The 72,089-nt window shown below is 43.5% G+C and overlaps 2 protein-coding genes and 1 pseudogene across 3 annotated transcripts; 2 read left to right on the forward strand and 1 right to left on the reverse strand.

Moving 5' to 3' along the window:
- Positions 1 to 7,677: 7,677 nt before the first annotated feature.
- Positions 7,678 to 10,151, forward strand: LOC123399269 (L-type lectin-domain containing receptor kinase SIT2-like). The gene has a single exon (XM_045093690.1). The coding sequence runs from the start codon at positions 7,932 to 7,934 to the stop codon at positions 10,053 to 10,055; it is 2,124 nt and encodes a 707-aa protein (XP_044949625.1). The 5' UTR covers positions 7,678 to 7,931; the 3' UTR covers positions 10,056 to 10,151.
- A 7,726-nt stretch (positions 10,152 to 17,877) lies between these two features.
- LOC123453077 (urease) lies at positions 17,878 to 28,898 on the reverse strand. Of its 2 annotated transcripts, XM_045129838.1 has the most exons (18): positions 28,724 to 28,898; positions 28,456 to 28,529; positions 28,013 to 28,058; positions 26,668 to 26,773; positions 26,324 to 26,466; positions 25,095 to 25,205; positions 24,782 to 24,945; positions 24,315 to 24,690; positions 24,119 to 24,227; positions 23,274 to 23,413; positions 22,682 to 22,819; positions 22,508 to 22,599; positions 22,263 to 22,392; positions 22,028 to 22,186; positions 21,068 to 21,250; positions 20,648 to 20,782; positions 18,729 to 18,800; positions 17,878 to 18,340 (listed from the first exon to the last, which is right to left on the reverse strand). In XM_045129838.1, the coding sequence occupies exons 1-18, from the start codon at positions 28,847 to 28,849 to the stop codon at positions 18,119 to 18,121; spliced, it is 2,526 nt and encodes an 841-aa protein (XP_044985773.1). In that variant the 5' UTR covers positions 28,850 to 28,898; the 3' UTR covers positions 17,878 to 18,118. The 2 variants fall into 2 exon arrangements, with proteins under 2 accessions (XP_044985773.1, XP_044985774.1); XM_045129839.1 differs by lacking the exons at positions 28,013 to 28,058; positions 28,456 to 28,529; positions 28,724 to 28,898 and adding an exon at positions 27,012 to 27,769.
- A 3,605-nt stretch (positions 28,899 to 32,503) lies between these two features.
- LOC123397328 lies at positions 32,504 to 37,224 on the forward strand (annotated as a pseudogene).
- Positions 37,225 to 72,089: the final 34,865 nt, after the last annotated feature.

The following is a 72,089-nucleotide window of genomic DNA, read 5'->3' on the forward strand; positions in this document are numbered from 1 at the left end:
GTGTCAAGTATTTGTTCCTATGACCATGAGATCATATAACTCACTGACACCGGAGGAATTCTTTGTGTGTATCAAACGTCGCAACGTAACTGGGTGACTATAAAGATGCTCTACAGGTATCTCCGAAGGTGTTCGTTGAGTTAGTATGGATCGAGACTGGGATTTGTCACTCCGTGTGACGGAGAGGTATCTCGGGGCCCACTCGGTAATACAACATCACACACAAGCCTTGCAAGCAATGTGACTTAGTGTAAGTTGCGGGATCTTGTATTACGGAACGAGTAAAGAGACTTGCCGGTAAACGAGATTGAAATAGGTATGCGGATACTGACGATCGAATCTCGGGCAAGTAACATACCGAAGGACAAAGGGAATGACATACGGGATTATATGAATCCTTGGCACTGAGGTTCAAACGATAAGATCTTCGTAGAATATGTGGGATCCAATATGGGCATCCAGGTCCCGCTATTGGATATTGACCGAGGAGTCACTCGGGTCATGTCTGCATAGTTCTCGAACCCGCAGGGTCTGCACACTTAAGGTTTGACGTTGTTTTATGCGTATTTGAGTTATATGGTTGGTTACCGAATGTTGTTCGGAGTCCCGGATGAGATCACAGACGTCACGAGGGTTTTCGGAATAGTCCGGAAACGAATATTGATATATAGGATGACCTCATTTGATTACCGGAAGGTTTTTGGAGTTACCGGGAATGTATCGGGAATGACGAATGGGTTCCGGGTGTTCACCGGGGGGGGGGGGGGACCCACCCCGGGGAAGCCCATAGGCCTTGGGGGTGGCGCACCATCCCTTAGTGGGCTGGTGGGACAGCCCAAGAAGGCCCTATGCGCCATAGGAAGAAAATCAAAGAGAAAAGAAAAAAAAGAGGAGGTGGGAAAAAGGGGAAGGACTCCTCCTTCCAAACCTAGTTGGATTCAGTTTGGAAGGGGAGGACTCCCCCCCTTGGCTCGGCCGAACCCCTTGGGGCTCCTTGAGCCCCAAGGCAAGGCTCCCCCTCTTCCCCCTATATATACGGAGGTTTTAGGGCTGATTTGAGACAACTTTGCCACGGCAGCCCGACCACATATCTCCACGGTTTTACCTCTAGATCGCGTTTCTGCGGAGCTCGGGCGGAGCCCTGCTGAGATAAGATCACCACCAATTTCCGGAGCGTCGTCACGCTGCCGGAGAACTCATCTACCTCTCCGTCTCTCTTGCTGGATCAAGAAGGCCGAGATCATCGTCGAGCTGTACGTGTGCTGAACGCGGAGGTGCCGTCCGTTCGGCACTAGATCGTGGGACTGATCGCGGGACGGTTCGCGGGGCGGATCGAGGGACGTGAGGATGTTCCACTACATCAACCGCGTTCACTAACGCTTCTGCTGTGCGATCTACAAGGGTACGTAGATCGAATATCCCCTCTCATAGATGGACATCACCATGATAGGTCTTCGTGCGCGTAGGAAATTTTTTGTTTCCCATGCAACGTTCCCCAACAGGTCTGTCTACAGAATCCTCTGCAGTGTGCTTGCACCGATCAAAGGCCATGACGATGAAGAAGATGTTCTAGGCCTCATGAAGAATATACTATTCAACATCATTCACGGTATTCCTATCAATATCCATGATTTCTTCTTGAGGACTTTGGCCGACAATGCCATGTGCCCCTTTGATCACAAAATATATGCCCCGTGGATCATGAGATTCATCAGGACAAGGACAGGCATCAACTTCCACGCTGATTTCCAAAATCACATGGGTTATATGCCTCCTATCCGGGTCAACAAGAAGACTTTCGAGCCCATTGAAGGAAAAGGAAAATCTGTGATTGAAGAAGGCAGCAGGCCCCTTGATGGCCAGTTCAAAGAGCCAGAAGCTTATTCTTCATGGGACGATACTGAGACTCGTCCAGCAAGCCCCGTTCCTCCTCGCGTGCTGAATACCAGAGAGCTCCTCCTCAGTCTTCACCAGAAGGTGGATCGCAACCACAAATGGGTCAAACGCCAGTTTGGTACCATTGTGAAAACCCTCACTGAAACACAGAACTCTGTGAAGATTAACCATCACTATCTGCATGAGGTTTTTGATCGCACCTGGGCTACACTTGCACATCTGAAGACTCAGACTGAGCTTGAAGAAATGGACTTTGAGCGAGACTTTGACTGGTCGTGGCCTCCCAAGAAGAAGTTCAGGACCATTCCAGTGCAGACCTTGAAGATAGCTCCTTTTATTCATTCCGCATTGCTGAATCTGATGAAGAACAGCTCGACACTGCAACCGGCCCAAGGAAGAAGACTACTCCCAAGAAGCATCACGGCTCTTCCTCAACCGCCAAGAAATGAAGTCTTCACGGGCGTTAGTCCTCGGTTTGTCCCTTTTTTGTCACTTGATGACAAAGGGGGAGAAACTCGACAGTTAGTCTTCAAGCGGGATATTTTTGGGGCTTATAAACTATATTTAAGTTACAAACTCTTAGCTCTTCTGAAGTTTTTATGTAATTAGTTGTAACTTAAGCCCGATGGTACTCTGATGCTTTTGAACATTTTTCTGCGCATGCTTATTCCTCAAGTTTTAATGCGCATGCTGGAATTCGTCAGATACCATTTGCCATCATGCATCTTCATTTTCTTCATATGATATGTTATATGTATGCATGATTTACAAGACTCAGGGGGAGATCTCCATGATATAAATCATCAATGTGCATTTGCTGTGAAAAGCAAAATCCTCAAGATATGCACATCTTCAGGGGGGAGTCTTTCTGAATCTTGTTTTCAAATTCCTCAAATAAGTATTTACACTTCATATTTTTAATCCCTGTTGAAGACTTAACCTAATTGTCATCAACCACCAAAAAGGGGGAGATTGTAAGTGCACCTAGTGCCCCTTAGTGATTTTGGTGGTTTGAAGACTTATAGGTTAAGTATCTAATGTGTTTGTGAGTGTACACAGGATCTATAAGTCATTGAGGAGTTTGAGATATTTGAAGAATATCGACCCCTAAAAATACATGTCTTCAGTTGAAGAAATTGGTCTGAAGCTGAAGAAATGAATCGCGAGGAATCTGCGATGAAATTGATATTCCTCATGAAGATACTGATATTGAGAAGTCCGGTGGTTCCTGAAGAATATCATTCTGAAGAATTTGAAGCATGAAGATTTACACTTTCTGTTTTACTTTCTTCACATTTGAGTAATAGGAACACCGTACTGTTAAAGGGGGTCGAAGTTACACTATGGAATGAATTTCCTCATGATGCTCAATCCAAGCCTAATCCTATCAAAAGCCTCAAGTGAGGAATATGAGTGACATGAGGACTCTCACAGTTGAGGGTTCCGACCGTTTCGATAACCACGCCAAGTCACTGGTCTTATCCACTCCAACGGTCACATTATTTAAGGGCATTAGTGTCAAATCATGTCGGGATGCTCCCAGGCTATAAATAGCCACCCCCACAACCACTAGCTGGTTGGCTGCTCTGTTAGAAACTGACACTTGTCATAAGAGCAACCCAAATTCCTTAGAGCCTTCGAGAGTAAATCATCAGTGAGGAAATACACCACCCACCGAAACCACAAACCAAACCTAGTGATTGAGCATCACTGAAGAAGTTGTTCCTGTGTGGGACTGAAGCCTTTTACCTTTGAGGACTGTGCATCCTCCAGACGGTTAGGCGTCATGGTCTAGAGCTTTCCAGCAGTCAATTGTGGATCGCCAGGTGACCAAGTTTGTGAGGGTTTGGAAGTCTGCCCTGAAGACTTACCACGAGTGTTGGGCGAGGACTGTGTGCCCTTAGCTCAAGGAGAATACGGTAGGGACTGTGTGTCCCAGGACTGGGTGTCCTTTGGTTTCAATACCTAGCCGCTCCAAACCAGATGTACGACTGTCACAGCAGTTGGAACTGGGTCATCAACGACTGTCTTCACTGAGAAACGGGTTCTAATTCCTCAACTCTTTACTTTCCCGTATTATGTGTTGATGACTTTCATTGTGACTGTTTGAAGAATTTGCTGAAGACTTTCTCCGAATTTCCTCAACCCCAAATTCTTCACGTTAGCTATTTCTCATCTGTATTCTGCGTGCCTGCTCACTGTGCAATATGTTTTCACATTCTTCACTCTGAAAAACTGATGTTGTGAAAGTTTGCACTTCTGATCCTTTACTGTTTCCGTTGTAAGTTAGTCATCAGTGAGGAATTTCCTCAAAAGGAATTTCCTCAGTGATGAAATTCTAAAAATCTCCTATTCACCCCCCTCTAGTCGATAGAACGCACTTTCAAAACATCATACATCGAGCGAGTAGTGCCAAGAGGAGATTACAATGAGGCGAGCTTTTTCAAGGTACCTATGTCAGGGTACCGAGCGGAGTACTCGTCGGCGTCGACACATCCAAAACTAGTATAAACCACCTCGTGTTGCAAAAGGGGCATAACTATTTTAAAGGTTTAACATAAATATTGTCAAACATAGAGCGTTAGGATCTAACTGTGTTCATGCTAGACACACATAATATACTTCCTTAGACAAATACTATCTTTCCTTCGTAAGTTAACCACAAGGAGAGACCAACGAAGAATATATATACGTGTTCCTTCGCCGAAATATTGTTTTTATTTGTGCAATTCTTGAGTCCTTTGTAAATTGGCAAGCACCCTAGTTAGTCCCGTTCCACTCCCTGCAAACAAAAAACAAATCACATTTCGCTGTCCATTAATTAACCCATTCTTTGTAGTAGCAACCCATAACTATGTAGGTATACTCTCATTTATTTGACATGGAATGTTAAAGAGAAAACCACGTCCATGTACCTTTCAATAAAAACAAATTTGTGCTTCTATTCTGACCATGAATCTTGCTAGAAGACTTACAATCACCGGCAACCTTCTATTGGTCTTTGGTGCAATCATAGATTTTGTTTGTTTCAGCTATACTTAGGTATATGTCAAGTGCATGAAAACTTGGACATCGGTGCATGCCTTGATTCGTCTCTGAATGGTTTGAGTGTGTGCTTTGTTTAATCAGTATTATCCAGTAAACATTGATACATAAAAAAACATCACACGCCTTCTAATAATAGATTCATGTAATAAACATTATCCTAAAACTAATGCCAATACATCAGTCTAAACTTTGGCAACAAAAGTTCCAAGTCATCTTAAACTAAAACATGCAAGTACACTATTTGTTGGTACTATAGTCAGTAAAAAGTTAACCCGAGAAAGGCATCTTCAATGCAATTTGCACCTTTTGTTATAAAAAAACTACAAAAATCATGGGTATAAACACGCTATTAATATCAATGTATATTCAGAAAGAAAAGAACATCATTACCCAACGACCACTCCACTTAACATAATCCGTCGACAAAGTTGAGGGTTGAACATCACCAACATAATACGAAGTTGATAGAACATCATGTTTTAAGTGTGTAATTTACTCGGTTGCATACCCCAATCCCTTGGCCAAGAGTGTGATGTCAATTAAGCTGAAAAGATAACACATCTTGTGATGAAGCATTTGAAGGAAACATTTGTAGATATGGAAGTCATTAACTGGGCAGTCTTGTTGTTGCAAATAAATGTGGTGAGATAAAAGAAAATGCTAGGAAGGCAAGGTATCTTCAACCTAATTATCTCACTGCAATACTTGGATAGAAGCCAAGATATCTTCAGCCGAACTATCATGCTTCAATAATTCAGTGTCAACTTCGGCAAAATAAAATAACTATTGATAAGGCAGGTTAACTCATTTTCTGTAATATGGACATCAAACAGCTCAGGCTGATTCAAAGTTCTTAAATCACGTCTGACTATTGGAGATAACACACCAGGAAGGTTCACATAACAAATCGAGTTTTCACCTTCACATAGAAATGGCCATGGGGAGTGAAACTTTTTAGCTCAAACAATATCTTGCATTGGCATGAGAAAATGTGTTATGACACTAGATGTCCAGCATACACATAGTCCCATTAGTGATTTTACATAACAAATACACTCGACTCGTAGTAGCCTAAACAAATTTACTTTGAGTAAAACAAAATAATATACAAATTTGTTTGCATAAAAGTACATGGACAATGCAGCAAACTGAGCTAATTGGTTCCTGCCATTTGAAACATGGCTGGTTAGGAAAACTTGAAAATATTAGGAAAGTTTTTATTAAAAGGTGAAAACACCAATGTGAAGAGGTGGTGGTGAGAGGTGAGACGAAAAACAAAACGAACGAAAAAACCGTGGATGATATTCACCAACTGAGCAATTAGGGGTAGGGATATGGGAGGAGGAACAAAAAAAACCAGAAAAAAACAAAGAGAAGTGGGAGGAGAAAGAGAGAAAAATCAGGAACGAAATATTAATTAATGTAATTTGATGATGTATAATAATATTAATTAATGTGATTGAGCGATCTATAATAAATAAATTAATTTAGATGTGATCTTTAAAGATTTATTATAAATTAATCTTAATTAATTTTTCACACAAATACATCTTTATCTTTACCTACTAATAAAGCAAATAGTGTTTCTTCCGTACGTCATCCAAATTGCCCTTAAAGTTGACTAAAATTACCCACCAATGCCATCTATAAGTCATAAAAAACATTTCAATCAGGAAAATCTCCAGACTGGGCCGGCCCATGTAGGTACCTCCTATATTACGCTGTGGGCGTTGAAAAAAGATGCAGCACACCTGTTTGGGCCGGCCCATGCGTGGACGTCTGTTTTTTTAGTTTAGTTTTTTTATTTATCTTTTCAGTTCCATTTTATTTTTCTACTTTAAATAATTTAGAACTTCCAAAAACTTTTCTCAATTTCAAGAAACTGAGAATTTCGAAATAAAATATTCAAAAAAACATATTTTTTTGAGAATTCAAAAACTACTCAGCGGTTTTGAAAAATGTTTGCGTATAAAAAAATGTTTGAACTTTGAGAAAATGTCCATAAAATAAAAAAAGTCAACGATTTTTAACAAAAGTCTGTATAAAAATCTTAAAAACAGTTCGTGCCTCTATTTTTAGTCTCATTTTTTATTTTCATTTTTATGTTCCATTTTTTAGTTTAAATAATTTAGAACTTTGAAAAACTTTTGCAATTTATAAAACTGGGAATTTTGAAATAAAAGTTTGAAGAAAATATAAAATGTTTGTGAATTCAAAAAATGCTCAGAATTTTTGTAAAAACATTCGCATATTCAGAAAAATGTTCATAATTTTGAAAACAATGTTGGTGAAAAGAATAAAAGTCCATGATTTTGAAAAAAAGTTTGTCTGTGCAATTGAAAAAATTGTTTGCTAATTCAAAAAATGTTCATGCATTTCAAGAAATGTCCTAAAATTTTAAAGACATGATATGATCATCATCATTGAAGATTATAATTTTTTTTCCCGTTGCAACGCACGGGTCCTTTTGCTAGTTATTAAATATAAGATGATGGAAGGATGGACAAAAAAACCGGACGAAAAAACCCAGACGAAGGTGAGACGAAAGATAAAAGAACGAAAAAAGAAGTTACCAACACTTCCTTTAAGAATAGAGATATGATACTCCATTAGCGTATTCCTGACAAAAAAGTTTCACGCAGCAAAAGACCAAAGTTACATGAAAAATACAGTACAACTTGAGGAACATAAATGTCCAACCACCTAGCTGTGCTTAATTGAATGTGTTCCTGCACTATTTTCCAATTTAAACGAGTCAAGATCGTCGATATAAATATAAAGATTTTCTTTTCATTGAGTACTCAGTCACTCACTAGAAAACAAATTCGTTTCCACTTTCCAGACCCTCCCACACTCCCCCGTCCCCGTCGGCTCATCGAAGGCAACGGCGACGGCAACCTCGGCTCGCCGGCAGCCAACGCCGTCCACTTCCATACCCTGCCGCCACCGTCACTCGCTTCCGTTGCTCCTGCAGATTGTCGATCGCCATGCTTCTCCGGCGGCTGGCCGCGGTAATCTTCCTCCTCCTGTTCTCTCGGCATGTCGCCGGTGATCAGGAGTTCATGTACCCCGGCTTCGCCGCCGGCAGCGTGGCAACCGACGGCACGGCCGTGATCACCCCGTCCCGCATCCTCCAGCTCACCAACGACACCAAGGAGGTGTTCGGCCATGGTTTCCATCCAGCTCCCCTCCGATTCCGGGACGCCTCCACCGGCGCGCCCGTCTCCTTCTCCACCACCTTCGTGTTCGCCATCGCGCCGCGGTACCCGGACACGCACGGCCACGGTATCGCCTTCGCGCTCGCGCCGTCGGTCATCATCCCGGGCGCCGTCGCCGGCAAGTACCTCGGGCTGTTCAACACGTCAAACAGCCTGGGCGACGGCACGAGCCAGATCGTGGCCGTCGAGCTCGACACGGTCATGGACTTGGAGTTCCACGACGTCGACGAGAATCACGTCGGCGTCGACGTCAACAGCCTCCACTCCAACAGCTCGACCACGGCCGGGTACTGGCACGACGACGGCTTCGGCGGAAGGAGATTCGACAACATCAGCCTGATTGGCGGCAGCGACGCGCCTGTGCAGGTGTGGATCGAGTACGACGGCGGCAGCACGCGCCTCGAGGTGACGGTGTCGCCGGCGGGCGAGCCAAGGCCGGCCCGCCCGCTCTTGTCGTGCCACGTCAACCTCTCGTCGGCAGTGGCCGAAGACACTTACGTCGGCTTCTCGGCGGCGAACGGCGCCGCCATGAGCTCGCATTACGTTCTTGGCTGGAGTTTTCGCCTCGGCGGCGGCCGCGCACCGGACCTCGACCTCTCCAAGCTCCCGAGGCCCCCGTCGCCGCCGGGATCATCCAAGAGGAGGATGTCTCTTCCACTTATCCTGATACTGCTCCTCCTGTCCGTCCTGGTCCTGCTCCTGGTGTCGGCGGCCATCGCGACGTTCGTCGTGCGGCGGCAACGGTGGCACCGACAACGCCAGGAGTTCTCCGAGGAGGAGGAAGGCTGGGAGATGATAGACTACAGCCCACACAGGATCAGCTACAAGGACCTGCACGACGCCACCAATGGCTTCCGCGACGTCATCGGCGTGGGCGGCTTCGGCCGCGTGTACCACGGCGTGCTCCCGAGGTCCGGCGTCGAGGTCGCCGTCAAGAAGGTGTCCCACGGGTCGCAGCAGGGACTGCAGGAGTTCCTGTCGGAGATCACGAGCATGAGCCGGCTGCGCCACCGCAACCTGGTGCAGCTCCTCGGCTACTGCCGGCGGCGCGACGAGCTGGTGCTCGTCTACGACTACATGCCCAACGGCAGCCTGGACCAGCACCTGTTCGGAGTCGGACGCGCCGCGCCGGGGTTGAGCTGGGAGCAGCGCGCCAAGATCGTCCGGGGCGTGGCGGCCGGGCTGCTGTACCTGCACGAGGGGTGGGAGCAGGTGGTGGTGCACCGGGACATCAAGTCCGGCAACGTGCTGCTCGACGCCGACATGAACGGCAAGCTCAGCGACTTCGGCTTCGCGCGGCTCTACGACCACGGCGGCGACCCGCACGCGACGCACGTGGTCGGCACGCTCGGGTACATCGCGCCGGAGATGAGCAAGACCGGCATGGCCACCACGAGCTCCGACGTCTTCGCCTTCGGGGCCTTCCTGCTGGAGGTGGCGTGCGGCCGGAGGCCCGTGGTGTTCACGGTGGACCCTGATGGCGAGTCGCCGTCACCGGCAGGGATCGTCGAGCTCGTCCTCCAGCGCTGGAAGGCCGGGAAGATCACGGAGGCTCGGGACCCGAGGATCGGCGAGTGCGACGTGGACGACCTGGAGCTGGTCCTCAAGCTGGGGCTGCTCTGCTCGCACCCCGACCCGGAGCGCCGGCCGGGCATGAGGCAGGTGGTGCAGATGCTGGAACGCGCCGTGCCGGCGCCGGAGATGTCACCGGAGGACATCGGCAAGAGCATGAAGACTTTCGAGTACAACGAGGCGTTCGATGAGTTCGTCGGAATGTCGTTTCCATTGACGTCCGAGGTCACCACCGCCACGACGCTGCCATCCTCGTCGTCGCACTACTCCGACACTCCGCCGACAACAAACGGCAGCCGTCCTCATAGTGGCTTCCACTGAAGCTAGATTAACAAAAATATGTTGCGACTAATTCAACTTCTGTTTGTGCACAAACATCTCAACAGAGAGGAGCATTTCTATCAGAACCAAGACAAGGAGGTTCAATAAGAAAAAAATATGACAAAGTGAGCTAATTTTTGTGTTCTTCATAAATAAAAAGGTTCCGTCTATGTTACATCTAAATGTAAGGGCATCACTAAAAAGTGGTCCGCTCGTTAAAAGATTTGTTTTTGGGCGCCTGCCAGCTCCAGCGAAGGCTGTAAAATTGTGCGTGCGTTAAAAATTTTTAGACACGCGCTGAAAAACGTTATCCCACGCATTATATTTGGTGCGCCGGCTTGCGTGCGCAGCAAAATCTGGATCGCTGCAGGTGGGGCCGCTGGATTGGGTGTCGCATTAACGCGCGTCTGTTGAAGATGCTCCGATCTCTATGCTTTAAAAATGGTACAGTGACGCGTTAAAAAAAAATTGGGCACCAAACTTTTATGCTGCCGTTGAGATGCTCTAAGATAATACTACCTCACATCTAAATATGATGTCAGTGTTATTATTTTTATTGTTTATCCTGTTTGTTTGATGGATATGTCCAAGTCTCATTTTGATGTTATATCACAGTCGTGATTGTGGTGATCCAATCGTTTTCTGTGTCACGTGTGTGCAGGTGAGCTGCGGGCGGCTAGAACCATCAAGTTGCTCGGCAGGCTAGCTTCAGGCATTGAGCAACTAGGAGTGATGTCTGTTTTGAACCTTGAGATTGTAGAGCTTATAGTAATCGAACCTTCACCTTTCAATCCCTGAAATCTATACCCTGTATTCAAGAATCCCGGCCTATCTCAACCCTTCGCCCGTTTGACACACAGGGAAAAAGATGATCCCAATCAGGATCAAGCTCTACAACTGATATGTGCAGTCTCCCATCACACCAGAGCCAGACAACTCGCCATGCATGAACGGCGGCAACATGTCGATGGTGGAACACAAATTGCAGCTCATCGTGGTGGAGAGCCCGACTACTACTGCGTCGGAGGTAGCCACGCGTTTTGTCGATGGCGACGTCGTTGCTGGCGGTCCGGTCACAAAGTAGCCGTGGTTCCTGGCGAAGGGCTGCCAGAGTGGGACGCCGAGCATCGTGATGGACAGTCGGTCCGGTAGGGGCACGAGGAAGAACGCGCAGCCGGCGAAAATGGTCGCGCCCACGCCGTCGATGTTGAACCCGGTCCTGCCGTTGCTCGGGAGGCAAAGCATGATTGAATTCGCCACCTTCTGTGTCTGGCCACCGGGATCGAGAACGAGGCCCTGGAGCGCGCGACCCCGGCGACGCCGTGCTGCTCGCCATCTACGATCGAGCACAGCATGGTGGTGGCCAGACGTCCTCCCTCAGGCAGCTCTCAGTGCCCGGCCGTGCTCCAGGCTAGCCGCAGCTGCGAGCCGCCGGAGCAGTCGCCGCCTCCCTCCAGATGTGTGCGTGCAGCGGCCACCTCCCTCCGCCCGCCCGCCGGGTGTGTGCATGTTGGTTGCTTTGCTACTGTTGCTTCTCTGCGTTGCTTGATTGCGCCGTTGGTAATCGGGCTGCATATATGATCCACACCAGGAGAGAGGATGCCTCGTGCAGCGGGGCGGCCCATGGAGGCGGCGTCCGGGCTTTGATGGTTGGAATCGATGATGTGAAGAAAGGCACGTACGGGATTGATCATGCAAGCCTGCTTTGATGGTTAGCTATACATTGCATGCATGTATGCGTTCTACTGTTTCTGTGTTTGCACATTCGTACTCGGCTGTAGCATTGCGAACGGGCCGCTTTGCATATAGTAATATCCAAGAGCTAGATCAATGTGGAAAACTGGAGATCAGATGGACGACACCTCCTCTCGAGCGCTCCTGCATGTGGCCGATACACTCGCCCAGTCCACGCACAAGAACCAACTATGCTGCATTGTTGTCCGGTTTGCATGGGCTCACGCCAAGGGAGAAAGAGAAAAGGAGACATAGATGAAGAAGATGGAGATGACACATAGGCCCTTGTTGTCATTCAGAGAAATGAGCGATCCTGATGGGGATTGTTCTTACAAACAGGTCTAGGATTGGCTGAGGGTTGAAAAGAACCGGGATTAAAGAGAACAGGATACAAACTTCAGGGATTTAGAGGTGAGGGTTCATTTTCGACGAGCTCTACAATCTAAAGGTTCAAAACAGACTTCGCTCGAGCAACTAGTATGAGTTCGATCATGTCAAATAATCGATCAGGCTGTTTGTACCTAGCTTGTACTCCTTCTGTCCTAAAATAACAGTTTTAACTTTGTACTATTTTTAATATAAAGTTGTATTAAGCTTAAAACATTTATTTTGAAACGAAGGAAGTACGTACATATGTAGTTGGCTCAACTCGCGTAATCATTGTCGTCGTTGCTTTCGTCTTTGTTGAAAGTATTCGACGTCAAGACATTGCCAACAGTGGTCCTTGTGTTATTGTTATCGTTGTTTCTTTTGATTTGTGATTTCATACATCTATCTTAACTTTTTCTTTTTTCATTTCTTTTTATTTCTTAATCATAACTTTTTATATAAAAAGTATTTGTTTGTATCATTTAAAAAAATAGTTGAGACATTTGAAATTGTTTCATTCATTTTTGAAAAAGAGGCCAGGACAATGTCTAAGCAATGTAAGAAAAGTGTGCATAATTTACAGAAATATATTGTAGCATTCAAAAAAATGGTTTGCGCCATTTACAAAATTGTTCAAGTATTTCAAACATATGTTTACGTCATTTCATAGAAATGTTTACGCAATGTAAGAAAAAGGTTGGTCTCAGTTGCAAGTCAAGGATGGACTCACAACTAGGCAACTAAGAGTGGAAAAAAATGGACCAAGTTGCGAGACGAGGGTGGACATGTAATTGATGCAAAAAAAGGGTCGACCCAGTTGCAAGTTATTAGTGGACTTGCGACCAAGGCAAAAACCATTTTGTCAATTTTGATGAAAAAAGAATGTTTGAAACACTTTTTAAAAAGGGAAAATTGTTTAAAACATATGAGTATTTTTGAGAAAACAAATATGTTTCTAAACCTGCGAGCATTTTTCTAAAACATGAACTTAATTTGTTATTTTGAATCATTTTAGGGAAAACCCAAACAATTTATTTTAAAAAGAATTTTTAAATTGCAAAGATTTTTTGAAAGACAAAAACAATAAGATTTTTTTTTTAAAAAGTAAAACTGAAAAAGGGATAAACAATGAAGAAGAAAACAAATAAAATGGATCCTAGCTACTTGAGCCGACCCATCTGTAGTTTGCTCGCTTCTTCCCTTGTGTGAAACAACAACATTTTCCCGCAAAAAGTGGCGTATAGGAGATTCGAGGGGCGGGCTTGCAACCGAGATGGCAACAACATCTATGGTCCCACTTTTGAACCGATGGTCTTGCAACCGAGTTGAAAAGAAATACATGTCAAGTTGTGAGTCAAGGGGTGGGCTTGTGACCAGGAAGACAACAACACCTATGGGCCCAGTTGTGAGTCGAGGGATGGACTTGCAAGCGGAACAACACTTACTACATGCCGAGTTGCGAGTCAAGGAGAGACATGCAACTGGGACAAGGACAAGTACAAGCCTAGTTGGGAGTCGAGGGGGGACTTGCAACCAGTGCAAGAATAACAAGTACATGCCCAATTGCGAGTCGATATTGGACTTACAGCTGGGTTGAAAATAACTAGGAGACAAGTTGCGAGTCAAAGGGATTGACTTGTAACTGGGAAGACAACAACACCTATGGGCCCAATTACTAGTCGAGCGGGACTGGCAACTAGGACAAAAATAAAATGTATGGACCGGTTGCGAGTGAAGGTGGACTTAAAACTCGGTTGAAAACAACTATGGGCTTGAATTGCGAGTCCAGTGCTGGGCTTGCAACTGGGACAAAAACTATACCCCTAAATGAGAGTAGAGGAGGGACTTGCAACTAGGAGCAGAGAACAAAAAATGATCGATGCTAGTTGTAAGTTGAAGATGTACTTGCAAACTGAGGCGACAAAAACCTTCAAGCCCATTTGCGTCTCGAGCATGGAATTGCAGCTAGGATGAAAAAGGAAACACATGCCCATTTGTGGGTCGAGGGTGGATTTGCAACTGGAAACTACAAAAAATTACGAGACCAGTTGCTATTTGAGAGCAGACTTGCAACTGAGACAACTACGAGTCTAGTTGCAAACCAGGAGTGAACTTGCAACTAGGATAGAAAACAAACTAGAATCACAGTTGCAAGTCAGTGGTGTACTTGCAACTATGATGAAAAACAAACTACGGGCTTAGTTGCAAGTCGAGAGTGGACTTGCAACTAGGACGACCACATAAAACTACGATAGCGATTGCAAATCAAGGGGTAGACTTGCAACTGAGATGAAAGCAAATGACCTAGTAATGAGTCGGAGGGTGGACTTTCAACTGGACAACAGCAAAACCATGGGTCAAGTTACGAGTCGAGTTAGACTTGCAATTGGGACACATACAAAACTACGAGCCTAGTTGCGATCTAAGGGTGGACTTGCAACTAGGGTGACACTAACTACTGGCCTAGTTGCGAGTCAAGGGAAGACTTGCAATAGGACAACTCCAAAAAACTATGATACAAATTGCTAGTCGAGGGTGAACTTGCAACTGGGACAATAACAAACTTTAAGGCAGTCGCGAGTCGAGCATGGACTTGCAATTGGGATGAAAAACAAAACGCATGCCCTTTTTGCGAGTCGAGGATGGACTTGAAACTGGGACAACTACAAGCCCATTTGCGAATCAAGGATGGACATGAAACCGAGACAACTTTAAAACTACTAGCCTAGTTGAGAGTCAAGGGTCAACTTATAGTTGGGATGAACCAAAACTATGGGCCTAGTTGCGAGTCCAGAGTGGACTTGCAACCGCGATGACAAACAAAAACACATGCTCCAATTGTGAGTTGACGGTGGGCTTACAAGTAGGACAACTAGGAAACTATGAACCCAATCGCGAGTCAAGGGTTGACTTGCAACTGGAATAAAACAAATTACATGTCCAGTTGCAAGTCAAGGGTGGACGTGCAACGGGGATAAAAAAACATAGGCCGAGATATGAGCCATGGGTGGGCTTAGAACTAGGATGAAACAAACTAAGGGTTGTGAGTCGAGGATGCACTTGCAACTAAGACAACTAAAAAACCATGATACGGGTTGCGAGTCAAGAGTGGCTTGCAACTGGGACAACAACAAAATTATGGACCGAGTTGTGAGTCGATGATGGACTTGCAATTATGACAACTACGAAACTACAAGTCGAATTACAAGTCAAGAGTGAACTTGCAACTGGGATGAAACAAATTACGAGCCTAGTTGCGAGTTAATATTAGATTTGCAACTGGGACAATTGCATACAACTACGGCACCATTTACGAGTCGAAGATGGACTTGCAACTGGATAAAAACAAACCACGAGCCCAGTTGCGAGTCGAGCATGAACTTGCAACTGGGATGAGATACAAAATACATGCTCATTTACGAGTTGAAGATGAACTTACAACTAGGACAAATATGAATCCATTTATGAGTCAAGGATGAACTCTACAAATTCTCCACCAGGTCACAAAAGACACACAACGAAAATGAATGAAGAAATGAACTGTGTCCCCAAACAACGACATATATGGCCCATGTGAAAAGAAACGTGAGAATAGGTCGACACAAAAAATACGGGACAAGAGGATGCAGGGTTCCGCCGCCGGCAGGTAGGGTGATGATAAACGTTGATGCTGCCCTTTTCTCACATGACAGGAGCATGGGAGCAGGTGTGGTGATGCGAGATCATTCTGGTTCTTGCATTACTTGTTATGGTATTGGTGTTCCTAATGTGATACTTCCAGAGCTAGCAGAGGCCACTGCAATTCAGAGAGGTTTGCTATTTGCTTTGGGTGAAGGGTTTCACGAGGTTATCCTTGGTTCAGATTGTTTGACGGTTATCCAGCGCATCAATTCACTGAGCCAGGATCGATCTTTGTGTGGTCCTGTGATTCAGGATATCAAGCAACTTAGAGGTTCCTTCATGAGTTGTTCTATATTTCATATGCGTAGGGAACAAAATGTTGCTGCACATTTATTAGCTAGATCATGTAATCAGCTAGAGTGTCGTGTTTGGCGTGGTGTATTCCCGGAATGCATCTGGAAAACTATATGTATGAACATTATGCCATAATCTATAAAGTTTGTGTGTTATAAAAAAAACGAACTGACACAACACAAGCACGCATGATTGAATTTGTGCGGATATTAAAGAAACAACCCGAACAGTTATAGGCTTAGATAAAACATCACTAAATCTCATATAGTTAAGATTCAGCAAATCCAAAAAAAAGAATCTAGTTACACTCTCTTCTAACTATACAGTCAAACCAAAATAAACAAAAATATGGAATACAAAGACACGTGGCCCTCCACAAAAAAGTTACAACCCACAAAATAGACCCAATACACAAAAAAATAAATCAACCCACTAAAAAAAGCCATATCGAAATTTAAAATGCATAATGAACAAGAAAAAAGAAAAAAAAAACGGTAACAAAAGGAAATGCAGCAGCCTGTATAGAAATGCAGCAGTGAATCAAGACAGCTTAACAATAGATAAAAATAGAAAAAAAAAATAGAAAGGCAAAGCCAGCCCACGCGTGGCGCTGGTAGGCTACATGGGACGTGCGTGTGGGGCTGCACGAGCACGCGTATAAATAAAGAAAAATGTTTTAAATCAACCGACTGGATTCTCCCTCTCGATAAATCGCCTCCTCTCCAGTAAAGCCCACACACCGCACCCTTTCCAACTTTATCTCCTACACAATCTTCCTTCTCCACCTGTTTCTCCCTTTTTCTCCTTCTTCCTCGTTCTCCACGGCTAGAGGCAGAGAGTCGCTGCTCCCATGGCGTGCGCACCACCATGATTTGCTAGGAGCTGTGAGGGGCTGACGCCAATAGTCGCATGATGCCCATTCTGCCCAATTGCTCTTGGAACCGCTTCTTCTCTTTTCTTCTAAACGCATGCACAACAGAGATGCGATTCAGGATCTCATCCTCGATTAGGGAAGCTGCAACATGAGTCCGTCATGGCGGCGGATCTGCAGTGTAGCAAGCTGCACGCGACCCGTGGAGCCGGAGCTCATCAATGTTGTGTTGGAGCTCCCCGGTGCTGCAATGGAGCTCGGCTGGAGTTGCCATGGAGCTTCGTCGGAGCCGTCGGCGCAGTGTTGGAGCTCCGCCGGGGCTGCAATGGAGCTTGATCAGAGTTGCCATGGAGCTTTGCCGAATCCGTCGATGTTGCGTTGGAGCTCCGTCAGGGCTTCAATAAAACTCGGTCGAAGTTGTGATGGAGCTTCGTCAGACCTGTCGACGCTGCATTGGAGCTCCGCCAAGGCTGCAATGGAGCTTGGCTGGAGCGTCGGTGTTGCGTTGGAGCTCCACCGAAGCTGCAATGAAGCTTGTCGGACGCCCTCGGTGCTGCGTTGGAACCCCATCAAGGCTTCAATGGAGCTGTGTTGGAGCTGACGTGCTTACTGCTACTGTGGAGCTGATGTGATCCAACCGCCACCAGCATGCTAATCCAAAGGTTGAGCGACTGATTCGTAGCAGCCCCCCTAAATATATCGTATGATCAAAGGAATACACGTTCAAATGACGCACAAATCGCGAGACCTGTACGCAGGTTTTAAAAACAGAACAAATCTAGTGACAAGATGTTTGGATGTGAGATAACTATTTCACATATAGATGTGAAATAGCATATCTGAAAAAATATATAAAAAAATGGAATGATTGAATGACTGTAAAAACCTTTTGTATACTTAATTTGTTACTTTTGCACATGACGCAAGTTTTTGCACCAAAAAATTGCAAGAAACCGAAGTATTGCAATATGTACACGTGTGAATTTTTTCATGTAAATGTAGAGTTGCTTATTTTGAGCCAACATCACATCTCCCGTGCGCAGCTCCAAGTTACTACCATCGAAGCTAGTTGCATGAATTATTGACCTTCAACAATTTCTCGACCAATGGCGGCCTAGAAAAGAAAGTAGTTCCGAGATAATGGCACCGTGGCTGCTGGCTGGCAAGTCAGGACCTCTCCATCAGCAGTAACCGTGTATGTCTCGGGGTCGACCTCGATTTTCGGAAGCGCGTCGTTGAGCTTCATGTCCAGCTTCGTTAAACTGCGGACACCGCCAACAGCTTCCACCCTCTTTGCTAGTTTGTACTCTGATGCAACACCAGCTTCTTTGGCGGCCTGTGATCATTTCAGAGATTAAGCAGCAGTCATTGCCATTCCACAAGAGTCAAGGCCATATCATTAGATGGGCATATTTATTTCACCAAAGATGTCACTATACATATACTGTATATATTAAGCTTGCAAAAGTTTTTTTCATGGTATTGTACTTTGTAGGTTTTAAAGCGAGGAACAAAGTTAATAAAAAAATCTTGATTGTAGATTATACTCTCTCCGTCCGGAATTACTTGTCGCAAAAATGGATAGAAATGGATGTATCTGAAACTAAAATACATTTAGATACATCCATTTCTGGAACAAGTATTTTCGGACGGAGGGAGTAGTTGGTATCTAACATTACTAATCAAGCACCCTAAATTCGTCAGAAGAGTTCAGTTAGGCTAACCTTGCTCACAAATGCAATCGAGTGAGAACTCCCGGCCTTTCCATATGCACCAAACATAGGTCGCATCATAACCTGCATTGAGAATGCACCATTCTGCTGTAAGTTTTTCAGCTACAAGAAGATTGTGTAGGAGACATCGGCAAAAGAGTAAAATGCTGATTCATCCGTACTTTCCAGTTTCTGCATCTAAGATAGTTTTTTTTTTGTAGTTTACCACATATACCATCATAATTTAACAATGACAGACCAGATGTCGTTGCGACCATCCACATGGTCAAGATGAAGCACGAGTGACCTGACAGGAGTTGTGTCCGCGAAGCTTGCTGACCTAGGTGACTAGGTCCCTGGGTTGTTTGCGACATTCAGGTTGTGAATCCTATGAGTCCAACTTGTAATAGCTCACAGGGCCAAGGTAAAGTGTGTTCCTTAGTATGTGGAGTGTGTTTCTTGATAGACCACCAAGTTTTGTAAATCTTTTACCTTCTATTGATGAAAAGACGAGAAAAATAGGGAAATACGCTTTGGTTCCTGGTTGTATATGCACCCTATATGAAGATTTTTAATAATTAAATAAAAAGTCAAAATAGTTCAGAAGTATTTTTGGATTAAAATTGACTTTGTTTCGCACTAGTATATGAATTTTCACGAAAAAACTCAACATTGACTTCTGGATAAAGAAGGCAGAATTTATTTGTTATTATATGTCACTATTCACACTATTTTGACCGAAAATTTGTCTTTCTTGAAAAGACACCAAAGTTTAATTTTCTTTTTGTGAAATTTTTCTTACAAGTACAATGAAAAGTCAAGTTTATTTCAAAAATATTTTCAGGATTTTTTGACTTTTTATTAAATTTCTAATTTATTTTTGCATATATGGTGTATATACACCCAGAGCCAAATATTTCGTAAAAGCATATCTACCATGCACGAGATATCCCAGTGCAGCCCTTCATCTACTTGGAGATTTGGTCACATGCATATGCGTCCCCAGTTCCTCCATCAATGCTGACAACTTTTTTTATAGCTAGCTTCATGGCAGGGCTTCTATGCAATGCTCTACCCACTCATGTTTTTTTATACGATTTCCAAGTTTGAATCCATTTTATCTTTTGAACCGAGTCTAGTTTATGAATGTTATGAATATTTGTATAAAATTCTATGTAACAAAGTGATGCACTCTAGAGCACGAAAAAACCTACCATGATTTGATAAGAACACATGTTAAATACAAATTTGTAATATTATTTTTGAAACAAATTTACCATGTGCTACCAAGATCGTGCATCACTTTGGTGTGCACTGACATAACATTTTGATACATGTACAATCTGCTAGGTGAATGCCTATGATTTATTGTGATCTCATTAAGCCTTATCATGTTTTAAAATTCAAAATTTCTTTAAATATATTCAACATTGATCTCTTTTCATAGCTCTTGTCACCAGAAACACAAATATGCAAATAGATTAGAAATCGTACTTTCGATTCAGAAGATATACAAACATGAAAATCAAATGACAAAGCATGAAGTAGAAGTGTGGAAAGAGAGAGGAGTGGAATGGGTTGTACTGTGTATAGTACTGTACACAACAACAGTGCATGTGTCAGAAAGATGCATGCATGGGATATCCCGTGCATGGTAGATAATCCGTTCTATACATATCTTTTGCGCATCCTTGACAAACAAGTGGGTGACTACAGCAGAAGAGCTATATTGAAATAGGGACCACATTTTATCAATTTTAACTGTACATGGAGCAAGGTTTTTCTTGTACTAACATTATTGATGCTCTGTCCAAACTTGGCTGCCCGTGTCAACTAGGTCATAACTAACAAGCAAAACTAAATGGAAACACAATGACAGGTTTACAGCAAGACTTTCTTATTCAAAGGATCTCAGAGAAAGGAGTCCATACAGGTTCAGGTGTTGGAATGCTAGCATTCGGATCACCCATATTGGCCCACGCAATTGCACCACCTTTTATAATCAATTCTGGTTTTGCACCAAAGAAAGCAGGTTTCCAAAGAACTAGATCAGCTAACTTTCCTGCCTGCCAAAAGCACGTAGGGATAAATATTAACATGGAAACACAGTTCAAAAGTAAGAATCAGCTAGCTCTTGAATTGACATATTCAGGAAAAAAAACTTTTTTAATGCACTTATATCAAACATATTAAACTGCACTTATATCAAGCATATTAAACAAAACACATAACTTTTTTTCCCTTTATATGCCTAATTTCATGGTGTGTGGACAGCATTGCCTACTTATGTTGTCTACTGAATATGAAACATTAATGAAGGAAAAATATGAAAGTGGTCAAGAGGTACATACCTCCACAGAACCAACAAAATCTGAGAAGCCGCTTACTATAGCAGGATTTATGGTATATTTTGCGATGTATCTTCTTATACGGAAGTTGTCATTATACTTGGCAGGATCAGACTCACCAGGCCCAGGTAACCAACCTCTTTGGACTTTCATCTTGTTTGCAGTTTGCCATGTTCGGATAATCACCTGAAAAGCAATTATTTCAACAAATGCATATAAATAATCAAGTTTGAAATTGGCTGCTGGTTACTCAGACGTCAATCTACACGTATAAGTATATCGGTTCAAGTCTCTCAAATAACTCTTTTTTCCATCACGGCTTATCTAAGAAAGCCAAAGCCGTATTTCATTAAAACAAATTGTTCTTTTCCTTATAACTGCTGAGTTCACACAGGCAAAACCTTCGTGTGATAGAAGTTGAGACCGGGCCATTAGTGCCACAAGATGATGTACCGTGCATCAGATTAATTGGATTCATGTAACTCTGAGATTGGAAAAAATATTGATGTTTGCCCATCCACCCATCCGTGCCTGTCAGTGTCACCCACTGGACTGATGTTTCTTATATATCGACACCATTGATTTTCATCTTCAGGATTTAAAAAGCCTTTGGTAAATGGGCCATCTAATTCGTCCCGTCTTCATCATGAACTAAACATACACCATAGGCTCACTGTATTCATCTGACAGATTACCAAGTGTATGAATGTTGATTGATGGTAAAGACAATCAATTCAACAAACATCACATCATGAGCCAATCACAAACCCGTGCAGCAGTGGTTTCTACTTCACCGTTTAACTAATTTATGGTTTGTATGCACATTAATGGAGGATGCAAGTCACGGCTTTGTAATCATGTTATGAAGATCATCAGAACTAACCAATCTTGCCACCAACCAAAGTAACATGAGATGTGAAAATAGTTCACAATGAAAAAAAAAGATAAGGTTATATAACAGACCTCTCCAATGCGACCCATAGCTTGTGAATCAGATGATATGATACTGATTGCCCCCATGTCATGCAAGATGTCCTCAGCCGCAATTGTTTCTGCTCGAATTCTTGACTCAGCAAATGCTACATCTTCTGGGATGTTTTTATCAAGGTGGTGGCAAACCATCTACAGGAGAACCACAATATATAACGACCAAATTCTCAAGTAATATTCATAGCATCGGCATGAGATAATTGTTTACCAGCATATCAAGGTGCTCATCAACAGTGTTAGAAGTAAAAGGCCGGGTTGGGTTTGTTGAAGAAGGCAACACATTTTTCACCCCACATACTTTAATGATGTCTGGGGCATGACCACCACCTGCACCTTCGCTGTTTACAAGACAGTAAGAACACAAGAACCATTAAAAATTGCCCGATATATTTTTGTCACACCCAACAGATCTGAATTCTACATCATGAACAAAGAATGTTTTGGAAGGGGGACCTGTGATATGTGTGTATGGACCTATCTTTAAAAGCTGCAATTGTATGCTCCACACAACCTGCTTCATTTAAGGTATCCGTGTGGATATTAACCTGTAGAATTTTGATGAGCATCACCAGAATAAAGATATGCACGTATACCAGCATGATAGGATGATAATACAAGACATCTTACTTGGATATCAAAAGCTTCTGCAACAGATAAGCAGTTATCTATCGCAGCCGGGGTGCTTCCCCAATCTTCATGCAGCTTCAAACCCATTGCTCCTGCCTTAATGATCTCAGATAATCCTTCAGGTTTTGCAGTATTTCCCTGCACAGTATATCGACAGGGATAAATGTTCAGATTTTGAGCGACGATAGAATCACTTTGCTGTATTCACTACCCAGACTTACGCCTACATTTGGATACATTCTAATCAATAAATTCGAGTTCCCATGATCTATATAGGAACCAGTCAACTAAGATACTAGTGCCAGCAGTCCATCCTATCTAATGCCATATGTTGGTTTTCTTGCCTTTCTGGTTGCAAGACACTTGGATAACAGTCCCCAGCGTTTTCTCCACATACCATAAAAATAACATGTGGAAATGCTAACTATGAAGTGCCCCAAATAGTAGAGACTGAAATCTTGATATATGTTTTGTTAGCTGTATTCCACCCTAGAAACCGTCTATTTATTTCACAACTAAAAAAGATCGGTGTAAAGCTACACTGATTTAGCCTTTGTATTAAACCATTAACTAATGTTCAGAACATATATACCTTTCCTGTAAATCCCACGTTGATTGGAAATTCGTCAGTGGACTGCAACATTAGTTTCATTTGAGACGGTGCAGGGGTGCAAGTTGTGGCACAGGTTCCATGTGCTGGTCCTGTTCCACCTCCCACCAATGTTGTTATGCCTACAAATAAATGTGGAGATGATTTAATGACCTCGTCATCTATAAATGGTTGATCCTTATCACATGGTATACAAGACAAATTAGTCATCTCGTCAGATGAAAGCTCAAATTTTAAACAGGAAGCTAATCTTCCAAACATGCATTTGAATATTGATTCTTTTTATTTGTGTAATTAATTATATTCAACCATCAGGGGTATGGAAAACATGACTTCTGCCAGAATGTTTTGTCGGTTTCAATACCCATATTATTAGGAAGTGCTGTGAAAATTTCAAGATAGTCCGAACTTAAAAAGATGTGACTCTCTGTCCCTTGTCTTCAGTAAAATTTTGGGGAAATCCCAAGAAAATCCCAAGTTGGGCAACAAAATTTTACTCCGCTTTGAGTCCAGGTACACATTCAAATAGAAATGATTACACCTGTATGACACTATGACAGAGAAACACATGCTGTTGTGGGCTTAGATCTGGTATCGTGCAGGACCGTGCTTGAATCTCCCTCCCCGTTCCTTTCCTTCACAAAATTCAACTTTCAACTCACATGGTTGGTTGATTGTGCATCCCGCCCCCACCCACCCACCCATCAAGAAAAGAGTAGGTTCACAGAATTCACTTTTGTTGGATGTGCCTGCATGCTTTTTCTTCTAAAACCAATAAATTGTTTCCTCGGTAACAACTAACAAGTGCAAATACTAAGTAGCCTTACCACTTGCAATTGCCTCATTTATCAGCTGAGGGCATATGAAGTGAACATGGCAATCTATACCCCCAGCAGTTACAATCATGCCTTGAGCAGCAATAACTTCTGTATTCACCTGCAAATCATTTCAAGAATGAAAAATATTTAAAATGTACACCTCTTCTTTATTAAATCAATCTAGAAGGTGCAGGTATGTTGTTACCCCAACAATCATGTTGCTGTGCACACCATCCATGACATCAGGGTTTCCAGCTTTCCCAATGGCAATAATAAGTCCATCTTTTATACCAATATCAGCCTTGTATATTCCTGTATAGTCAATCACAACAGCATTTGTTATAACTGTATCCAGGGAGGCAGATGCTGGATACCCTGCGGATTGTCCCATTCCATCACGCAGAACTTTCCCCCCTCCAAATATGCACTCATCACCATAAACAGCAAAATCCTTTTCAATCTCCGCAAAAAGATCGGTATCACCAAGCCTAATCTTATCACCAGTTGTAGGTCCATACATGCTAGAATATTTCTCATGATCAACACTGCAGTCGAATATACCATCACCAATAAGACCTTCGCTGCAACCAAATTTCAAAGGTAAACATCTAAGCCATAGTAAATTTAACACACATTTCTCCTCTAGCATTAGTTAAATGTGAAAGAAACAACCTTGCGTCCGGATAATCTTCATGTCCAAAACAATTCTCAGTAATCTTTTGTATTACTTCATTAAGCTGAGAACTGTCAACAGCACCATCGGCAATGCCATTTCCACCTCTGATTACTTTACGACCACCAATGCTTACAAGTGTAACCCTTTTTGCATCCCCTGGCTGAAGCAAATAAATAAGATATCAGATTCTGGAGGAATTTAGAAGTAGGATGTGCGGATTATTTGTGAGAGTTAGGATCCCTAGTACTTGAAATGTATTGTTAGACTATAAAGAGCAGAAAATGCCAAAGGATGGACGAATAAAAGAACCTCAAACCGAACAGCTGTTCCAGCAGGTATATTCAGTCTCATGCCATAGGCTCTTAGTCTATCAAAAACCAGGTATGGATTAGCTTCTATAAAGTGGTAATGGCTCCCGATCTGCAAAACACAATTTGGATTTTCTCTCATGACTCATGAGCAACAACTTATAATTAACATCAGAATCTAAAACGGGCGGTATAGCCCATTAGCCCCCAACCGTGAGATTGTTGAATGCGATATAAAATTAACATATTATGCAAAGGATGTGGATACTATTAAATATGTATTTACAGTGCATAGAAAAAGGCAATTGGATCATGACAACAGTATGTAAAAGGGAGAAAGTGTAACTTTAACCTGTAAAAGAGCAATATTTTTTTTTACGCAACTCAAAAGAAGGACCCACAACAAGCGACATCCTTTTAACAAGAGTAACAGCTTGCACCATTAAGACCATCATGTCTAAAATAATTAAAGAAAGAATGTTCCTGAAATTAATTTCCTAGATAGGACTTGAGGAGCATAACATAAGTCATAGAGCTAGGGATAAAAGTTTGGATCAGGACGACCCATTGATTCATTTTGGTTCCTTTGCTTGATCAATAATGTAAAGAGCATGTGTAAAAAGTGAAACACCAAGTAAGTGGAAGTGAACCACCAATTAAGTGGGATGAGCCAGTGGGTTGGCCCAACTGTCTCCCTAATACCTAGAGCCATTCAGTTAACTCCGTCATCTAATTACGCTGTTAGCTCCTAACACATTTACATGTTCAACCTAATGTGGTGTGGACTGTGGAGGATGTCTGTTCACTGCCTTAGTAGTGTTACAAGTAACAAAATGTTACACGGCTGCCGGCTCAGCTGTTCAGTGCCATGTTTGCTACACATGGATCAAATGCTATGATATTACCAGGGTGGCAGGAATACAACAACAACAACAACAACAACAACAACCAAGCCTTTCAGTCCCAAACAAGTTGGGGTAGGCTAGAGTTGAAACCATAAGATCTCGAAGCCAAGTCATGGCTCTGGAACCATGACTTGTTAAATGATCTTGTTAACTGAATAGCACAGCTGTACCACGAGTGGCATTAAAGCACAGGTCCAATTTTGAAAATAAGTTGGGGGCAAAGATCTATCAAATGAAAATGTCATAAAATAATTATTTATTTGCAAATTTGCAGTCAGGACTCAGGAGTCAGGACCCTAAACAAAAAACATCCTCATGTGCTTACCTGTATAGGCCTGTCTGCCTTGTTGACAACCTTCAGAGTTAAAGCCCTGCGATGAAGGTTGAGGATTATGCGTCCAGAGCAGAAATGTACTTCCCCAGGATAGTCCTCAACATCACTCCCAGAAAACTTTTCAAGTGAAGGTACTGCAACATTTTAACTATTTGAGTACAGTTACCCTTTTCGCTTCTTAATTTTCCTCAAACAACTGATAGTTCAAATCAACTTTCTAGAAAAGGTAGATTACCACAAACTCCGTAAATACAGTATTTCAAGAGTTGTACAAGCATGCAATTTGAATATAAACCTCTATTAGTAAACCAAATGTGTTGATCAGCATTCACAACCTGGGAGATAAGAACCATGCAGAGCTAGCTCCAAGTTTCCATCATCAGAAGAAATAGGGTCATGTACAGTAATTAGTTTTGTTCCATCCATAAATGTTCCTTCAACCTAAAAAAATGATATAATTGTGTTTATTTTGGAGCATTATGAGCATAATTGTCAAGCATACTGTTGTAAAGTTAGTATCTGGGTCCAATCAGAGCCCGTATTATGGTCTTGTTGTAACCTTAGTACTATGAATAAAGGGTGGCTGATGAGAAGCAGGCATTCTAATCTACATAATCCAGGATACTTGGCATGAAGCTTCAAAGAGAACTTATGTTGGGTCAACGAGAGTTCAAGGTACCTCCTAAGGTGTTTGGTTGTGTCACAGACAATCTGTGGGCAAGTTGGACCCGTGAAGTGCATTTATTTTGGTATGCATCTCATCAGAAGAGCCATCTGCATTTTTTAGAGTCCTGTTGAGACCTTTGTGTGTATGGATATGACATAACAAGTGTTTGGTACATCTGTATCACACATCAGGTAAACTTAGACTCTCATTGCAATGTACTCGCTCCGTCCCAAAATAAGTGTCTTAAGCTTAGTACAACTTTGTACTAGAGCTAGTACAAAGTTGAGACAGTTATTTTGGGACAGAGGAATAGATTCTACTGTGTTCTACAGGCACAGAAACATCTTGCCATATTGGTAATCGATGTAGATGATAACTGTTATCACTGGATATGATACTAAAAAATGAACTGCTTGAAAAACAAGGCTTTGGGGCACTTGTGGTGAGAGATTTTAGGAATCTTCAATACTATCTAGGCAGTACTATTGTCCCCTTCCTTCAAGGGTATAGACGTATGTCCTTGTGCTTGAGTGAGACATTCTGGATGGAGGGACTATTGTATCGGGCTCTGATCCTCAGGTGTTGAAGAATAACCCCTTGTTTTCCAATGGGACATCACAACTGCAACCAATACTGCCAATAATCCGGTACAAGAAGACTGTAGTTAGCATGTTGAGTTTAATAAGTTCTTCGTCAAGGCGAAGCTTATTTGAAAAAAAAGAAGCTGGACAGCAGGATGCCAAAGTTGGAGTACTTCGAACAGCGGGCAGTTATCTGACTGTCTGTTCAAAACCATCTATCCACTTGAGTAGTACATGCGCAATCCAGAGTTTCAGGTGGCATGTTTGAACTGGGCGGGGTTTCCCCAACCTTTTTGAAGAGACCTAGTTGTAATCTTAGCATTGTAAATAAAGGTGCGGTATCCTGAGAGACACAAAGTTATTTCCTGAATCATTACAAACCAAGGTTCTAGGAAAACAATCGATATCAGAGAACACGAGCAAAGAAATAACCTGCACAGTGTCCAAAAGGTATGGAACAGCTGGAAGAACTTGTCTCCTGATAGGCAAGAAAAAGGAAAGGCACAACTCAGATGCAAGCAAGATGTGAGCAACTAGTACTAACTAATTCAGGAACTAAACAAGTGGCGGCAGCTTTTGCATAGCTTATGCATGTGAAATGAGAAATAATGATAATCTCCTGTTCATTCTTCAATGAGGAAAGGCTTGATAAGCATTTTGTTGCGTTTATTATAAATAGACTAGTGCATCCCCCGTACAGTCAGCTTCCACTAAATCAGCCAGAGAATTAGTCAAGAGATCACTGAAGCCAACATCATGTTTTTTTCATTTATTATCTGGCTAGGCAGTTCGAAATTTCTACAGTGCATTTTTTGTGGGAAGCATAGTACTGAAATGTGAAAGTTTTTGGACAGGGGGTCGGCGTAGAAACGAACCTGCCCAACATCTGTTTCCCTAGGTCCATCAGGTCCGTTACGGTCTTGTCCCCATCGCGAACAAACTCGAGAATCTGTGTCAGCAAGCACAGAAATGCTTAATTCAGGCATGTTACCACAGAATGGTCAGAACAAGTGTACATCATATAACGGCATGGTCTCTTCAGTTTCAACAGAATCTGAACATTCCCTGGGCTCAAGCTAGACGTATATAAATAAACTTTGTGCAGGAAGCACAATCAGTGACGATCGATCGCGTATTCCTGACCTGTGACGCGATGAGGGCGATGGCCTCCGTGTAGTTGAGGCGGAGGCCGCGGGCGAGGCGCTTCTGCGCCAAGAAGCCGGCGCCGTGCAGCGCCAGCTTCTCCGCCTCCCTCGGCACCAGCTTCATCTCTCACCACGGGCGCAGATTCAGAGCTCCAAACCCTCTGTAAAACGAGCTGCAGGCCGAAGATTCAGAACAGCAGAATCAAAACGCACAAGTAAGTGGGTGTGTGGGGGTGGATTGGAATGCCTAGCAAAATCTACATGGATAATGATTCGATTGCCCGCACCGGAAGAATAGCATGGCGCGGAAGGATCGAATCAAGCAACAGCGTGGGAGAGGTCAACCTGAACCTGGGCGGGCGGGTCGCCGGCGACCTCCGCGCCGCGCCGGAACAGCGGAGGGGGGCGGCGCAGATCGCCTCGCCGGGACGGGCTTCCCGGCGCCGGGCGGGAGAGGGCTCGGCGCGCCGGGATATGGGGGAGCCGGTGGAGGAGGGAGCGGAGCGGAGCAGAGTGGGAGAGAGAGGTCGTCGCGAACTGGCGATGGATTTTGATTGGTGGGGGCAGGCTGGATTCTGTCTTTTCTTTGGTGATTCCGTTGCCGTCGGTGGGCCCACCGCCGCGCGCATCGGGGAATCTGGAATCGATCAATCCAGAGACGGATCCACCGCGGACCCATACCCGCAAAAGCTACAGCGGGCTACCCGGAAACCAGGGCAATGGATACCCATTACTCATGTGTAAAACCCCTGTTAGATTAAAGATACGAAATAAAAATTTATGTATGAGTATATAAATAGGAAAATTTGAAATCCATCGGATAGAGCGGGTATGAGTATGAAATCATATAACCTATACCCATATACTCATGTACCCATATCTATACCTATACCTACTAATAAAGCACTTATTGCTTCTGTGGTACGTCATTAAATTTATCCCTAAAGTTCGTTAAAATTACCCACCAATGCCACCCGTAAGTGACAAAAACGATTCGTTTTTGAAATTCGATTCGGCTATTTGCTTCTCGTTCTAAAAGCCGACGTTTCCATATTTCATCACAAGAGCAGGCTAGGCCAACTGGTTGGGTGCACGCCCTCCCACGCAGGAGATCCAGGTTTGATTCCTACTGAGGCTTACAACCCTTTTTGTTCTTCTATTTTGCATTTTTTTTTCTTTTTTGCCTTTATTTCGATAAACTTTGCACACATGTTAATCATGGATTACAGAAATGTTAAATTTATAGACAAAAAAGTTTCCACATATACAAAAAAATGTACAATGCGTATGGACAATAAAAAATGTACAACCCTTTTTGTTCTTCTATTTCGCACTTTTTCTATTTTTTTCTCTTTTGCCTTTATTTCGATAAACTTTGCACACATGTTAATCATGGATTAAAAAAAGTCAAATTTATAGACAAGAAAGTGTACAATGCGTGACAATAAATAATATATTTTTCTTTTATTTTAAAAAATATTGATCATGTATTTAAAAGACTTTAAATGTGCATAGGAAAATGTTTCCGGTGTATAAGAAAACATATACAAAAATATATAATGTGTATGGAACAAAGTAGACATAAAAAAAAACTTTTCAAAAATGTTAATCGTGTATTTGAATAATGTAAAACATGTATATAAAAAAATATTCATGATGCATACAAAATATGTAAAATGCGTACTAAAAAAATTAGACATCAAAACTCAATAATGTTTGTGATGTCACACGCAAAAAATGTTTCTAATGTATAAAAAATATACAATGTTGTTTATACAAGCTTTACGTAAACAAAAACAAATGGCTGAGCTTTGATTTTTCATATATATAAATTGTTTTGCTAATTATTCTTTTAAGAATATCGATATTGATACGCAACCTGGAACATTTGGTATGCATGTACTTACAAATTGATTGTTTTCGATGTAGCTGTCTAATATGTTTGCAACCAAACTAAGACTCACTTAGATTACAAATGCAAACACATATATCAGCAAGATAAAAAAATGTTCTAATGCATAAAATATCATTAATTAACAAAACAAAATTGCAAATGAAACTGTTAGTCATAGAAATTAATTAATTATAAAAAAATACAAGGGCCAACTTTTATTAAATTTATAGCCCGTTGCAACGCACAGGCATTTGTATTAGTAAAATCTGTGTAAACTCAAAATTATCTCTACAATCTACACTATGTCAATAATTTATGAATTGAAAGTGTATGCCTATGTGTTATTGTTTATGACTGTATGATGTTGCTTTATAAGTATGTGTTGTGGTTATATTTTATCTTTATAAACTATATGATGCAATGAAGTTTATAACTATAAGTTGTCTAAATTAATGTTTTGCATATATGGATAATTTTATCCATGGGTACCCGTCTACCTTGTCGGGTAACGGGTATGGAAAAAATTGTATCCGTTGACGGATATAGGTAAGGATGATGGGTAATATCACACGGAATGGGTAAGGATATGGAAAGGCTCCACCCGTACCTATACCCTGCGCGTGCCATCCCTACCTGCAACTATTTGTTAGTTGGATCTTACAAATCCCAACTCACTCGTATTTCCATATTCACGCCATATCTAGAAGGGATATAGCAACGTTTGGACTCGTTCCGCATATAGGATTAACCCACTATGACACATTCGGCCTCACATATATTTAGCATTATCCGCACTCCGGAAGAAATACTATTTTTGGTTCACTTCATCCCCTTCGCCCCTAAACTCACTTTTCACGATTTCTGGCTTTTTTAGCATGATGGATAGCGAATTCGAATCCATTAGAGCATTTAAAATCGGGGTTCTTTATATCCGTTTCAAATACTCGAACAGTTTGTCTGGTCAGTAATCGATCACAAAAACGTGACCCAATCGGACCCCTCATTCCTGTACCAAATGCCTGGGCAGGCCGTTCGGTCTGTGACCGGTAACAAAAACACGACCCAATCGCACCTCTCATATCCGTCTCAAACGTCCGGACTGATCAACACCTCTCATATTCATCTCAAATATGAGAATGACTTCGACTTCATCATTGTCTGCCAACGACTTCTACTTCATCATTGCCAACCATCAACAAAGCGCTTGCCGAAACAAATGCGGAAACCCATATAGGCTTATCCAAACACACGGCCACCGGCGGTGACGACCAGACAACTATGATTTTGACAACGAGCCTTGCAAGAGAAAAATGGAAGAAATGTCCAGTTTTTATTTAATCTGATATTTTGGATGGGCTTACTAAGCATAACTAGTAAGTAAAATGAAGTGGGGCAAGCTCACTTGGTTAACAGGTGCTGGGCAGGCAAAAGCCCCAGTTCTGAATCGTTTGGCTGCCACTCAACCCTTACACCTGAACATCAACGGTAAGCGAAATAACACCACTTCATCTTCAAACCGAGAGCAAGACCAATCAACACACAAAAAAAAAACCCATGCATTGTCTGTTGGTAGGAGCATTTCACACATTTCACAGGTTGCATTCCTTCCTCTTCAGGTTCAGGCTGATGCATGTATCTGTATTTCATTCGTACACCTGCAGGCTGCAAGCTTGAGTGTCAGGTGCAGGGCATCCTTGAGAATCAACCTGAACCAAAACTGTACTTGAGAATTCAGAAGACGATCAGTGAATGAAAAGCGTTGTGCTCAACAAATCAAACGTAGATGGGAAGAACAACTCGTTGCAGCAGACGCCTCCGATGGATCCCCCGCGACCCCTGCCTCCGATCAACGATCCATCCATATATACAAGCAGACGAACGCGCATGAGCCCGACCACGACCACCACAACCCACACGCGTGCTTACCTCGAGGCTCGAGCCTCCTGCTCTGCTTCCAAAATTCGAAATCGACGCGCCACCCCTCCTCCTCCTCCGCCGCCGCCATGGCCTCCTCCCTGGCGCCGCCGTACGCCGTGCTCGTCTTCGCCCTGCCGCCCACGCCGGCCCCGCCCGCCTCCGCCTCCGCCTCGCACGCCGTCGTCCGGTCGGTGCTCATCGTCATCGGCGTCATCTCCCTCATCGCCGCCGCGTCGATCGCGATCAACTGCCTCCTCCGCCGCGCCTCCGCGGCCGCGCTCCCGCTCTCGGCTCCAGCTCCCGCGTCCGCCGCGGCGCCGCTCCCGCTGCCGCGGTCGGGGCCGGCCCCAGCTCGCCGGGTCCCCGCGCTCCTCGCGGCCGCCGACTGCACCGTCTGCCTCTGCGCAATCGTCCCCAGGGCCGAGGCCCAGCTGGCGTGCAGGCACAGGTTCCACACCACCTGCATCGACGAGTGGGTCCGCAGCTCGCCCGCCTCGCCGACCTGCCCCGTCTGCCGCGCCGCCGTGCAGCCCCCGCGCCCCACCGACGCCATGGACCAGAGGAGGTCCGCCCGCCGCTCGTCCGCCGCGTGCGACCGCCGCCGCGTGGCCGCATCAGGCGAGGCGCCGCCGGGGCCTTCGCGCGTGTCGGGAGTGTGAGCTCTTCGTCCCCTACAGCTTCAGTGAGGTTCAGTTAAGGGCAGACATGGACGGCTTGGATTGAAGCAGGCGTGAACAAACGGCTGAGATGGATTGGTTCTGAATTTCCATTTTCTATATTACTAGTACTAGTAGTATATACGAGGGAATTATTAGTTTTTCTACTCTTATATAGAGAGATATCCCACATGACCATGTATAAATATGTATACAAACATGTACAGTATATGCAGAAGTTCAATTGTCGAGACATATAAATCTATACTATTAAAGAAGGATCTGCTATGGTGGTAATGGTTCAACCTCTTTCTGCTCCCCTCGAGAGATCCCGCACGCTAGAAATTTTTTGCCCCCGCTTGCATTGTACGTGTTTCCCTCCCCCCGATTTTTCTATGCCTTCCGAAGAAACAGGCCCACTTCCCTCGGTCACCCACGTCCCATCTCTCCCATATCACCACACAGGTCCCATGTCTCCCCTAAGGCCCTAACTACTCTCAGCCCTGATCTCATCTCTCTCCGGAGAAAATTCACCGCAACGCCCGTCGTCGCATCCCATGGCCTCCGACCGCCATGGAAGAGAGAGAGATAGAGACAACAGAGAAGGAGGAGCGCAGCGACACTGCTAGGGGACCCTGTGCGTAAGCGCGTTCCCCTCGCTCCCGATCCATTATCCTGGTAGGGTGCCATAGGAATCGTCCCTCTGCCTCCTCTCCTTCCTCCCGCTGCTTGCCTCCCCTCCTCCAATAACACTCCTCGAACAATGGGGCTGAAGTCTGCAACACAGGAGGACGCCGCAGCAACTGCAGACGCCGCGCATGAGCTCGCCGCCGCCGGTGGCCCCCCGGCGTCATGATGCTGCAGCACGCCTACGGCGCGATGCCACCGGGCTCCATGAACGTCATGCACGGGATGCCGCTCGCCTTCAACCCCATGGCGTCGCGCGGCGCCTGGTCGCCGGCAATGAAGCCCGCGGACATGCCGCTCGCCTTCAACCCCATGGCGTCGCCCGGCGCCTCTTCGTCGGCAATGAAGCCCGCGGACATGCCGCTGGCCGTGTACTGGCCCGATTCCGCCGCCCCGCCGGGCATGCCGCAGCCCGTCAGCGGCGCCCTGGTGGTCAGCGTCAGCGGCAGCGGCGGGGAGCTCGTGAAGAAGAAGAGGGGGCGGCCGAGGAAGTACGGGCCGAACGGGACCATCGGCTCGGCGGTGAAGGCTGAGGCGGGCGGGCAGTCTGGTGGCGCGGGGTCCAACTCGAATCCTGACGGCAAGCGCAGAGGACGGCCCCCGGATCTGGTAAAAAGAAACAGCTCGATGCCTCTGGTGGCATAGTGACATATGAGGGCCACTTTGGTATTCTCTCTCTGTCGGGCTCCTTTCTGCTCGCAGAGGATGGTGACACTCGCAGCAGAACAGGTGGTTTGAGTGTTGCTCTGGCTGGAAGCGATGGACGTGTTGTAGGAGGTTGTGTTGCTGGAATGCTTATGGCTGCAACGCTTATCCAGGTTGTGGTGGGCAGCTTCATCGCCGAAGGTAATAAAAAGCCAAAGAAAGAACAGCCGAAGCGCGAGACAACATCTGTGCCGATGCAGACTGCTTCTGGCTTTGGTGCAACAGCCTCTGCTGCTACAACTCCATCAGATGTTCTATCGAGCGACCACTCTGACGACCCAGGGAGCCCTATAGGACCCAACGGCAACGCATTCAACAACGCAGGCCATCCGACTCACGCTTCATATGCTCCAGTTGGCTGGTCACTCTCTGGGAACCAAGGCCGCTACGACCCAGACATGAAGGTGGTGTCCTGGTCCTCGCAGAAACAGAGGGTAGTGGCCCTATCTTCATGCGAGGCAGAGTATGTAGCAGCAACGACGGCGGCATGTCAGGGGATGTGGCTTAGTAGGCTCATTGGAAGTCTCACAGGTCGTGCTCCGGCCAAGTTTGAGCTGCTCATTGACAACAAGTCAGCTATCACCCTTTGCAAGAATCCTATTCATCATGACAGGAGCAAGCATATAAATCTCAAGTATCATTTCTTTAGGAACTGTCTTGAAGAAGGGAAACTTGAGGTTGAACACATTGGCACAAATGGGCAGCTAACTGATGTTCTGACTAAGGCGCTGAACAAGGTGCGTTTCATTGAGATGCGACACAAGCTTCACATCATGGAGTTCACTAGAAGCAACGAGATTAGGGGGTGAATTGTTAGGAATAATTCGTTGCTTAAGTAGTTCACCGTTTTCCTCTGAATAAGCATGCATGCATCGCGTGTGATATGCATGGTAGTATTAGCCGGCATGACCTCGATGGCATGACAGTTTCTTCAGCATTCAGTTAGCTTTCTGTTAGAGTAGAGAGAGCTGCGGTGAGTGGGTCGTGGGATGGCGCGGCTTATACGCATCTCAGCTCAGGTTTAGGGAGTTAGTTAAGCCCACGTCATGATATGGTAAACGTCCATATGATGACCTTCTCAGCATAGCTCTTTTGGCAGATGGTGATCTCACCCCGTGACTGCTTTACTTCAAGGCCCAAGTAGTAAGACAACAACACAGGAAAGGTGTACTTGACTAATTGCCGTTGTAGTTGACCCATGGTGTCGTTACTGAGTAGCATTACCTTTGCTGTAGGGAAGGAAGGAGGGGCAACGCAACCTGAAATTCTGTCCTGACATCCATCAACAACGGCCGATTCTGGCCAACGTAAACAAGCGGACCCTCGTCAAGGTCTTGAGTCTTAAGTCTTAATGCGTCCTTTCAAAAACATTCTACTGTTGTACTTCCTCCGTTCCAAAATAAGTGTCGCTGCTTTGGTACTATATTTGTACTAACTTAGTACTAAGTTTAAGATACCTATTTTGAGATGGAGGGGGTAGTTGTTGTATTGTACTAGATTGATGCACTAGAGAGCATCGTTATTTCATAATCCATCCATAAACTAATATAAGAGCATTTAGAACCCATGACAACTTGTTTTCATGACGATATTAGCATGCGATAGTGAACAAAGTCATACAATGCATGATTCATGTGGTGGTTGGTGGAGGTGATGTGCGTTGGAGATAAAGAAAGCTCACAGTGGGGGAAAAACCACATCACAGCATTCACCATAGAATTAACGTGGAAACGACAAAATGCATGAATGTTTACTGGATAATTAGAAGGCACACGACTTCACTAAAAAAGACCTTACGATTATCTTTGTTCAAAGTTATGACTTGGTTATTGAATACAATGTGATGAGGGTGGTTATTTACTATGTGTATTATCACTTCTTTATCAAAATATATCAACAATGTATTATGCACGCACATAATAAATAATGTACATGTATATTTCATCGTTAGCCCGTGGCAACGTACGGGCATTCAACTAGTCAACCTAAACGTTGTCTAACGCCTGTGCGCGATTCAACCTCCGCAAGCGGCCGAACTATAATCGTCCATCACGCGACACGATGAAGCCACGTGGTGGATAATCCGACAAGCGAGCGAGAGAGCGGTGGGTCGTTTTGCCGCTTTCGTTTCCAAATTTGGAAAAATCCCTAGGTCGTCGGCGACCACGGCCGGCGAGAGCCCAAAGGCAACAAGTCGGGGGGGCGGGGGGGGGGGGGGGGGGGGGTGAAGCGCGCCTACCTCGCCATCTACAACTGTGTCGTCTTCTTTGGATGGTTTGTCCCTCCCTCCTTCCCGCACCGAGTTCTTGATTGGCTGATTCATGAGGATCCGTGTGCGTGCGTTGGTGCAGAGCAGGTGCTCTACTACACCGTCGAGGCGCTGCTCCGGTCGAGGCACGGGGGCGTGCATGCCGCCGTCGAGAGGCCGCTCCGGCTCGCCCAGACCACCGCCGTCCTCGAGGTACACCACCCGCCTGCCAGCCAGTTGGATCTTGCTTCTTTCTCTCGATCTGAACTTTGCATGTTGCTTCATGTCCCTATCAGATCCTAGAGGCGCTCGTCGGGTTGGTGAGGTCGCCGGTGTTGGCCACGCTGCCGCAGATAGGGTCGCCCCTCTTCGCCACCTGGGGCATCCTCTAGAGCGTCCCCGAGGTGCAGTGTTCTTCTCCATGGTGCATCTCTCTGTTCTATTCTTCTTGCGGCGTACATACCTCATCCTTTGTTCTCCTTGCTCTCTTTTCTTGTATGGTTTTGCAGACGAGGACACATATCCTAGTGAGCTCTTTGGTCATCACCTGGTTCATCACCTCAAATTAACTTCATTGATGTTAGAATAACTGAAAATGTGCTCCTCAAATAGTGCAAGGCGATGATGATTTTTACATATGGTTGTTGCCAAGTTGAATTCCAAGATATTTGTGACAGGAATTTAATAGAAAAGTTCTGCAGCCTAATTCACTATATTGTTTAATAGACCGACAGTTTAAGATGGAGGACAATCTAGATTAACACCACAGCGAGGTACATGCTCCCCTTTACCATGTGTATTTCCTAACAATGCCACTAAAAATATACTCGCTTACCCCGATGATCTAGGTCACCCCACCAGCCCACCCGTCCGACCAAGTTGCCTAAACCATCGTACCCTTCCAAATCGTCAAAGACGAAAAACACACTCGCGAGCCCCCCCTCCTCGTTGACCTAGGTCATCTCACCTGCCGAAGCAAGTCAGCCTTCCATTGATATCTAGTGAGCTTTTTGGTCCCTACTCATTCACATTGATATCTATTAATGGACATCTCCATAGCTTTTTGATACGCCGAGTCAATGTGACCATCTCCTCCTTTTTGTCTCACAACCACCATATCCATGACTCGCGCTCATGTATTATGTGACAGTTATAAAAAGTTTGAGAAAGTAAAAGTGCGAAAATAATTACTTGACCAATACCGGAGTTGTGCATGATTTACATTAGTTGTGTGAGGATGCTGGAGCATAGCCAGACTATATGATTTTGTAGGGATAACTTTATTTGACCTTGTTATTTTGAAAGTTCATGATTACTTTGCTAGTTTGCTTGAAGTATTATTGTTTTCATGTCAATAGCAAACTATTGTTTTGAATCTTACGGATCCAAACATTCATGCCACGTGAAAGAAGTTGCAAAGGACAACTATGCTAGGTAGCATTCCACATCAAAAATTCATTCTTTATCACTTCCCTACTCAAGGACGAGCAGGAGTTAAGCTTGGGGATGCTTGATACGTCTCCAACGTATCTATAATTTTTATTGGTTTCATGCTATTATCTTGTCAAACTTTGGATGTTTTGCATGCCTTATATATATATTTTTTGCGACTAACTTATTAACTAAGTGCCAAGTGCTAGTTCCTATTTTTTCCATGTTTTTGACCCCTTTCAGAGGAGATTTTGAAATGAAGTCCAAACGGAAGAAAATCCCCTAAAAGATTTTTTCTGGAACGAAAGAAGATCGGGAAGCTTGAGAGCCAAGGCAGGGGAGCCTCAGGGGCCCCACAAGCCCCCACCCCGCGGCCAGGGGTGAGGCCGCGCCATCCAGGCTTGTGGGCCCCCTGAGCGCCCCCTGACCTAGGGGTTGCGCCTATAAATTCCCTAAAAATCCCAAAAAAATCAGGAGATCATCGAAAGTACTTTTCCGCCGCCGCAAGCTTCTGTCTCCGCAAGATCCCATCTGGGGCACGTTCTGGTGCCCTGCCGGAGGGGGGATTCGGATACGGAGGGCTTCTTCATCAACACCATGACCTCTCCGATGATGCGTGAGTAGTTCAACATAGACCTACGGGTCCATAGTGATACGTCTCAAACGTATCTATAATTTTTTATGTTTCATGTTGTTATCTTGTCAACTTTGGATGTTTTATATACCTTTTTTTATCTTTTTTGGGACTAACTTATTAATCCAGTGTCAAGTGTCAGTTCCTGTTTTTTCTGTGTTTTTGACTCTTTTCAGATCTGATTTTGGAACGGAGTCCAAACGGAATAAAATCACCGAAATAAATTTTTCCAGAACAGAAGAAGATCGGGGGACTTGAGGGCCAAGGCAGAAGAGCCACAGGGGGCCCACAAGCCCTGTAGCCACCACCAGGGGGGCGGCTACCAGGCTTGTGGCCTCCCTGACGCTCCCCTGCCCTAGCTCTTTGGCCTATAAATTGCCTAAAATCCCAGAAAAAATCAGGGCATCCACGAAAACACTTTTCCGCCGCCGCAAGCTTCCGTTTCCGCGATATTGTTGGAATTATGCCCTAGAGGCAATAATAAATATAGTTATTATTATAATTCCTGTATCAAGATAATCGTTTATTATCCATGCTATAATTGTATTGAATGAAAACTCATTTACATGTGTGGATACATAGACAAAACGCCGTCCCTAGCAAGCCTCTAGTTGGCTAGCCAGTTGATCAAAGATAGTCAGTGTCTTCTGATTATGAACAAGGTGTTGTTGCTTGATAACTGGATCACGTCATTAGGAGAATCACGTGATGGACTAGACCCAAACTAATAGACGTAGCATGTTGATCGTGTCTTTTTCTTGCTACTGTTTTCTGCGTGTCAAGTATTTATTCCTATGACCATGAGATCATATAACTCACTGACACCGGAGGAATGCTTTGTGTGTATCAAACGTCGCAACGTAACTGGGTGACTATAAAGATGCTCTACAGGTATCTCCGAAGGTGTTAGTTGAGTTAGTATGGATCAAGACTGGGATTTGTCACTCCGTGTGAACGGAGAGGTATCTCGGGGCCCACTCGGTAATACAACATCACACACAAGCCTTGCAAGCAATGTGACTTAGTGTAAGTTGCGGGATCTTGTATTACGGAACGAGTAAAGAGACTTACCGGTAAACGAGATTGAAATAGATATGCGGATACTGACGATCGAATCTCGGGCAAGTAACATACCGAAGGACAAAGGGAATGACATACGGGATTATATGAATCCTTGACACTGAGGTTCAAACGATAAGATCTTCGTAGAATATGTAGGATCCAATATGGGCATCCAGGTCCCGCTATTGGATATTGACCGAGGAGTCTCTCGGGTCATGTCTACATAGTTCTCGAACCCGCAGGGTCTGCACACTTAAGGTTCGACGTTGTTTTATGCGTATTTGAGTTATATGGTTGGTTACCGAATGTTGTTCGGAGTCCCGGATGAGATCACGGACGTCACGAGGGTTTCCGGAATGGTCCGGAAACGAAGATTGATATATAGGATGACCTCATTTGATTACCGGAAGGTTTTCGGAGTTACCGGGAATGTACCGGGAATGACGAATGGGTTCCGGGAGTTCACCGGGGGGGGGGGGGGCAACCCACCCCGGGGAAGCCCATAGGCCTTGAGGATGGCACACCAGCCCTTAGTGGGCTGGTGGGACAGCCCAAAAGAGCTCTATGCGCCAAGGAGAAGAAAATCAAGAGAGAAATAAAAAAAAAGGAGGAGGTGGGAAGGAAGGAGGACTCCCTCCCACCAAACCAAGTCCAACTCGGTTTGGGGGGGGGGAGAGTCCTCCCCCTTGGACTCGGCCGACCTCCTTGGGGCTCCTTGAGCCCCAAGGCAATGTCCCCTCCCTCCCACCTATATACGGAGGTTTTAGGGCTGATTTGAGACGACTTTCCCACGGCAGCCCGACCACAGACCTCCACGGTTTTTCCTCTAGATCGCGTTTCTGCGGAGCTCGGGCGGAGCCCTGCTGAGACAAGGTCATCACCAACCTCCGGAGCGCCCTCACGCTGCCGGAGAACTCTTCTACCTCTCTGTCTCTCTTGCTGGATCAAGAAGGCCGAGATCATCGTCGAGCTGTACGTGTGCTGAATGCGGAGGTGCCGTCCGTTCGGTACTAGATCGTGGGACTGATCGCGGGATTGTTCGCGGGGCGGATCGAGGGACGTGAGGACTTTCCACTACATCAACCGCGTTCACTAACGCTTCTGCTGTACGATCTACAAGGGTACGTAGATCACTCATCCCCTCTCGTAGATGGACATCACCATGATAGGTCTTCGTGTGCGTAGGAAATTTTTTGTTTCGCATGCGACGTTCTCCAGCAGTGGCATCATGAGCTAGGTTCATGCGTAGATGTCTTCTCGAGTAGAACACAAAAGTTTTTGTGGGCGGTGATGTGCGTTTTGCTGCCCTCCTTAGTCTTTTCTTGATTCCGCGGTATTGTTGGATTGAAGCGGCTTGGACCGACATTACTCGTACGCTTACGAGAGACTGGTTTCATCGTTACGAGTAACCCCCTTTGCTCAAAGATGACTGGCAAGTGTCGGTTTCTCCAACTTTAGTTGAATCGGATTTGACCGAGGAGGTCCTTGGATGAGGTTAAATAGCAACTCATATATCTCCGTTGTGGTGTTTGCGTAAGTAAGATGCGATCCTACTAGATACCCTTGGTCACCACGTAAAACATGCAACAACAAAATTAGAGGACGTCTAACTTGTTTTTGCAGGGTATGTTTGTGATGTGATATGGCCAACGATGTGATGTGATATATTGGATGTATGAGATGATCATGTTGTAATAGAAATATCGACTTGCACGTCGATGGTACGGCAACCGGCAGGAGCCATAGGGTTGTCTTTATACTAACGTTTGTGCTTGCAGATGCGTTTACTATTTTGCTAGGATGTAGCTTTAGTAGTAATAGCATGAGTAGCACGACAACCCCGATGGCAACACGTTGATGGATGATCATGGTGTGGCGCCGGTGACAAGAAGATCGTGCCAGGTGCTTTGGTGATGGAGATCAAGAAGCACGTGATGATGGCCATATCATGTCACTTATGAATTGCATGTGATGTTAATCCTTTTATGCACCTTATTTTGCTTAGAACGACGGTAGCATTATGAGGTGATCTCTCACTAAAATTTCAAGATGAAATTGTGTTCTCCCCGACTGTGCACCGTTGCTACAGTTCGTCGTTTCGAGACACCACGTGATGATCGGGTGTGATAGCCTCAACGTTCACATACAACGGGTGCAAAACAGTTGCGCACGCGGAACACTCGGGTTAAGCTTGACGAGCCTAGCATGTGCAGACATGGCCTCGGAACACATGAGACCGAAAGGTCGATCATGAATCATATAGATGATGTGATTAGCATAGGGATGCTTACCACTGAAACTATACTCAACTCACGTGATGATCGGACTTGAGATAGTGTAGGTGGATCATGAACCACTCAAATGACTAGAGAGATGTACTTTTTGAGTGGGAGTTTAGCAAATAATTTGATTAAGTTGAACTCTAATTATCTTGAACATAGTCTAAGTCTACTTTGAAAATATTTGTGTTGTAGATCATGGCTCACGCGACAGTCATCCTGAATTTTAATACGTTCCTAGAGAAAGCTAAGTTGAAAGATGATGGAAGCAACTTTGTAGACTGGGCTCGTAATCTTAAGCTAATCTTACAAGCTGGGAAGAAGGATTATGTCCTTAATGCTGCGCTAGGAGATGAACCACCCGCTACGGCTGATCAGGATGTTAAGAACGCTTGGTTAGCACGTAAGGAGGACTACTCAATAGTTCAATGTGCAGTCTTGTATGGCTTAGAACCGGGACTTCAACGTCGCTTTGAGCGTCATGGAGCATTTGAGATGTTCCAGGAGTTGAAGTTTATCTTTCAGAAGAACGCCCGGATCGAGAGGTATGAGACCTCCGATAAATTCTATGCTTGCAAGATGGAGGAAAACTCGTCTGTCAGTGAACATGTGCTCAAAATGTCTGGGTACTCAAACCGTCTAGCTGAGCTGGGGATTGAACTCCCGCAAGAGGCTATCACTGACAGAATCCTTCAATCACTGCCGCCAAGCTATAAAGGCTTTGTGTTGAACTACAACATGCAAGGGATGAACAAGTCTCCCGGCGAGTTGTTTGCGATGCTGAAAGTCGCAGAGTCTGAACTCCGTAAAGAGCATCAAGTGTTGATGGTGAATAAGACCACTAGTTTCAAGAGAAACGGCAAAGGCAAGAAGGGCAATTCGACGAAGAGCGGCAAGCCTGTTGCCAATCCGCCGAAGAAACCCAAAGCTGGACCTAAGCCTGAAACGGAGTGTTACTATTGCAAGGGTATGGGTCACTAGAAGCGCAATTGCCCCAAGTATCTGGCAGATAAGAAGGCGGACAAAGAAAAATCAGTTATATTTGATATACATGTTATTGATGTGTACTTAACCGGCTCTCGTAGTAGTGCCTGGGTATTCGATACCGGTTCTGTTGCTCATATTTGCAACTCGAAACAGGAACTGCGGAATAGACGAAGGCTGGCGAAAGATGAAGTGACGATGCGCGTAGGAAAGGGTTCCAAGGTTGATGCAATCGCCGTCGGCACAGTGTCACTTCAGCTACCGTCGGGATTAGTGATGAACTTAAATCATTGTTATTTAGTGCCTGCGTTAAGCATGAACATTATATCTGGATCTTGTTTATTGCGAGACGGTTACTCTTTTAAGTCAGAGAATAATGGTTGTTCTATTTCTATGAGTAACATCTTTTATGGTCATGCACCGAATGTGAGAGGATTGTTCATATTGAATCTTGATAGCGATACGCATATACATAACATTGAGACCAAAAGAGTTAGAGTAAACAATGATAGCGCCATATTTTTGTGGCACTGCCGCTTAGGTCATATTGGTGTAAAACGCATGAAGAAACTCCATGCTGATGGACTTTTGGAGTCACTTGACCTTGATTCACTTGACACGTGCGAACCATGCCTCATGGGCAAGATGACTAAGACTCCGTTCTCCGGAACAATGGAGCGTGCTAGTGACTTGTTGAAAATCATACATACCGATGTGTGTGGTCCGATGAGTGTGGAGGCACGCGGCGGATATCGTTATTTTCTCACCTTCACTGATGATTTGAGTAGATATGGTTATGTCTACTTGATGAAGCACAAGTCTGAAACATTTGAAAAGTTCAAGCAATTTCAGAGTGAAGTGGAAAATCATCGTAACAAGAAGATCAAGTTCCTACGGTCTGATCGTGGGGGTGAATATCTGAGTTTCGAGTTTGGTACTCACTTAAGACAATGTGGAATTGTTTCACAGTTAACACCGCCTGGAACACCACAGCGTAATGGTGTGTCCGAACGTTGTAATCGTACTTTATTAGAAATGGTGCGATCTATGATGTCTCTTACCGATTTGCCGTTATCTTTTTGGGGTTATGCATTAGAAAGAGCTGCATTCACTTTAAATAGGGCACCATCAAAATCCGTTGAGACGACACCATACGAACTGTGGTATGGCAAAAGGCCAAAGTTGTCGTTTCTTAAAGTTTGGGGATGTGATGCTTATGTCAAAAAGCTTCAGCCTGAAAAGCTGGAACCCAAAGCGAAAAAGTGCGTCTTCATAGGTTACCCAAAAGAGACAGTTGGGTACACCTTCTATCTCAAATCCAAGGGCAAAGTGTTTGTTGCTAAAAACAAAGCTTTTCTCGAGAGAATTGAGTGGGAGGAAGATAGAACTTGACGAGGTTGTCGAACCTCTCATCCCTCTGGATGGTGGCGCAGAGCAAGGGGAAACCTCTGTCATTGCGACACCGGTTGAGGAGGAAGTTAATGATTATGATCATGAAACTCCAGTTCAAGTTTCTGTCGAACCACGCAGGTCGACGAGACCACGTGCTGCTCGAGAGTGGTACGGTAATCCCGTCTTATCAATCATGTTGTTAGACAACAATGAACCTGCGAATTATGAAGAAGCAATGGTGGGCCCAGATTCCAACAAATGGCTGGAAGCCATGAAGTCCGAGATAGGATCCATGTATGAGAACAAAGTGTGGAATTTGGAGGTACTACCTAAGGGCCGCAAGGCTATTCAGAACAAATGGATCTTTAAGAGGAAGACGGACGCTGACGGCAATGTGACCGTTTATAAAGCTCGACTTGTGGCAAAAGGTTTTTCACAAGTTCGAGGAGTTGACTACGATGAGACATTCTCACCCGTAGCGATGCTTAAGTCCGTCAGAATCATGTTAGCAATAGCTGCATTTTTCGATTATGAAATCTCGCAGATGGATGTCAAAACGGCGTTCCTTAACGGTTTCCTTAAGGAAGAGTTGTATATGATATAACCCGAAGGTTTTGTCGATCCTAAGAATGCTAACAAAGTGTGCAAGCTCCAGCGATCCATTTATGGACTGGTGCAAGCATCTCGGAGTTGGAACAAACGCTTTGATGAGGTGATCAAAGCATTCAGGTTTATACAAGTGGTTGGAGAATCTTGTATTTACAAGAAAGTGAGTGGGAGCTCTGTGGCGTTTCTAATATTATATGTGGATGACATATTACTGATTGGAAACAACGTAGAGTTTTTAGAGAGCATAAAGGATTACTTGAATAAAAGTTTCTCTATGAAGGACCTAGGAGAAGCTGCTTACATTCTAGGCATTAAGATCTATAGGGATAGATCAAAACGCCTGATAGGACTTTCACAAAGCACATACCTTGATAAAGTTTTGAAGAGGTTCAAAATTGAACAGTCCAAGAAAGGGTTCTTGCCAGTTCTACAAGGTACGAGGTTGAGTAAGACTCAGTGCCCAGCAACTGATGAAGATAGAGAGCATATGCGCTCCGTCCCCTATGCTTCAGCCATAGGTTCTATCATGTATGCGATGCTGTGCACTAGACCGGATGTTAGCCTGGCCATAAGTATGGCAGGTAGGTTCCAGAGTAATCCAGGAGTGGATCACTGGACAGCGGTCAAGAATATCATGAAGTACCTGAAAAGGATTAAGGAGATGTTTCTCGTGTATGGAGGTGACGAAGAGCTCGCCGTAAAAGGTTACATCGATGCAAGCTTTGACACAGATCCAGACGACTCTAAGTCGCAAACCGGATACGTATTTATTCTTAATGGGGGTGCAGTAAGCTGGTGGAGTTCCAAGCAAAGCGTCGTAGCAGATTCTACATGTGAAGCGGAGTACATGGCTGCCTCGGAGGCGGCTAAGGAGGGTGTCTGGATGAAGCAGTTCATGACGGATCTTGGAGTGGTGCCAAGCGCACTGAATCCAATAACCTTGTTCTGTGACAACACTGGTGCCATTGCCTTAGCAAAGGAACCGCGTTTTCACAAGAAGACCAGACACATCAAACGACGCTTCAACCTCATCCGCGACTACGTCGAGGGAGAGGACGTGAATATATGCAAAGTGCACACGGATCTGAATGTAGCAGACCCGCTGACTAAACCTCTTCCACGGCCAAAACATGATCAACACCAGAACTGTATGGGTGTTAGATTTATTACAATGTAATTCACATAGTGATGTGAGGGCTGGATTATTGACTCTAGTGCAAGTGGGAGACTGTTGGAATTATGCCCTAGAGGCAATAATAAATATAGTTATTATTATAATTCCTGTATCAAGATAATCGTTTATTATCCATGCTATAATTGTATTGAATGAAGACTCATTTACATGTGTGGATACATAGACAAAACACCGTCCCTAGCAAGCCTCTAGTTGGCTAGCCAGTTGATCAAAGATAGTCAGTGTCTTCTGATTATGAACAAGGTGTTGTTGCTTGATAACTGGATCACGTCATTAGGAGAATCACGTGATGGACTAGACCCAAACTAATAGACGTAGCATGTTGATCGTGTCTTTTTGTTGCTACTGTTTTCTGCGTGTCAAGTATTTATTCATATGACCATGAGATCATATAACTCACTGACACCGGAGGAATGCTTTGTGTGTATCAAACGTCGCAACGTAACTGGGTGACTATAAAGATGCTCTACAGGTATCTCCGAAGGTGTTAGTTGAGTTAGTATGGATCAAGACTGGGATTTGTCACTCCGTGTGAACGGAGAGGTATCTCGGGGCCCACTCGGTAATACAACATCACACACAAGCCTTGCAAGCAATGTGACTTAGTGTAAGTTGCGGGATCTTGTATTACGGAACGAGTAAAGAGACTTGCCGGTAAACGAGATTGAAATAGGTATGCGGATACTGACGATCGAATCTCGGGCAAGTAACATACCGAAGGACAAAGGGAATGACATACGGGATTATATGAATCCTTGACACTGAGGTTCAAACGATAAGATCTTCGTAGAATATGTAGGATCCAATATGGGCATCCAGGTCCCGCTATTGGATATTGACCGAGGAGTCTCTCGGGTCATGTCTACATAGTTCTCGAACCCGCAGGGTCTGCACACTTAAGGTTCGACGTTGTTTTATGCGTATTTGAGTTATATGGTTGGTTACCGAATGTTGTTCGGAGTCCCGGATGAGATCACAGACGTCACGAGGGTTTCCGGAATGGTCCGGAAACGAAGATTGATATATAGGATGACCTCATTTGATTACCGGAAGGTTTTCGGAGTTACCGGGAATGTACCGGGAATGACGAATGGGTTCCGGGAGTTCACCGGGGGGGGGGGGGGGGCAACCCACCCCGGGGAAGCCCATAGGCCTTGAGGGTGGCACACCAGCCCTTAGTGGGCTGGTGGGACAGCCCAAAAGAGCTCTATGCGCCAAGGAGAAGAAAATCAAGAGAGAAAGAAAAAAAAGGAGGAGGTGGGAAGGAAGGAGGACTCCCTCCCACCAAACCAAGTCCAACTCGGTTTGGGGGGGGGGGGGGGGAGAGTCCTCCCCCTTGGACTCGGCCGACCCCCTTGGGGCTCCTTGAGCCCCAAGGCAATGTCCCCTCCCTCCCACCTATATATACGGAGGTTTTAGGGCTGATTTGAGACGACTTTCCCACGGCAGCCCGACCACATACCTCCACGGTTTTTCCTCTAGATCACATTTCTGCGGAGCTCGGGCGGAGCCCTGCTGAGACAAGGTCATCACCAACCTCCGGAGCGCCGTCGCGCTGCCGGAGAACTCTTCTACCTCTCCGTCTCTCTTGCTGGATCAAGAAGGCCGAGATCATCGTCGAGCTGTACGTGTGCTGAACGCGGAGGTGCCGTCCGTTCGGTACTAGATCGTGGGACTGATCGCGTGATTGTTCGCGGGGCGGATCGAGGGACGTGAGGACGTTCCACTACATCAACCGCGTTCACTAACGCTTCTGCTGTACGATCTACAAGGGTACGTAGATCACTCATCCCCTCTCGTAGATGGACATCACCATGATAGGTCTTCGTGCGCGTAGGAAATTTTTTGTTTCCCATGCGACGTTCCCCAACAGAGATGTCATCTGGAGACCCTTCCCGGTGCCCTGCCAGAGGGAACTTTGGAGTTGGAGGGCTTCTACATCAACATCATCGCCTATCCAATGACTCGTGAGTAGTTCACTTCAGACCTACGGGTCCGTAGTTAGTAGCTAGATGGCTTCTTCTCTCTCTTGCATCTTCAATACAAAGTTCTCCATGATCTTCATGGAGATCTATTCGATGTAATCCTCTTTGGCGGTGTGTTTGTCGAGATCTGATGAATTGTGGATTTGTGAACATATTATCTATGAATTATATTTGAGTCTTTGCTGATTTCTTATATGCATGATTTGATATCCTTGTAAGTCTCTCCGAGTCTTGGATTTTGTTTGGCCAACTAGATCTATGATTTTTGCAATGGGAGAAGTGCTTGGTTTTGGGTTCATAGCGTGTGGTGACCTTTCCCAGTGATAGAAGGGGCAGCAAGGCACGCATCGTGTTGTTGCCATCAAGGGTAACAAGATGGGCTTTTATCGTAGATATGAGATTGTCCATCTACATCATGTCATCTTGCTTAAGGCGTTACTCTGTTTTCATGGACTTAATACACTAGATGCATGCTGGATAGCGGTCGACGTGTGGAGTAATCTCTACTATTAAAACAGGATCGAACGTCGTGATGGTTCAACCAGAGCGATGGTTCGACCTCTCGATCCCACCTCCCCACTTCCTCCCGCTAGCATTTTCACCGATTTTTTTCATCCTTCATAAACCAGGGAGTAAATAACCACACCAAACGGTTCATTACAAAAAAACCGTTCGTTCCCACGTGCGATCGCACTGCCTCTCCCATCCAAACCCGTCAAAACGCAAAAAAAAAAACGCACAACCCACGAACGCACCTACTTCCCCCCACGCTCTCACGACCCCCCCGACGGGAACCCTAGCCGCCGCCACGCGCAGCCACCGTCGTGGCCTCCACTCCACCGCTGGCGCCGCCTCCCCTCCTTTCCCCTTCTCCCGCCGGCGACGAGCCCCTAGCTAGCTAGCTCGGACCAGTCCGGCTGCGAGAGGCGACCGACGGCATGGCTGCGTGCAATGCGAGCGCTCTACTCGGATCTGTCCGAATCCTGTCGCCACGCCCGTCCCGCTCGCCGTGGCCGCTGATCGCGCGCGTTGGCTGGGGCTGCGTCCCTCCCCAGACGGCGGAGATGATGGAGGGAGCCGCCGGCGCCGGCCAGCCCCTCCCGCCGCGCCGGACCGGGCATCGGCTTGGAGGCCCCTCCGGGCTGCCGCCGGTGCGGGAGGCGTCCGCGGTCGTGCGGGCTGGGGACCGAGCGGCGGGTTCCGGCGCGGGATCTGAGTCGCCGTCGATGGATTTCTCGCATCGTGGTTTCGTTTTTCTTTGGATCCGGTACGGTCCCCATCTCTCTCTCTCGCGCACAAGCTCTCTCTCTCTCTCTCGATGCGTGCGTGCGCGCAATTCACACCACTAGACCCAAACCCTAAACCAAATCAGGGGAGCTCTCATTGCCGGATCGCTGGCCTATCGTCCGGATGTCCGCCGCGTCAGTTCCCCACAGCTACGGTGCCGCCAGCCACCATCGTTCCGTTGCCTTGGATTCGGCTGTGCGCGTGGGCTGGGAACCGTTCTCTATGATATGTTTGTTCCATCACATTAGCATACACCGTCTTTATTTCTTGAAGATATATGTGTGCCACACGTATTACTGCACGCATCAAAACGTATCTTTGAGCTAATGTAACCAGGTTTTGGTCTATGTCATTTACGTAGAGACATATGACACAACTTGAGTTGATTCAATATAATGCCGCATCTTGCTTTTTTCCTCTATGGGACTAGATACGAGTGATCAACCTCTCCAGTAATCCCCAGCAACTGAGACAGGGTTTCTTTGGTGTAAACTAATTGTCCCCATTTCTTGTCCTGCAGGGTGTTGGTATTTCTTAAAAGGTGAGCTCCTTCCCTATGGGTTTTCCTTATGACAACTAAGGATATTCTACGAATGGATTTTCTCATGCCAAAGTCATTCATCAAAGTGGTGGGAAGCTCTCAAAATGATTGCTAGAAGCCTAGGTCATATTGTGGAATTATTACTTTTTGAAGTGAAATATGTTAAACTGGTCTTCTTTTTGCTGCATATAATAATCCTAAAGGAAATCAACATGCACTAATTGTTCAGATTCCTAAGGTTGCAGGTTCATTGCTGATTTTCTTTTACTCCCAGTGTTCTCCCTCCTTCCTACTAGGTCACCCTGAGATGACGCTACATACTCTTTTTGTTGTAATACAACTACCAGTGGTTTCATATTCATGATTCTTACTTTCTATAATATTGGTTTCCCAATGGCAGAATATGCTTCTGGAGTAATGTGAATTGTTGCTTGTGTTACTCAGTGCCTTCAATGCTTGGTTCATCACCAAGGGGGTCATTTGCACAATTTCATCTTCGCAGTTTCAGTTGTTGCTGCTCTACAAGAATTTCAACTGGTAAGATATAACTTCACTACATTAAGCGAGTGACATGTGGATCTATTTTGTGCTTTGTATTTATGAGTTAATGCACAATATGCTTCTGGCAACGTGCAACATTTCAGAGGTCTATTCTTTGCTTAGTTCTTTCGGCGGATATTCGTATGCTCGACTGATGGTCAAGGCATCAATTTGAAAATTATTATCTTATCCTATTTTGCTGATGCATGCGATGTTAGAACTACCACTTTTTCTTTTAATAGAAAATGTGTAGGGTAGTAATAAGATTTTTTTAGGAATGTAAAACTAATAAACATATTAATCTAGCATGGCAGCTATAGCACCTAAATACAAAATCATTCTTCCACCAAACCAACTATTGACTGCTTATTAGTAGTACTTTCAAATTTTCTAAATTGGTAATGCACATGCTAGGAATTTATATAGCATTCACATCGTTGTTCTAATAATACACGCATAGTTGTGTGACAAATATTTTACTTCAGGTTTGCGAAGTTGGAGATTGGTCCTAATTGATTGTTTCTGCATTAGATGATTTCAATCGTGCTATTTTTACTTTTAAAAAGGAATGCTTGCCTGCACATTACCCTTTCTGATCATGTTTTCATTGCACAATTGGACTATGCATGCGCAGGGAGCGCGGAACTCCTGTAGTGAGTGAGAACTGGATAGTCGATAGCATTCAGAAGAAGGAAGCCCAGCCATTGGCTGCTTATGATATTGTATCGGATGTTGTTCCGGAGGGCAGAGGACTGCTGCTGGACAAGCTTGATCCAAGCGAGGAGGCCATCGAGACTTTGGCGGCAGAGGTAATCAGTTGCCATTAACTTATGCACTTCTAATTGCAGCTTCAGTCGGGTAGTCAATAGCTCTGTTTTGGTTGGGCAGCTGAAACTTGCTGGCAAAAGATCGGTGCACAAGGACTCTAAACTGGGCAAAGACGGCGGGTGTATCTTTGAGAAGGATGGCATCATCTACAATTGTGCCTGTTCAATTTGCGACTTAGGATCCGAGACTAACCAGTATGTACTTCTGTGTTATCTATCATGTGTGTTGAGGCCTTAGTGGAGGTGAAGTGTACACTGACTTGAGCACTTGCAAACTGTTCTGTCTATGCAGGCTCTGCATTATGCAGCTGATCGTGCTACCTGAAGAACACCTGCACCTTTTCTACAAGAAGGGTCCAATTGGCCATGATCAGATGGCAGAGGAACGAGTCGAGGATTTTGGTAACCGTGTCAATGATGCTATCAAGGAATTTGCCCGTGTGTTCAAGGAGGTTACTGGAAATGATTTCGAGCCATGGGAGAGAGAAAAGAAGTTTGAGAAGAAGAGTATGAAGATGTACCCCTTGGACATGGTACATCTTTCAGTTTCTTTCTTTTCTGATTCCATGCTATGGAGTAGCACCCAGAAACATAACTGTTTTTCTCTCCTTATCAGGATGTTGGTTTCGACGTGCGTCATGGAGGTGCGGCACTTCGTCAGCTGGGAGCTACAGCAGCACACTGCAAGCTTGACCCTGCCATTTCTTTTCTTCTAAAGCAATTGTGCGGCCAAGAAATATACAGGTGTCAGTTAACACATGTTCACGTTTCTTGGGGAATCGTTTAACTTGCTGAATAGTTTAGTCGCCTACAATTTAGTGGCTCTCTGTTTGTCGGAGAGATCATAACAAATATGATACCTACTGGTTTGTGTCACAGGTATGCTTTGACAGAGATGGCCCATGATCTGCCTGACCTTCCTATTGGGATGCTTACAGATGCCCATTTGAAGAGAGGTTTGTTTGCCCTTCAACAATTCTTCTTGCTGCACCTGTATAATTCAATGAGGTAATAAAGTTACCAAATCCTGATTTGTCAGTTGCTTGATAAGTTTGTTGATTCTCAATTACATTAGATTAGTGAAATTGAAGGTTACCAAGTATGAACTCTGAACTACTCGGTGTGTCTTCTCCAAACAGTAGACACACTACTATATATAGGTTTTTGGGGGGAAATAATTGACCATTTGATTTTTAAACGTTTGCATCATGACTGCACCTGCAAGGATGAATATGTAGGGATGGATAAATAGTTAAATTAGCAGGGTATGTATGTATGTATGTTTGTTTTAGAAATTCCAGCTCACATACATGCTTATTTTAGTAGTTGCACAAATTTACCAACTCATATTTATTGTCCAGATATTGATACTTCATAGATTAAAGTGACATCGACCCTCCAGAAGAAGGTGCAAAAGACCTTGTGTTTTGATCTTATCTATCAATCCCATATGAAGCGTTTCACTGTCAAATTGACTAGGCACCGAGTTCTCATAGCTTTTCATGATCTTCGCATAACTGATCAATCTTTCTTACCATTCAAGGTGTATGCGCATTGGATATTTTCCATTCATGGACAACTTGAACAACTTATTAATGTTACCTTTCTTGATTTTTATTTTCAGGCTAAGGAAATGGTGCTCTTTCTTGTATTACATGGTTTTATTATAAGACACCATATTTGCAAGACAGGGTATTATCTTTTTTTCTCATTTCTCAGGCATTTTTAAGTGAATAGCCCGTAAACTTACAAGATATTTGTTTCTACATATATATTAGTATTCCTTTCTTCTGTTTTACATATCTTGTTATAATCTATTATACTTGACTGAGTTCTGAAACTGCCAAATTTGTAGACATGAGTTGTCTATTCACGTACTAAACAGGATTTGGACTCATTAGTACACATGTCTCTACTATTAAAGAAGGATCGAACGTCGTGATGGTTCAACTAGAGCGATGGTTCGACCTCTCGTTCGTTCGTTCCCCCACTCACGTTCTCCTATCACTGGTTTTTTTCCAACCCTTCGAAGACCAAATAGTTTAGTAAAAAAAACCAGATTTATGGTTCAACCTCTTTTTTTATACTGAATATACCGTGTGAGTAAGTATCATTTAATACTTGGAGAAAAATGGAAAATTATTTGCAACTGTCAAATCGTGTTGGCATATCACTAAGCCTAACCTAATGTGTCGTCGACTCATGTCATACTTGCATTGCAGTTTTTCTTTTAGAGGATTTACACCTGAAATCCTTTTTTATCAATAAAAACGTGGATCTCAGTTTGGTTTCATATTATGCAGGATCTATATATGTTAGAGTTTATGAGGACAGGATTGATCTGCTAAGGGTTGCTATTGTTGGGCCTTCTAGAACTCCATATCATGACGGTATTTTCTTCTTTGATGTTCGTTTTCCTCCTGAGTACCCGCGATGTCCACCGGTATGTTGGCACTTCACACCTGCCTCCCCTTATTTTTCCACTTTATTACCATCAATGCAATCTCTTAACAAAAACCTATCCGATATGCAGAGAAAGTGTACTACCATTCAGGTGGGCTTCGGCTAAATCCAAACCTGTATGAGAGTGGAAAGGTGTGCCTTAGCCTGCTGAACACTTGGTGGGGTTCTGGATGTGAGAAGTGGAGAAAGTCAAATTCCACCATGTTGCAGGTGTTGATATCCATCCAGGGCCTCGTGTTGAATAATAAACCATACTTTAATGGGCCTAGAGTGGTGGCAGTTAGAGACCAACGTTACATGTGCTCCGTGGTTTAAATGATTTCAGAAATACTTCATTTGATGCCTCTAACTACATATACTTTTAATTGGATGGATGGATGTGGAATAATTGCATCATATTTGCAGGTAGCAAGGACGTGTTGTATGTGTTGGGGTCCAGGTAATAATTAGCTTACTTACCAGATTACATTACTTCCAAAAGATAACCATCACGATAGGAAATCCCATCTGTATTTATGGACCTAGCAGAACATAGTACATTCAACATGCCTAGCTCTGAGTCCTTGTCCTCTCATTGATGTGATGTATGCTTTTATCCTAAAATTTCCATCAACTTTGCTTGTTTATTCAGGTCAAGTTAGGGTTGTATATACACCTAAATTTATATCACAACAATTCCCTATAGGGAGAGAATTAACTACGCAAGGGAAGACGCCTCAAAGGTAATTTTAATTCTGGAATTGTAGGACCACGATGGATGCGGGCAAGCTGCGTCTTGACGACTATGATTTTTCAGGTTTTACGATGTTTGCAGATTTTACCGAATGTCACGCAGATTGGTTTGGTACACCAACAACTCAATCACACTCCTTTAGGACAAAAGTGTACACATACTACATGGCTTTGATAAATTATATCTCTCTTCCTCTGAGTAGTATGCACCAAATTTCCATTCTTCATCGATATTGCAGCTTAAATAATATGTAATTTCTCTCAAAAGTTATGTACCTCACATACTTCTCTCTTAAGAGTTTGGAAATCTGTTGTGCATAGCAAGAGAACGAAATATATTTTTAATTAATTTTCCCTAAAAAAGATATCATGAAGATAATAATATCTTAGAATATTCCGATAACATAAAACATTGTACCCCGACATTTTTCCTAAAAAGATCACATGCTCTTTTTCAGTTGGAAACATCTGTATATTCTTTTCTTCAAGTAGAGTCGGGAATACATTGTTGATCAACATATTTTTGATTAGTACTAAAACTGAGTTTTGAAGATGAAGATGGGGAGCTATTAGCTTATATCTAAAAGTCCAAATGATGGATGCCCTTCTGTGTGTTATTAGTCGTTGGATGTTAGTTCTTAATTTTGATGCCCTAAACAAATGTCACAAAGTAAGCCTTTTGATATCGAGGTTTTCCTTTGGAAATCCTCCATCAGAAGGCATATTTCATTGCCCTTGGTAACAACATTGCTGCAGTTGAACTTTAAGACTTGCCATAAGATGACCATCTTATTTTTGCAATTTCTCATTTGAACTATTTCTTATATCTCACGAATCCTTTTTTGTTTGGTCTCCCTGCTGTCCTTTTGTTTGCATGAAAACATTTTTCTGTGTGAGGGGAGGACCTCCAGTCTCTGGCTTTGTATGGAGCAAACACTCCGCTCTTTGTATATTTCTGAGCAAACATTACAAAATGATCCTTTTGATGTTGAGGCTTCCCTCTGGAATTTCTCTATGAGAAGGTGTTCTCATATTACATTTCCCTTGGTAGCAGCGTTGCTGCAGTGGAACTTTGGGACTTGCCATGAGACAAACATTTGTTTTATTCCTAAGTTTAGGATGTTTCAGTCTTCGTACATTTTTTTTATTCCTTACTCTAGGATTCTGTTATGATCTTTTTGCCTAGGATTTCTAAATGCTCGTATAGCTCTTTAACTGATATGTGGCTGTGCTCTTTGTTATCGTCGGTCCCAGGGGTGAGATGACATGTGACCCAGGATCGCCAGCAACGCAAATGCCATCATCTGAGAGCTTTGTTCCAAGTTGTAGTCAAGACTGATATAATATGATGTCAGTGTGTGTGCCATGGAAACTGTGGATCTTTGTGTTGCTCCATTTTGGTTTGGCACAGATCTCCGGTGATCTGAAGTTGCGTACATGTGTTGCCAGTGACATTGTGACTTGGTGTTGGTCCTTTGGGCATCCCATCTTTGTATTTATCTATGTCTGCCTTTCAAAATTTCCATGCCTTGTGAAATTCGTCCTGAGATGTTGGCCATGTCCTGTCTCAGTGCTCTTAACCCCCGTCTTGCTCTTGCATGGTTTTATTTTGTGAATGGTTCTTATGCATTCATGTTGCCATTACAATGTAACAGTTTCAGTCTTACCATTGTGGCTTTGTGAAATTTCTTGCATAGACTTCCCTCTCTTGAAAATTGAGTTTAACAGAAGAGATGATATTTATGCCATTGTACCCGCTGGTTGTTGAAAAAAAGTGAGCCGACAATGTGATTAAACAATCTGTATATTCTAGCTGTGATTTCCTTTGCAAAATAATATAATATTTGTATATAATGTAATGACATGGTTTGCAGGGCATTTTGCCTACCATCTCTCTCAAATACATACGGAGTAGTGTATTTTACAAGAGCTATAATTTCTGCAAATCTTGAGGAGAGTGGTTCACAGTTTTGGGCAGAGCTGAGGCGCGGCTGTGGACTAGAAGCACTGCAGCGGCGAGACGATGCGATGATGTACTAATTATTATATCATGTACTGTACTGAGCAAAGTAACTCTCACAGTGAAGACTATCAGCACGGCTATTACACGAACTAAATTCTGCACTAGGAGAAATGAGCAGATTGATTAGATTCCCCACTTAGGACTAAGATGTCCCTTGTCCATCACACTGCCAGAGCACACCGCGCCTTGTCCATTTCGAGGCTGCGAAAACGAAACCATCAAGAGTTGAAAACCAAGCGATTATGGGGACAACTTGTGAAGAAACGAATCCCTGTCGCCGCTCCGGTGCCGGCGTCCCAAGAGCACCAGCCGTGGATCCTCGCGCCGAGGATGCCCATCTTGGCCGCCCTCGCCTCCCTCCTCTCCTCCCTCCGTCTCTGTCCCTGTCCGGGCCAACATCCGTTTCCGGCGGTGCTCTGGCCTCGGTCGGCCTTCCTCGTCAGCGCTCCCCCATCTACTGGACCTGGAGCGGCCCGTCGCTGCCGCCCGTCAGTCCTCGGCGTCGTTGTAGGCGTAGTCGTACTGGGCATCGTCCAGCACGTGTCCCCGTAGTCGAGCTCGGCCACGACCCACCGGAGGTAGGAGTAGGACGGCGGTACTTGCAGCCGTCCAAACTACTCGCTCCTCCATTCCTAAATACTACTCCTATAAGTTTTTTTAAAACTTTTATTAGAAAACTACATATGGATCTATATGGATCTTTACCTATTAATAAAGCACCTATTGCTTTTGTGGCACGTCATTACAATTGCCTTTAAAATTGTCTAATATTACCCACTAATGCCATCTATAAGTTATAAAAAAGGTTTTGGAGGTAATTGTCACAAAAGGAAAATAAAAAACACTCCCATTTGGCCCAACCCATGGACGGGGACCTTTTTTTAGTTTTTAATTATTATTTATCTGTTCCTTTTTATTTTTTCTAATTCAAATAAATAAAAAAATCAAAACTCAAAAATTATATTTACACAAATGTTTGCAAATTAGAAAATTGTTTGGGATTTTTGTAAAAATGTTTGCATATTAAAAAAATCGTAATTTTGGAGAAAACATTCGTGAATCAAAAAAGTCCATCATTTTGAGCAATTTCTTTAATGCAATTAAAAAAATGTTTGATAATTCAAAAAATGATTTTTTCGTCAATTCACAAGAAAATACTTGAAAGCTGTTCGTAATATAAAATATTGTTTGAAATTTTAGAAAAATGTTTATAAATAGTAAAAAATGTTCACGATTTTAAAAATGGTTCCATATTTGTAAATATGTTCACGAATGATCGAATATATGCAGTTCAATAGTAGTGCTTCCGAGTCTTTCTAATTATATACCTGAGTGAATTTTGAAAAGTAAATTGTCGAGGCAGATCGGAATATTATAGTAGATTTTAAAAAATGTTTCATGAAATTCAGAATAATTCTTTGAGTTACCAAGTTTTTTGATAACCATGATATTTTTAAAAAAATATGAACATTGTTTCAACTTGTGAATTATGAATAAAATTAAAAGAAGAAATATTTTCTTGCATTTGTAAACAAATTTTCGAAATCATGCGATGAGATATGGCTTCTTTTGGACATCTGGCCACTCTGTTCGCCCTAGGATAAAGGAGGCAATGGTGCGCAAACCAACATCTTCCAGAGCTTCAAATTTGGTGTCTGAGGCATCGAAAGATTGGACCATGAGATTGGAGTTTGAACAAGATGCAATTGATGTGAGAGGAAGAGATGTCTCTCATGCATTGTTGACGAGAAGTGGGTTGGGGGTGTGAAAGCTCAAGATACCGTACAAGCTAGATGTGGTTGCCCCTTTCTCTTATACATGTTTGTTTTCGTTCGGAGCACATTATAATTTAGTTCTAACATGGATTTCATTTATCTTGTAAATATTACAATCAAATTATGGATCTGAATGTTTGCTTCCTTTTCAACAATTATTTCCGGTTTTGCTTCCATGCTTTCAATTTTATTTAGTACTCCCTCTGTTCACAAATATATCAGATGTTCTAACTCTTTTCCGACTTGTATATAGACACGTTCTAGAACGTGTATTTTTCACTCATTTCAGTCATTACGTAGTCCATATTTAAATATTCAAAACGTCATAAATTAGTTGACGGAGGGTGTACAATGGAGATATTATTATTTAGTATGTTTTTTGTCATGGTAGGTTGGGATGATAGTAAGACACTTAACTTGTCCTCTAACGGCCTAATGGAGAAGGAGATGTCCCATTGCGAGGAAGGACTGCGTGCTTGGTAGTTGTCAATATTTAGCGAGAGTAAACTGGAAGCATGACATATGTGTTCTTAAAAAGATCTATCATTTTACCCATGTAGCTAGCATATATTATCCCGTGGCAACGCACGGGCATTAAACTAGTAGTAGTAGATGCAGAAAGTATCGGTCTACTTGTTTTGGACGTGATGCCTATAGATATAATCATTGCCATAGATAACGTCACGACTTTGCGCGGTTCTATCAATTGCTCGACAGTAATTCGTTCACCCACCGTCTACTTGCTTTCATGAGAGAAGCCACTAGTGAACACTACGGCCCCCGGGTCTATTCACAACTATTGTTTTCACTTTCACTTTTACTTTGCTTTGTTTCCTTTTTGCTTTCAGCTCTCACTTTGCAAACAATCTATAAGGGATTGACAACCCCTTCATAGCGTTGGATGCAAGCTCTTTGTGTTTGTGCAAGTACTTGTGACTTGACGCAATCCTTCCACTGGATCGATACCTTGGTTCTCAAAACTGAGGGAAATACTTACCGCCGCTGTGCTACATCACCCTTTCCGCTTCGAGGGAACACCAACGCAAGGCTCCAAGGCCACGGGGGAATTCTTTGCATATTTTCCAAGGAAGTCCCTAAAGGTGTAGCCGTAGCAGAAGGATTCCTGGCGCCGTTGCTGAGGAGTATCAAGACAAGAATAGTCTCCCGTCAACACGCTTATTTCTGGCGCCATTGAAAGGTCTTTTGTTGCAGTAGCACATAGCTAGTAGCTAGATGGCTTTTTCTCTCTCTTGGATCTTCAATAGAAAGTTCTCCATGATCTTCATGGAGATCTATCCGATGTAATCTTCTTTTGCGGTGTGTTTGTCGAGATCCGATGAATTGTGGATTTATGATCAGATTATCTATGAATCTTATTTGAGTTTCTTCTTATCTCTCTTATGCATGATTTCATATCCTTGTAATTCTCTTCGAGTTGTGGGTTTTTTCTGGCCAACTAGATCTATGATTCTTGCAATGGGAGAAGTGCTTGGTTTTGGATTCATACCGTGCGGTGACCTCACCCAGTGACAGAAGGGGTAGCAAGGCATGCATCGTGTTGTTGCCATCAAGGGTAAAAAGATGGAGTTTTCATCATTGGTTTGAGATTATCCCTCTACATCATTTCATCTTGCTTAAGGCGTTACTTTGTTCGTCATGAACTCAATACACTAGATGCATGCTGGATAGCGGTCGATGTGTGGAGTAATAGTAGTAGATGCAGAAAGTATCGGTTTACTTGTCTCGGACATGATGCCTATATGTATGATCATTGCCTTAGATATCGTCATGACTTTGCGCGGTTCTATCAATTGCTCGACAATAATTTGTTCACCCACCGTGGTATTTGCTATTATGAGAGAAGCCTCTAGTGAACACTATGGCCCCCAGGGTCTACTCCACACCATATTTTTAGCCTTACACTTTTTACTTCGTTGCACTTTCCGCCTTCAGATCTCACTTTGCAAACAATCTTGAAGGGATTGACAACCCCTTTGAAGCGTTGGGTGCAAGCTTGTTTGTGTTTGCACAGGTACTCTGGACTTGAAGAGGTCCTCCTTCTGGATCGATACCTTGGTTCTCAAACTGAAGGAAATACTTACTGCTCTTGTGCTGCATCACCCTTTCCTCTTCAAGGGAAAAAACGACGCAAACCAGAGAAGTAACAAGAAGAATTCCTAGCGCCAAGGAAGGACTTTTGTTGCCGCAGCAGTCAGCATGCTGGAAAGAGGGTGTTCATACCTAGGATCCCTATGTCGCCCTCGGAGGACATCTCACTTCCTTTCAGACTTAAGAGAAAACAATTCCCCATCCGCCTGAGTTTTGCAATGACAATTAACAAGGCGCAGGATCAGACGATCCCGAACGTCGGTATTTACCTTCCCGAGCCAGTATTCTCACATAGTCAGCTATATGTTGCATTGTCAAGGGGGGTGTCGAGAGAGACGACACGGATTTTGGCCAAGCCAAACAAGGAGGTTGATAAATCTGGAAAAAGCACCAAGAACATTGTCTATAGAGATGTTTTGGGAGATGAGGCAGGTGCGTTATTCCATTATTTATTTGCACATATGAATATGTTATTGTATCTTTAGCTACTCCTTCATTTAATATTATTTGTTCTCCATTTGCAGGCTTAGCAAATGAGAAGAATAAGCGGATGAGGGGGTAACACAAGAGTATCTCACGAAAAATACGATGGCCTGAAGTCAGCCTGAACACTTCATTCATATACAGAAATTCACTTGTGGGAGATTCTATTTGTTTGGAAATTATAATTGATGCTACAGACACGAAAGATGGCTTGCTATTTGTATTTTGTGCCATACCGATTCACGTTAAAAAAAGAGGCATGCTGATTCATGAAAAATAATATTTCTAATTGTTTGTCTATCAAATTTGCGTACTATGCACTTTGTCTAAATGTCAAATTTCAGGATGTTTGAAACATCGTATGTCTTTTTTGACTGGTTATTAGTTTCTGAAATTAAGATACTGTGATTAGAGATAAATGTGATCATTTTCCTATTTTGTATACTCTGTTCTTTTTTACATTATAAGAGAGATAATTTTGGTTCCTCATTCAACTCTCATTGTGCCAAAGGCAGAAACAGAATTTTGATTTCGTTCACCAATGAAAGAAAACTATGGACATTTTTGTAACAACTTGTTGAGGGCGCACTCTCAATACAAAAGAAAAAAACAAGGCTGAGGGGAAACTATCACTTTTCTAAACAAGTTAAGTTAAAAGAGTGTGTGGACGGAAGGGCAGCAACTTGCAGACTACTTGTTGCATGTAGAATCGGTTACTAATTTTCTTTACTGCTTTTGGCACATAGTTGGGGAAGTGACTTCACTTATGCAGGTTCTTTCAATGATGCTGTACAGAAAAAGATAATTTTTTTGTATACAAAAATGTATAACATAAAGCACATACAAAACCAAAGAAACGATCCGATGAGCCGAAACAAATATTTCTGTATTAAAATGAATTACAAAAATAACTCCATCAATTTTATATGTGTGGGGTATAAAAAAAGAAAAAGGAAAAGCAAGGGGTATAAAAAAAGAAAAAGGTATGCCTCCCGATCGATTGGCTGACATATATACCATGTTACTTTCCCCTAAAAAAACATACCATCTTACTACCAGACATAACGAAATTTAGGGACCTAATCCTGATCCAGTACCTCAATGGGATCCACGGTCTCCTTCCCTCGCCGGGACCTCTCTCCTCCACCTCTCTTCCACCCTCCTCCTCGTCGGGATCTCTCTCCTCCACCTCTCTTCCACCCTCCTCCTTGCCGGGATCTCTCTCCTCCACCTCTCTTCCACCCTCCTCCTCGCCGGGATCTCTCTCCTCCACCCTCCTCCTGAACCCTCTTCCCCATCGTAGGCGGAAAGTGACGGGCGCAACCAGTGGCGACAAAGTGCGTGGCTGAGGACGACGCCAAGCAGCGGCCATTATCGTCTGATCTTCGTGGCCACCCTGTTAGAGCATATATCTTCATATGTGGTTTTGGTAATTGATGACAATTCCTATGGACTAATGGTTGCCTTAAGTTATATTTATAGGATTTATCCATAGGCACTTCTTGAAGTCCATCTGTTGGGTTCAAGGAGTTTATATGATGACCAAGATGGTATTCAAGGTATTATCCAAAGAATGGTCATAGAGACACTAGGTTGATCAAGATCTCAGACAAAGAGTAAATCAAGATGATCAACACACAAAGCGTATAAGATGTACCGAGAGGGATCAAGTGATCCCATGGTATGGTAAGCATTGTCCATTACGTGTTTGTGTACTAACCCATGGTCTTTGTGAGAGTCCTATGTGGGGGTTAGGTGTGCTTCCATGTGTTTGCGTCAAAAGGAAGATCTCATACAACCCATGAAGGAAGGCGTCAAGTGGTGATCGTCATCAACATTGTGGTGTGCAAGTTCAAGTGGATCAACACGAATATATCACTGAAACTACCGTTAATGTTCATGTGTTGATAAGGACAAGCTCACGTGCTAACAAGGACAAGATCAAGATAAGCATTCCTGAGCACTATATGCTTGATTCTTGTGGATGTTCACATGGTGGACAAATGAAGATGAATACATAAGCTAGGCTTTCCACATTGTGTATGGGAGAGCTGCTTGAAGACTTCATCATGTCTTGCTTTCAACTTGAGCCAAGAAGGAACAACAACATCAAGCTCAAGTAAAAGGGCTAACTCAAAGGTATCAGTTCCTTTGACGTTAGTTGTGCGGAGTGATGATCAGCGAATAAAAGTATACACTCAAGTATGGATCATCAGTACCCCTTTTATGATTCTTGAGTCTTTAGGGATCCCGCACTATTAATAGGGGATCACAGGTTTTGCGATGAACTTGCTCAAACTACATCTCCACTGTTCTGCTCAGACCACATCTTCATTGCTCTGCTGTTATCTGAAAACAGAACCAGTGCCTCGGACATCCGGCTTCCTCCGGGAGTCCGAGGGTCGGACGACCGACTGCTTCGGAAATCCGGAATCCTATATCAGAGAAACTTGAGCCATATAACTCGGACTTCCGGCTCCCTTCGGACGTCTAAGGCCCGGATATCCGATCAGCTTCGGAATTCCGGAACTATGCACCAGAGAAACTTGAGCCATATAACTTGGACTTCCGGCTCCCTCCGGACATCCGAGGGCCGGTCGACCGACCAGCTTCGGAAGTCCGGAGCCCTGCACCAAAAGAACATGAGCTCTATAACTCGGATTTCCGGCTCCCTCCGGACGTCCGAGGGCCCGACGTCCGTCCCCTTTCGGAAATCCGGAACCTCCCACCAGAAGAAGTTGAGTCGAATAACTCGGATTTCCGGCCTTCTCTGGACGTCCGGTGCCTGTTCAACTCATAGTGTTTCCAGACATATCTACAGCTCTCGGACGACCGACCCCTGTCGAACGTCCGACCCCTCGCAGACGCCCGGACTTCCGGAAACTGTCAGACGTTCGGACCCTGTGTGACTTAAAGTGTCCCCAACGGCTGTTTTTCTCTCCCCACTATAAATACCCCCTCCCACTTCGTGAGAGGGTTGCCCAACACAGCCTTATCCTCATAAGAACACACTTCTACCTCACACACATTTTCTCACACCAAATCTTAGATCCCAAGAGCATTTGTGAGCCCCTTTGAGAGTCGTTCCAATCAAAAGATAGATCGTCTCCCTCTCCTCCTCTCAACCCAAGCTATTTGAGATTTGAGCAAGTTTTGAGCATTCCCCGTGATCTTGTTACTCTTGGAGGTTGGAGACTCCTAGACGGTAGGAGTTCTTCGGAGAGGAATCAATCCGTGTGATTACCCCCCGGAAAAGTTTGTGAGGGTTTGGAAGCCACCTCAAAGGCTTACCACTAGTGGTTGAGAAACGCCTTCGTGGTGTTATCTCAAAGGGAGAATAGGGTTGGCCTTCGTGGCGTTGGTGTGCCTTCGTGGTAACATCCACCTCTCTAACGGTGACTAGCTTCCCTCCAAGGAAGTGAACATCGGGATACATCTTCGTCTCAGTGACCTTGGTTATCCTTAACCCTAACTCCTTACTTGTGGTTTACTTGTGTTACTTGAGCATACATACATTGCATATTGTTTGTGCTCATTATATTGTGTTGGCTATTTCTTGTACAAGATTAATCATTCAAGCATACCCTCTATATCCACACGTTCACACTTGCAGCTTTTGATATATCGTGTGCTATAGTGTGATCTAGTATCTTGTGTCGTTCACCTACTTGTCGTGTGATATAGCTCAAGTAAGTTTGTGTAACTTACTTGTGCTTGTTAGTAACTGTATTGTGTCCATCTTGGTAGATCGTGTTGTTGATACACGTTGCAGTGCCTAGTGCATTCAGGATTTGTGCTTGACAAGTACCCTCTTAGTTTATTTCCGCATTAGGTTCAAGCCAAATCTGAAGAAGTTTTTAAACAGCCTATTCACCCCCCTCTAGGCGTCATCGAGGTCTTTTCACACCCCCTCTCCTCTACCAGCACCCGGCCGCCTACAGCGCCTACGTCCGTCCGCCTCCGCTACTCCACCACTGTTTGGGTACGTGGGGCACATTTTCATTGCCAGGGATGTGGATACGCTGCTAATCAAATAGATGTCTGCGGGAAGTTCTGCCGGCATGCTAAATTTTCGGATTACTATGGTTTTGAAAAAAACTTTGCTGCTAATCTAAGCATGAGTCAGATTTACACGGATGCTCATCATCTCTCAATGAACCTATGAATGTTGATAATGATTCTATAGCCATGACAACATTTACATCATATTCTAATTACCTATGATTATGGTTCTAAAAACATACGAAGTTCTTGTTTTCTTTGTACATTGCTGATAGAAATTCGGAAGCAAGAATACTAATATACTCTTCGGTTTTCAGGAAAACATGGACGAGGAAGGCAAGGATGAGCATGCGGAAAATATGCAGATTGAAGGCATGATAACAAAACACGAGGATGTGAACCCCGAGTCATCAAAGACAATAGAACAACAAGCCATCATGGATGATACAGAAAACATACAGATTGATGAGGTCATTATTATATGTTCATATGTCATCATTATTGTTATTCTGGCGGGACAAAACAATGTGTAATTTGTACTATGATATCAAATATACAACTCTTTACTCACATTCATAATATTCTCTCTTTTATATGTACTAGATACTGGATAATATTATATTATTGTGTGTTTCAGTTACTAAGCAAGGAAGAATCAAGTGGAATAGACGATAAAGATGAAACTGAGAAAAAGAATAGCATGCAGGCCACTGATTGCGAAGTGACATAGGCATGCTTTCTTTTCAACTATCCCAAATAGTTCTAATCTAATTATATTATATCCTGCATAGGGATTACTCTTTGTAATGTTGCTCTCAGGAATTAACAAGGAAGGGAACAAGTGAACAAATGCAGCCTACTCAAGACAATGAATTAGCACAAATGTTCGACACCGAAGGGACATAAACTATAGGGGACAAGTTGGCAGATTCAAATGTACGAGTCGACAAAGATGAAGCGGAGAAAAATAATAGCACACAGTCCACTCATTCCGAGGTGGTAAAGTCATCTTTTCTTTTTCAACTATGTCCTAAATAGTTCTAATGCTAATGTTATTATATCCTGCATACTTTTCTCAGGAATTAACCTTCAAGGAAACAAGTGAACAAATGCATCAAGCTCAGGACGAGGAATTAGCACAGACACGGGGCACCGAAGGGGCAGAAACTATAGGGGATAAGCTGGCAGATTCAAATGGAATAGCCGGCAAAGATGAATTGGAGGAAAAAAAGAGCACACAGTCCACTGATTCTGAACTTTCCGTAGTGACGGAGGTATCTTTTCAATTCCAACTATGTCTCAAATAGTTCTAATTCTAATTCTATTATATCTTGCATACAGATGATTCTTTGTAATTTTGCTCTTAGGAATTAACAGACAACGAAACAAGTAAACAAATGGAGGCATGTGGGGATGAAGAATCAGAACAAACGTCCCGCAGGGAAGGGGCAAAAATTATAGGGGACAAGCTGCCAATGCCCGCGCAGACAGTGAAGCCTATCCGACTCCATAACAAACCTAAGAAGGCACAAGACTACGTGGTGGCTCCAGAAGACACGGACAAATCTTTCTATGCCCTGGTTTTGGTACATTTGTTTTCTTTGTTATTAATAAATGTTATTACTTGCATCATGATAGATTACGCCTGCACCGGCGATGATTGGTTTGTGATTGAAAATATCATGTCTGAACCAAATGATAAAAGAAATTTAGTGACAATTGACGACTCAAATCTCCAAAGAAGACAGTTGGAACGTCTTTTAATCCCCGGAGAATTTCTTGGTGACGAAGTAAGTATATGTAGCTTTATGACGAGACGATGCTATTTGAACATGAGTTTCTGTTATGTCCTATAACCAAGGTGTGCACTTAATATTGCAGATCATAGACGCATACATACATTGCATAAGTGCTAAAGAGCATCTAAGGATGAGGACAGGTGGAAGTGTGTTCTTAGAGAATGCATGCATCTCTAAGCTGATAAAGAAATTTAAGTTTATACGGGATGACGCACCAAGATGGGTGTTAGACAGAGCTACAACTTATTTGGAACATGATATGGTGAGTCTCAGTTCCTTACATATTACTATGAATTCAATCATGGATGAATGTTTGTACAGATGGGACCTAAACTAACAAAAACTCTATTTTCAGATATATGTTCCAGAAAACATTAAAGACTTTCATTGATACCTAGTAGTTATAAATACCGGGGTGGGACTCATCCACATGCTCGACTCGCTAGGCCCAGGAATGAACCGCAAAGACCTCATCGCTATGGTTAGTTATTAGTTCCACTGCACCATCTTTTGATAAGACGATTTATGTTATTCTTCGGTTGTGATGCTAATGCATTGTCATTTATTCATGCAACAGCTTGAAGGACTGGAAAATGTATTCCAATATGCATCACTTCAAATGGAACTAAAATTTGATAAGTAGAAAGACATAAACATTACAACATGGCCAAGGGAAGAATGTATTAAGAGCAGTCTGCAGACAGATGGGTATACCTCTTTCGAACCAAACTTGTTGCTGCCATCCCCTTTCGGCACCTCCTTCTCCTTCAAGATATCTGAACCATTAATATTAAGACATATGTTGTAAGAATGTGATCCTTTGTCGCCTCAGGTTCTAGAATAACTACAATTAGTAAAAGTGAGAATTCTATATTTACAGATATGAGGAATATCTTAAACTCTATTTCTAAATATAGCATACAAAAAGACAGCTTTGGTTCCACTAATTGCTACATTCTTGCATTGGGTCTGAGAGAAGGAGCTTCATGCATCCTGGTGGGAACGGAAGAAAGGAGAGGAGGTGGGTCGTACGAGGTTGTTGAGATAAACGAGGGGCATTCAATTTAATTATGCCTAACACTTTTAGAATTGTTAGATTCTCAAAGTCGCCCTATGCACTTGGATGGAGGGAGTACGAAAGATATGTCACTTTGATTATTTTTGTCCAAAGCAGTTCCCGTAATATATCAATGTCAGTCAAAATTGTTATAGATATGAAGGTCTTAAACTACTACTTTCAGATCTACTGTAGCAAGGGAATTGTGAATAAGATACTTTATTCAGCTTCAGTGGATTTGAGGGAGCAGAAAAGGTCAATGAACAAACGCTACAACAAGTCTTTCCCACCTTTAAAGGGTTACCAGACAACATCAGGCAAATGTCATTGTCCTTTACAAAGCAAGCATGCCTATTTTTTTATGAAACTTGTATGTATATATCTCTTAAGAAACTGCAGCGGCATGTACATATGTGAAACATTGATACCTCAACAGAAGTTGATGTTTCATGGAAGCCACCCGGTGAATCCCAAAACTATAAAGCTTTCAACCTTCGGTACAAGTTTTCCGTCTTCACAGTAATATTGATATCTTCGACAACCCCTTCTGAAAGCACACATAAAACAAAATTATGTGCCAACCACCATAGCTAAGTCTTTCTACAAGAGTTTTTTTTATATATTTCTCTTCAGGTTCTGCTACCAGCAAGCCTATAAACAAGTTAATGACTATTGCATCTCTCAACTAAATGTCTAGAAGATGAAGTTTTAATAAACATGCACTTACTTTGCGGTCATTCATCACTACAGTTGTAGGTATTCTTTGATACTTCTTGTACTTCAGTCCAAGAAACTCCGTTTGAGGTTTTGTTAAAAGAGAACATCACAAAGGGAAGATTAACAACTGAGGTAATGAATTAACATTGTTTTCGAAGCAATGTAATATGGAGAACAATCACCTCAAACTTAGATATCAAGATTCATAAGTAAGAAGAAAACGACCTCTGCAGCGACCATGCAGAGCTTGACCGGGGCGTCCTCAACAGGTTCCTTTGCTCGGGGCGTCCTCAACAGGTTCCTTTGCTCGGGGAAATACTTCAGCTCGTGCTTCGGCTTGGGCGCCGCCTTGGCGCGCTTCGGCCGGGCCGCCGCCGCCTCCTTGTGGCTGTCGCCGGCCTCTGCAGCGACCATTCCGAGCTCGACCGCCCCGCGTTGCAAGGAATAAGGAGGGCCCCGACGTCGGCGTATATGAAGAAGGGGCGGGGCGGGGAAGAGCACAGGGCCAGCTCGCGAACCCCCGCGTCTGAAGGAGGAGGGCAGGCCCACTGTCGCCGGCGATCATGCCGAGCTCGACCGCCCCGCGTCGCAAGGAGGAGGGATGGCCCCGGCATCGGCGTATACGAAGAAGGGGTGGGGCGGAGTAGAGCACATGGCGGGGTGCTCGCCGGCGCTGATGATGAATGGGAGATTTGGCTGCCGGAGATGGAGATGAAGGGGAGGGGAGGCCATCAGAGAGCGTCGCCGTTGGGTCGCAGTGGAGTTGTGGATAGGGATCGGGTGGGGAGAGGGGGGAGTGGGTGAGATTGTCAGTTTTTTTTCTATAACCAAGTTGGGGAGCGGGTGAGGTTGTGAGTGAGTGCGGCTGTTATAGAATAGCATTTATCTTTTATAAAAAAATTAGCAACTCGGTTTTTTTGTGTAGGGCATGTCCGATTCACTTGCATTGCTGAGGTTTTTGTTATCACCGTGCCTATCAAATATCTATAATTTAATTTCTATAAAATCATTTTTATATAAAACATTTATAAAATTGATAAAATTATATTGGATATATTTAATTTCTATAATCATATATAGGTCATCTTGTGGTATGTGGATGATAAATTTTATGGAGTACTCACTGGAAATGATTTGTCTCACACTCCTACGCAGGTAAATTTTATGTAATACTTATTCTATGTTGTATCATTATTTAACTCTTATTTCTACTTTAATAGGATCATATGGCAGATTTTAGAACAAAACTAGCTGTCATTTTAGTGGACTCGGAATTGAATGATGATAATATAAGAAATAGAGACATGGAAGATGACGAAAACAACATAGATCCCACGGATTGTATGATTCTGGATGGACCCCCTCAGAATCTCAAAACATCGAATACATCGTTAGATGTTGAGGTCATCTCACAGTCATATATCCTTTCACCGTCTGTCAACCCAACAAACGATGACTTAATAGACGAATTGTGCTTGTTCATCAATATGGTTGATGATGACGCTTTACTAGAGTAAGCCATGTTCTTTTAGTTCATTTTGTACTCTAATAAATTACTCCGATGTCATTATAATTGACAAAATTTTGATTTTACAGGAGCGAATGGGTGAAAAGCTCTGATCCTTACCCCATCAGCTTAAATTTGAGACAAATAAAAAACATATTAAACAATTATGAATATATGGATATTGATTGCTTTAACATTGCTGTGCGGATACTAGCGCGCCACGAAGTCCAGCTTCTCAGAGACATTCCATCTCACTACATGGATCTAAACTTTTGTGTAAGTTACTATAATTGCGTATTACATATTTTTTCCTCATAGCACTATTATTTTCTTCCTTTTTTAGTCCATGTTGCACTATGCACGAGACCCAAGTCATCATGAAAATATGGACAGTGCTACGTTCAAACGATTGTTTCATAGCTGGCCTGAGAGCAATGAGTATCATATCTCACAGTGTGATATGATAAGATTTTAATTTTTCGTTTATAACAGTGGTTTATTTGGTTTTAATTAATATTTCATGTATTTATAAACGTATGCATCATTGCAGACTTTATTGCCTTGGGATATTTTTGGGTTGTTTCTATTGTTTGTCTTGGATCAAGATAAAAAAGTTATCTCAATTTTTGATCCGATACCAATACCTACTTTGGGAAAGAATATACCTTAAACCGTAGTCAGTAACCTAAACCTCGCACTCCAAGTTGCAAATCCTGCATTCAAGGACGATATCTCTAAATGGGAATGTATAGTTCCGGTTGTTCCAACAAACTCACACTGGTACGAATCTTTTTAATGCATTATAATATTAAATAATTCATTCATCCAACGCACATTATGTATTTATTTCATACATGCAGTGCCTTGTCGGGGTATTTGGTTTTTAACTACATGCACTCATTGTGCGATGGAAAGCTATATTTTCCTATACCCCAGGTGAGTATTTACACCATGCTTATTTTTATACAGATTGCACATACAAACTTGTTATAACAATGTTGTCTAATTCATATGTAGGATTGTTTTGAACCGAGGAAGCGATTTTTGGTGCATATTTTAAAGTATGAAGAAAATGAATCTCAAAACAATATCCCATACATTGAAGGAAGCATCATAGATCGCATCTATAGATGGACTTTCATTGCTTCAAAAGATGGACCATCAAGACGTGCTTAGTCCTGGTTTTTAAAATATATTTCTCTAACAATTATAGTACAATTATTATGTGATCGTGAATTTTGTGCGGAGACATGTTTCTGAATCGTATGTTACGCACGTTCTCATATTGTTTTATATAAGACACCGATAAATGACTCGATAAAAGAACTCAATATGTTTTACTATAGATTATGATACGTGTGTTGGATCACAAATATGTCACAATTTTGAAAATACAATTTGAGTGACATAATAACATTTTGTACCCGTCTGGAAAAAATCAGAAATTATTTTACTATGATATCATATGAATTCATTTTTTAGACGTGCGTTGCACGTGCATGCTTAGGCCCTGTTTGGAACCACAATAGATTATAATAATCTGAATTATGAAGATAGATTATATAATCTGGTTTATAAAAATAATCTAGGTGGGCATGTTTGGAGACCAGATTATATAAACTGTAATCCAGGTTTTATATTGTACAATGACATGCCTGTCCTCTGTTTTTTAGTTGTAAAGTTAGTAATCTAGGTGAACATGTTTGGAGGACGGTGACGGTGTCAGTAGGTAATTATCTCCAAGTTTTCAAGGATAATGGGTCATTAGTAATTCATAATCTGATTTTAGCTGGGGTAGAGTAGATTATGAGTTTTTAATAATCT

The sequence above is a fragment of the Hordeum vulgare genome, chromosome 5H, assembly GCF_904849725.1.
Source record: "Hordeum vulgare subsp. vulgare chromosome 5H, MorexV3_pseudomolecules_assembly, whole genome shotgun sequence".
Taxonomy (NCBI): domain Eukaryota; kingdom Viridiplantae; phylum Streptophyta; class Magnoliopsida; order Poales; family Poaceae; genus Hordeum; species Hordeum vulgare.

Excerpts from the sequence above, each read along its gene's own strand:
- LOC123399269 (XM_045093690.1), top strand. The coding sequence starts at position 7,932 with ATGCTTCTCCGGCGGCTGGCCGCGGTAATCTTCCTCCTCCTGTTCTCT.
- LOC123453077 (XM_045129838.1), bottom strand. The coding sequence starts at position 28,849 with ATGAAGCTGGTGCCGAGGGAGGCGGAGAAGCTGGCGCTGCACGGCGCC. Across the intron at positions 21,251-22,027 it reads CTATGGGTCGCATTGGAGAG|GTGATTATCCGAACATGGCA; the intron begins GTCTGTTATATA and ends ATTGCTTTTCAG. Across the intron at positions 18,341-18,728 it reads CGATTGCATTTGTGAGCAAG|GCCGCCAAAGAAGCTGGTGT; the intron begins GTTAGCCTAACT and ends AAATGATCACAG.